The sequence below is a fragment of the Dreissena polymorpha genome, chromosome 6, assembly GCF_020536995.1.
Source record: "Dreissena polymorpha isolate Duluth1 chromosome 6, UMN_Dpol_1.0, whole genome shotgun sequence".
Lineage (NCBI taxonomy): Eukaryota > Metazoa > Mollusca > Bivalvia > Myida > Dreissenidae > Dreissena > Dreissena polymorpha.
In genome coordinates, this window is record NC_068360.1 from 83384866 (window position 1) to 83456954 (window position 72089).

At 34.2% G+C, this 72089-nt stretch overlaps 2 protein-coding genes across 2 annotated transcripts; both read left to right on the top strand.

The window, feature by feature from the left end:
* Positions 1-24505: 24505 nt before the first annotated feature.
* Positions 24506-36419, top strand: LOC127835860 (uncharacterized). The gene is made up of 4 exons (XM_052362286.1): positions 24506-24584; positions 32598-32634; positions 34075-34882; positions 34983-36419. Exons 1-4 carry the CDS (start codon positions 24506-24508, stop codon positions 36417-36419), a joined length of 2361 nt encoding a protein of 786 aa, XP_052218246.1.
* A 401-nt stretch (positions 36420-36820) lies between these two features.
* LOC127835862 (thyrotropin-releasing hormone receptor-like) lies at positions 36821-41291 on the top strand. The gene is made up of 2 exons (XM_052362287.1): positions 36821-36906; positions 40757-41291. Exons 1-2 carry the CDS (start codon positions 36821-36823, stop codon positions 41289-41291), a joined length of 621 nt encoding a protein of 206 aa, XP_052218247.1.
* The last annotated feature ends 30798 nt before the right edge of the window (positions 41292-72089 follow it).

Below are 72089 nucleotides of genomic sequence, written 5' to 3' on the forward strand. Positions count from 1 at the left end.
TACTGATGAATCCTTTTCTTGGGAAAATCACTTTGAAAACGGTTTTGTAAGAATTGATTTTAAGTGCTTTCAACTAATTTGTAGGCATGTGACTCGAATTATAGCTGTTGATTCAACACGCACAATTTAAAGTGCGAGTAAGACAACTCACAGTGCTTCTTTTAAATACATTAGGTCGAACTAAAAGCATTCAACTTAGAGGAGACCAAATGAAAGCGATAGCAAAACATAGAAAGACGATTAAAAAAAATACGATACTTTCCTTTTGGCAGCGATTTAAAAACTACCGCCAATTAGACATACACAAAAGGATTTTCAGTGTGCAAAACCATGTTTCCAGTGGGTAAATATATGTGTTTTTTATTATTTAGACGTAGCAAAATTAATGATCTGCATCACGTCCTGACATGCCACTCGCAATAAATAAAATGCAAGAAAAACAGTTTGAGGAATGTTTGAAATCATCACTAACAGTGAACCCATTTTTATGGCGGTTCCCGTGTTCAAGAAATAAGTGATAAATGGAGGATTACACTCTAAAATTCATGGAAGTTTGAATTGTAAGAATACTCGTTTCTCTACTAAGAAAATATTTATGGCGCAAGTACACGTTCTTGATAATGATAACGAGTAAATATCGTACATCAAATCCATAATGTAAAGCGTTTTCTCTTAGACCACTTCATTTACACTTTCAGTCCGATGTATATTCAAACTCTTTGTCTATGTTACCAGTATCGGATAATGGAAGTATCGATTTCGATGTTAAAATGTGTATCTTTGTTCTGTATAACAATGTATATCTGTATTTATATTACTACATGTTGCGCTTAAATCTGGATAAAACAGAGATCCAGCATACCTTTAAATCAATTTAAATTTTGTGATTCCAATTTGATTGTCTCTGATTTAATAAATGTTTCGGTAAATATTCCCTTGAGAAAAAAGGACAGTTATTCAGAAATACAATAAGACGGCGTTTTTTTAAGAACGCGGGTCGTTTCATGTGTCTTATAAACTTCTATGTTTTCTAAATTATCAACTGGTTGGCTTTTTCATTTTATTTAAATTAATTGTGAAACATCGTTGTTAGATTTTTCGCAATAAACCTTCATATTCACGACACGGTTTCATATTAGCTTCAAGACATGTGTTTACATGGTCATTCTACAGTATCACCATACTCATTAAGGATTTGATTTCTTAGTCCGCTAAGTGTAAAACATATCTCATTTAACTAATTGCAATATTATGTCGCTCAACATTGATTGAAGATGATTCCGTATTGGGCTTATTATAGTGGTTCAACATTCCATACACCCATTCGGATGATAAATATCTTATTGGATATAGTCAACACATTATAGCGGGATCATATGGTGCTTGAATTTACTGGAATTGTTCACTTTTTGATAAAAGCAACAAACTTGGCACATTTGAAGATAAAAGTATTTTATTTAATTTTAGCTATGGACCCATCTCCAATTTTCAAGATTGCCACCATTTTTAAGATGGCAACCAAGATGGCCGCCAAAATTTAGGAAATTACATGTTACCGCCATATTTGATTAAACTATTCTGTTTTTGGCATTGAAATTAGTTGTTTTATGTAATAAATTAATTAAAATATGTTTCTACATGAAATTTGTTTAAATATTGCATATAAGTCAAAATGGCTTCCACAATGGCCGCTTAAAGTACCAAAAATAGGATTTTCCTACTCCAATCAATAAGTTCAATATTCATTGAACGTATGTAATATAAGCAAGTGTTTTTTTGTGTTATCAGATACCTTCATTTGTTTAATATTCTCAACATATTGTTTCAGTCCTTAAATAAAGAAATAACTGCATTAAACGAGTTCACACTTCTAGACCTTAAAGCTGCCTTAAAATCTAACCGCGGTCACATCCTCCACCACATATGGTGCTTGTATTCAGTGGAATTGTTCACTTTTTGATAAAACCAACACTCTTTGATCATTGGTAGTTTAAAGTATTTAAGACAAAATAGGCTATGGACCCAATTCATATTTTTCAAAATAGCCGCCATTTTCAAAATGGCCGCCAACCTATCAAAAAAGGAGAAAATATCGAGGTGCTGATTTTTTGTTGCGATCTTTAAAAAATCAAATGAAATATTACAATACTTGATTTAAGAAATAGTAAACCCCACTGAGGTCCCTATGGCATTATAGTGACCAGCGAGGCAGCCACAAACCGTATATGGACCGAAGCCGTAGGCCCTGATTGCCCCTACCGGTGAAACTGAATGGGACTTATGGTTTGCGCTCTGTCTGTCAGTCAGTCTGTCAATTTTTAGTCTGTGGCCCTTTTTAATGTTGATCATTTTCAATGTTAGCAGATAGATATCGACATTTGCGATTGTTGTATGAAAACCGCACAAATAAATTAGGTCAAATGACTCAAAAATTCAGAAAATGTAAAAAAGTTAGTGGATTTAAACCTACAAGTACACTGTACTCATTGGAAGGTTTTGATTTGATCTATGTTATTTGCATATGTACTAAGACGAACAGTGTTTAATATTATCGTGATCACATGTGTTTTAAAGCTAACTATATCAAATTATTCCAGAAATCAGCAGTTTTGTGTTTGATTTCGCATATTGTTCCTGAAATCTCACTAAAAGTCGTCGTTCAAAAATGTTCATGTTTCAATTAAATCAGGAGACCATTTTGTGTGTTTTTAATACAATAATTAGACTACTATTTTGAAAATTATTTCAGTTGAGTAAAAATTCGAGGAACTAAAACCTGAAAAATGGACTAAAACAGCTTAAATAGTTAAAATTTAGTGGTTTTTTAATAAATAAACTGTAACAAATAGTGGTTTTGACCTTTAATAACACTGCGGTCATTTCATTGTTTGTTTAGAGTGATATTATTTGCATTGTTTGTTTAGTGTGATCTTATATGCAATTGTATATAAGCGAACAATATTTGATTATTATAATGATCACATGTCTTATAAATCTAATTAAATCAAATTATTCCAGAAATCAGCAGTTTTGTGTGTGATTTTATTCATTTCCACCCAAAATCACTAATAGATGTTGATAAAAAAGTCGTTGTTGGAATGAAACAAGGAGGCCATATGTGTGTTTTTAAAACACTGATAAGACAAATATGTTGGAAATTGTTAACTTGGTAAAAGAATTCGCAGAATTAAAATTTGAAAAATGGGCAAATTTGCAAAAATAAAATACGAAATTTTGTGTTTTTTTCCCTTAAAAAAATTACATGGAAAATTATTTTTTTACTGAATTATCAGAAAGGTTTCTGATACCTATTTAATACCCCAAAACTGAACCCCTGGGTAAATTCCAAATTTAATTATTCCAGAAAACAGAGGAAAAACTTTCGATTTTGAGTGATTTTACCCCCAAAAATCAAAGATATGCACGGATATGACACTTAAGAAATGGGTTATCTTGAAGGATATAAAATTCTCTTTTCAAATATACACAAAAATTCTTGGCCTCAAAACTTGCAATAAACTTCAGTGGGCTCTCGGACCATGATAATCAGCTTAATGGATTTTTTCATTATTAAAGCAAATGAATATTTGCCAAAAAAGCATAATTTCCCCCCCCCCAAAAAAATATGACCTTTTGACCTTACAAAAAGTACACAATTAACTAAATACTTATAATAAATGTATTTCTTGCAAGGATTTTTGATTATCAGCATAATTAGTAATAAAGTATTGTAATATATGTTATTAGATTTGTAAAAGATCGCAACACAAAATCAGCACCTCGATATTTTCTCCTTTTTTGATAGGTTGGCGGCCATTTTGAAAATGGCGGCCATTTTGAAAAATATGAATTGGGTTGATAGCCTATTTTGTCTTAAATACTTTAAACTACCAATGATCAAAGTGTGTTGCTTTTATCAAAAAGTGAACAATTCCACTGAATACAAGCACCATATGTTGTGGAGGATGTGACCGCGGTTAGATTTTAAGGCAGCTTTAAGGTCTGGAAGTGTGATCTCGTTGAATGCAGTTATTTCTTTATTTAAGGACTGACACAATATGTTGAGAATATTATACAAATGATGTTTTCTGTCAATACAAAAAAAGTAAAACACTTGCTTACATAACATACATTCAATGAGTAATGAAATTATAGATTTGAGGTGGAAAATCCTATTTTTTGTACTTTAGGCGGCCATTTCGGAAGCCATTTTGACTTATATGCAATATTTAATTCATGTTTTTCATGTACAAACATATTTTAATTATTTAATAACATAAAGCAGCTAATTTCAATGCCAAAGACAGAATATTATAATCAAATATGGCTGTAACATGTAATTTCCTAAATTTTGGCTGCCATCTTGGCGGCAATCTTGAAAATGGCGGCCATCTTGAAAATTGGAGATGGGTCCATAGCTAAAATTCAATCTACAAATGTGCCAAGTTTGTTGCTTTTATCAAAAAGTGAACAATCATTTCACCAAATGACCCCATTATTAGTAGGCGAATAATAAAAAGTTTTTACATGAAAATCGTTCTAAATACATGTAATCTTAAAACATGTTAAGCGTTTTGGAAAAGTAAAAAACGGTTTTAATATTTAATTTTTCAGGTTTCGGAGGACAAAAATGTGACAAATATAAAACGGTTTGGTAATACGAAGTACATTAATACAAATTTTATTATGTTTATGAAAGATTTGTATGGTTGGTGAATGCGTTAAAATTTCATTGAAATGACTCTATACATTAACAACTATATTCAACTGAAATCAAAGCTTATTGGTTCAGAAAAAACTAAAGTGTAAAAAACTGATACGGTTATTATATGATGAAACACAAATTTCACAGAAGAATAAGACATTGTAGGTTTTAATTAAGTTGTCAGAAATTTATGAGCACCAAACACAATACATGTTGCTACACTTAAAACCTTTCTGTGTACTGCAGTCTAAGTAGCATTGAAATGTTCTCCATAATATAAATCATAAGAAATGTATTAGAATTTTTGTACACGTGATCGATATAATAAACTGGCAAAATATCAACTCATTATAAGAACGCCGAAAATAGAAATACACTGAGACTCTTCAAGTACGTACTTTTTAAATATGGTAATTTTATTGTTGATGTCCCATTTAATTAATCTATGGTTGTTTAAGTAACACAACATAGCCTGATATGTACTAAAGTTTGTAAGAAAACGTTGATTCTTTGTTCTTAAACATCAATGACAGTCTTATGAAATCGCCATCTTCGTGTCATTTCGCTAATAACATATTAACTACGTAAGACGTTAACTGCACACAATGGTCACGTTTTGCCAATTATTTTGAAACGTAGTGTATATTGTGTGTGCTGTTATATCTTAACAATAGAGAGAAATCTAGAAAACGTGTACCTAATATAATTAAGTATTTGAATTTTCTCCTAAAGTTAAATACATAGATAAAGTCCGTGAATTGATAAAACAACGCATGTACGTACAGGCGGACGATTGTGTTGCAGAATGCCTACCACTTCATTGATGGAGACGCTCAATACACGCGATAAAATGTGTAGCAGTTTGTACAATTGTATGTGTTTCAGTAAGAGGGAATGTACCAATGAACAAATACGTTTTAATGTTTGGAGATTGTGTAAACCTAAGTAAGACGCGTTAACCAAAATGAATTTTCAGTATAAAATTGTATATAAACTGGTGATGTCCTATCGATATGTTTAAGAGTTTCTTTCTTTCCGGTTATTAAAATGTGATTGATTGTAAAATTATTCAGTTGAGGGGAAAACAATTGAAGTAACCATTATTTACAATTACAAACATTACTTAACAAATATCGAACAAAATCCCGGCTCATGTTAAAGATCAATCTATGTCAATAAATAACAAATACAAAACATGTAAATATGAACCTTAATATATCTAGCAAGGATTACTGTAGACATAAAAAACCAAAATGTATTTGCTTGTGTTCAGCTGTTTAATTTGACAGTAAGCGTGTTACATTCATAGATTCTGTATCACAGCGTACGATTTAAACGTTACCCTGATGTTGCCATTGCGATCCCAGTTATTATTCATTTACTGTTTGTAAACACATATTGACTTCAAGAAATCGTATGTGTTAAGAATATATGTTTACGATGATTCGTGTATTTAATTAATGTATATTGTTGAAGTCAGAATCTTTGTATCGATAGTTCATTTTAAACTAAACCATGGATATTTAAACAAACGAGTAAAGCAATCATCTGTCTTTATCTGAGAATCATTTATTGGAAGTACAAAACTGTTTAAATGACATATAGGCGTTTGCTTGCATCTGATGTAAATAAAAGAAAGTGACACCAGAGCAGAGCATTGTACAAATAAAATCCTTATAGGACTGAATGGAATTCGTTGAACTACTCATATTGATCGTGAATTTATTATGTGTACGACTGGTTGCAATTCATTTTAATTATTTTATACGAACTATTTCGATTTTTAACTAATATTTTCATAAAATTGCTGGGTGTTTTGTTTACAATAGATTTTTGTCATAATTACACACTTTCCAAGGGTGTAAACATACCTTTTTTCATAATTTCAGAATATTGTCCATTTTACCAATTTGATCATTTTAATATATTTTAAATATCGTTTGACATGCTAACAGAGAAATTAATTCCAAACAATTTAAAACCGTGTTGCATTTAGAATATTTGCTATTACGTATTTTACTGATATCATCTGAATTGGCTTATAGGTTTACCATCCGTTCGTTATTTATGTATGTCCGTCCTGCAGTCACTCCGCCCGTCCGTCCGAAAACAAAGCGATGCGATTTCTCAATAAGACACATGAACACTTTTGTGAGGGCAAAAAAATAGAATCTCTTGCGCAAATGGTCGTTAAGTCTATCATGCCGTGTCCACAGTCGCGGGCTAGACACTCTTCTGGTCTGGACATTTCATGGAAGCTATCTATGGCTGTTTAGTTCTAAATAGGCTCTTGATTATGTTGATCAATTATTCTAGACTAACTCGGTTCCTTGTTGGGTCCTCCCCCCTCTATGGTATTCTGTGCGCGGCATACATGTCGTGTATTCTGCAGTTTGAGGGAGTCTAATGGGATACATTTGGAAGCACTTGATGTTTTGTAGTTCTGCTGTAATGCGTTGCTGCTTCATGTGCTAACAACGTATTTGTTATGAAGGCTATCAAGGAGTATTGTTCCAATTTGCTGCTGATGTTTGCAGCATGGATCAAGTCTTCTATATCAGCTCAGTTGTTTGCGCAGTCACGGTCAATTGGTATTGCCTTGATGCAGATATGTTCCTGTATGTGTTTCCTATGAAAAAGACCGTCAATGCATCTGTGTGGCTTGTCTGATCCTGATGCATATTGCATATGCGTTAAATGTCGTCCCATATAAGCCTGTGTAGTCCGCACAGGCTTATCATGGACGCCACTTTCCGCTTTTATGAATCAGATATGTTTTCAAGAAAGTCACTTCTTAGCAAATATCTAGTCGGAAAGTGTTGTCCCTGATTAGTCTGTGCGGACTGCACCGGCTAATTTGATACGACAATTTAAGCACATGCATTAAACACCATTTTTGTCCGTGTTTTCGTCCGTAAAAAGATAGAAAGATACATTTTATATAACTGGATAACTGGAATCTGAACTTTCTCAGAAAGTACTGACAATTGCTGGACATCACATGGCATACTGTATAATGGTCATGTAGGAATTGTGAAAAACTTTTGGTTCTTATCCGACGTCATAGGTCAGGTCACTTTAAATAAACACAGAACATATAATTCATCTTGATATTATAATTACTCAATGGCTGCTTATGTATGATCCTTCAAACCCGTTCAACGAATTGTAAGTAAGGTGAAGGAAAAGGAGACAAACATTATGCCCACTGAGGTTGGAGAGCCGATTGGGCATCATATAGGGGACAAACCTCTTACAACGGACGTAGAAATAAACAACTTATTGAACTTTACAAAACAAAATATTTTTACAACGTTTTATAACTTCACACTGATGCTTGCCATCTTTGTTTTCTTGCTAAATGTCTTAACTTTCGCAAGATGTTCAGCACTTTTAAAGTTTCATTAAATGGACTTCAATTAACGACACTGATGAGGAAATCCGTATTTCACGTTTTAACAGGCCTTTCGATCTTCCCTTATTACGCGGAAACTAGAATTGCTTTCTGATATATATCTCCGGTTGTTTGAAGTAATTCCCTTGTAGGCTTTTTATCACTGCTTGGCATTTACTGACATTTGATAAAAGTAACTCTTTTTTATATTTATTTTTTAATTACGCAATTCATTCGAGAATCGGCAAACACATTATGCAAATATCTTCAAAGAATGGCTTTGATTGAATGGTGGGGAATCGACAGCAAATGAAATCGCGAATCTGTGGAAAAATCACAAGCCTGCACTAGCAAGTTTCACAGAGAGCTGTTTAATTGTGCAAATCGATTTTTTATTGAATGCATACCCCTCCCACGAGACCCTCGCCCCCATCCGACCCCACCCTATCACCATCAGGTATTTTGATGATTGGCTAAGGTTGGCACATATGTTTGAACACACGTTCTATATAATCTTAGCAAAAATAAAATTTAAAAACTAAATTCCATTCATAATAACTATATAAAATCTAAGTATAAAACGCACAAGAGTGCCTATTGCTTAGGCATTGTGGAATACCGAAATTACCCTCGTAAGGAGTATGAGGTATCGTTATCTAACACAAATTAAGAAATTAGTTTGAATTACAAAACATGTTGATAACCGTTTATCCCAGTCGAACTGTTTAGAATCATAACAGCTTTATTAAAATAAAAACAAAACGCAATCGCTTTCTAATTTGGTATAATTTTATTTGAAAGATGTTTATGTAAGGGTCGCATTTTTATATCCACTACATCACATAAGACACATTCAAAATAGTTTGCGAAAGAATAAGTTTAGGAGGAACAATATATGTGCATTGACTATTTATTGCAAAACAACGCTGATATTTCAATGGATCAATTCCAAAGTGATAATGTAAGACAATAAAAAAGCTGTAAACACGAGAGTGTCACGATGGCACATAGGGTCACCAACGTTTTATCAAGTCCAAATGATGCGACAATATGTCAACGCATATAAGAAAATGCCATGATAAGTATCACATATATTTTTAGCTTAATCACTGAATTTTTTTAGCTACTTGCGTTTTCCTTTCTTATTTAAAAAGTAAGGTTATCGTTTATTTAAGAATTATCACTTTAAATTCACGACCCGTCATTTTTCGAATTCTAGTTACACTATAACTGTGAATAACTTCACTCCTGATTGCTATCCTTTGTGCCGAGAGCTTCAAGTTTAGACAGTGAGGTACGTGACAACCCGTGTTTTACTTAACTAATTAAGAAAACATCTGATCAAGTAATTTAAGTGACTTTACAACTGAAATCCAAAATTATCCGCGCTGTCGGAAAACGCGCCTGAAGGCATGTACGTAAAGTGTTGTTCCAGATACGCATGTGAAGTCCCCATACGCTTACCAGGGACGACACTTTCCGCTTTTACGGTTTGTTTTAAGGACGTCTTTTTGCAGTGAAATTCAGTTATGGCGCAAAGTGTCGTTCATGAAAAGCTTGTGCAAACACTATTATAATTTAATCTTGTTCTATTATCAGTCGTTTTAATTTGAAGTCCAGAGCACTATCTTTATGGTATATTAAGATATATATGCCACCGATATTAGTTTGCAACGAAACTAAAATTATCCGTTATAAAGTATGTGCTTATATTGTATAATTAATGTTAAGGTACCATGACATTTCGGCTATTTTTACCAACATAGAGTGAGTGATAAATATTGAATGAAGCCTAAAATTGTTATTTGAGAACTGTTTAAAATACACTAGTTTTGCAAGCTATCGACCGAGGTTATAACAAATCAATCTGCATTGTATAGCGCTATAAATTACCACACTAATTATAGAACTATTGTATGTTACCTATGATTTGTTTCATTGTTAAAAAAAATATTGTATTAAAAGTATAACGCAAACTCGATTAGTTTAATGCGTTCAGTAATTATGCGAAAATCTCTTCCGCGCTGTTCATGAATCCACCCATTAGGTTTAATGAGTATTTGCTAAAATTTAAGTCTCAGTAATAATGAGTGTGTTGTAAAAATTGGCAGCTTAGTAAATGTGCCAATAAAGCCCTAGTCATTATCACGATATTCAGCATTAAACAATAAACTGAAAGGAAGTTCCTGACGTTTGTTTCACTGGGAAATATTCCTAACGTCAATAAATGTTAAATCATTTTGTGTTTGGCCATGTCATTTACAGCTCAAAAATTGGATGTTTATTATGTCATGATCTCTTTGAGAAGATGTATGTTTGTACGTGATAATCTTTAGATATAACTCATTTAATGTGTAAAATGATTCTAATTTCTAGTTTGAATATGATGATATGTCAATGTATCTGCGTTTGTGAATAGTGTGATACAATCGAGGCCATATACGCGGTTAAGAATGCCTTTAAATTAATTTTAAACGCGAACTTTTGTTTTAATGCGATGACCTCAGTTTTTATCAGTGTATTGGAAATTCGCTTTTGCTCCAACTAAACGACGTTATTTAAAACAAAATTGTCCACGAAGAACGTTTATTTTTAACCAAAGAAAACATTTACTTAAATTGTGACCGTCACATAACGTAAGTTCAGATACAAATATTTTGGTTTTTATTTTCTTTGTAGTTTACTTTCAAGACATAGATTTAAGTTTCGAGACGGATCATGGTAATCGTTTTTTAATTTATTTATTTGATAATTTATAACTGTTCGTTAACGTTCATAAAAATGTATTCCCATACGCTGGTCTAATTATGTTTTCTATCCTATTACAAGATGAAAATCAATAGTATAACACCAATCGTATAAATTTGAGCGTTATACTATAGCTAATTTAGATCAGATTTTTGTTTTCAACTTCGGAAAAACAAAATAGTCACAAAATGCGACATTTTATATTAATGAATAGTAAAAGGGAGAACAAAAATAGGATAAATATTATATGATATGAGTTTCGGATAACGATCGAGTTTATCATGCTCGGTTCGTACATAGTAGCACTCGGCAAGCCTCGCGATACCATGGTTCTCAGCCGCGCATAATAAACTTGATCTTTATCCCACAATTAGATACTATTCTCTATATATACATTTTGTTTCGCCACAATGGCTTTATTAAAACATGTTTTTGCGCAATTGTTTTCTTTATATGTATAGAAAACTTACCTGAAAACACACAATACTTTACATACCTACTCTTATCATGCGCAATTCCATCAGTTGTATTTATTGTTCATGGAACATATACTTTGAAAGCGTAATGAACAAAAAAAGCAAACATAAGAGATATAAAGCATGGTATCAATTTATTGCAAAACTCTGATGGTTTTACATGCTAAAAATGCATAGAAAAAAGGGCTTGGAATATCTTTCATTGGCATTTTAACCATGCGAGAGCACTATAATGTTGAAACAAATATTTATGCACTATGTTAGAAAAGCATTAGTTATGTAATTATTTTTGCGTTTTTATATTCCTGTTATTAAGTTCAACATAACCTCGGTTTTGGAATTTCATCAGGTTGTATGCAGAATTAAGAGAGTGCAGCTATTTATGACAAAAAGTTTACTGTAAAACTAGTCGATGTATTCAAAACACTATGTTATTGGAAGATCCATTTCAACATGTTAGTATTTCGATCTTATTAAAAAGCATTATAATAGAAGATGTCTGCATACGATACCATCTGTTGTGATGCGAAATACTTGAAGATGGTCACTATTTTTCAGTTTCTAGCCGTACATGGTAATGTCGGCGCTGGTGTTGTTTGTGCTATTAACAATGGTTATCGACTTTTAATGCTAACCTCCATCCCGTATGCTCCGATTTTTACTTAGAGCTTGTTGGTGAGGTCTTTGAGTTTACTGCTGGTACCACCCATGAGGTCAATGTCTTCGGCGAATCTCAAATTAGAGATAGGTCTGCAACCGATGTAGATGAAAATGTTGTTGTCTTGGAGATTCTCCTGTATTATCTTTTCAAGGAACATACTGGGAAGGGCAGATAACCTTGACGGACGCCCACTGATATCCTGAAAAGTTCAATCTGTCCTTTTAGAAGTACTACGCGTGTGTTTCCATAGAGTTATTGGATTACATACGCCAGAACTTTGTCAATGTTCAACCCTTTCAGAAACTGCTATAGGTCATCATGACGCAAAAAGTCGAAAGCTTTTTTTAAATCGAAGAAATTGCGGAAGAGCTCAAGTTAGTGTTGCATTAGTGTCTAAATGATGATTCTGCAAATAGTAACTTATTTCTTGTTATTATATAATCAAATCCAAGTGTCCAGTCCGAAGTGAGTGCTGGGTTACAAACGCGTATTTATAATCAAGTTAAATAATACAGTTTATAATAATGTTGGTATGGCGAAATGTGAATGGCTATTAAAACATGAATATTTCAACTAGTCGACTGGCCGAACGTGGTAATTGTAAAGGTTGCTGCAGTATTCTCTCAACCTTTTCTGGACACTGTGAAGAGATTCCCGTCAACGTCTGCTATAACCTTTTGTAGGGGTCTTGAGTGTGTTGTACGCCTTCTTATTGCTGCATGTTGTCATATCTGTGTCAATGTTGATACATGTCTCCTCAATCCGTTCCATCTTTTCCTCTTTCATCTCCTTCCTCGCCTCTCTGTTTGATTTCTGGTATTTAGTCCTAGAAACCTTGTTTAAGTGCTTCCCATGCATCAGCTCTCTTCTCTTGTTGCAGAGATCCATGATCGTAGCGATCACGCATGGCTTGTTCTTTCTTTTCTCTTTCCCAAGAACTTATACGGCCGATGGCAGCAGGACTTCCTGGATGTTGTTTGTAAAGTTACCGCCTATGTGTGCTTGAAACGCATCTGTTATCTCGGGAGTGTTCTTAAGTTCCATGTTCCTATGGCTGTTCCCGTTGTTGCCTGCTTAATGATGGATACACTCTAGTAGCTAACTTGTCGCATCAACTATGGAGACTGGCAGTGGAGCCCGACCGATCCGGCTTAAGTAACTCTTTGCGGCGCCTGTCTCCTCCCTAAGAACTTGACGCTGGTCGTACGAAACGTGCCTGCCCATTTACATCCTATTGCGCCAGTAGAATCGGTAACTAGGGTGTTTTGGGGAAGGATCCCGTAATGATCTCATTATACTCATGTCCAGATGCTATAACATACGTATGAGTATTTTATACTTAGTTGGTGAGAAGCTGACAAGAAGAAATAGTGGTGAATTTTTTACTTTTTATCATGAATTATACTCTTAGATTTTGCATTTTTGACATTGTTGTTAAAAATTCAAAATTTAGGAGATAACAATTACACATTTTAAGTTTGAATATGTTTTATCTATTGCTTACTTTTACACTTTCCAGTTACTTGTCTGACGGCTTTTTTTGTTTGAAAAATGGTGGTATAAAATGTTTTTATATAATAGGAAATACTAGTAAACATTTGACATATGTTTCATTCTGAGGGATGACCATTCATTACAAATATATTAACACTTATTTTTTTAATCAGTCCTTTAATTCTTCTTATTTTTTTGCAAATTGTGCCCCTTTTAAATTATTAATAGTTAATAATTACAATAATAACTGTAAGGTTTAAAAAATAAGAAACTTGGTTGTTTTCGTCTTTTTTTAAGGTTTCCTTTAACAAAACACAGAACACTAGTTTAATATTATTTGTCTATATCATCAATATGAATGAAGTTTCTCTGCTTGTTAAACTATGATAGAAATATATAGAAGTTTAGAATTTTCCAGTCAGAAAGTCCATAAAAATGAACATAAATATACCAATATTAACTTAATCTGATAAATACTGACAACCAGCTGACTTGATCTTGTGGTGTTTTGCTTCCCCAATACTCACTGAGCCCATTTACATGTACAGTCCAACCGGCCCGAGCGACCGCCTGTTAATAGCGACCATTAGTCAATAACGACCACACCGATTTCCTCCCGAACGATTTTGCTATATATTGAACCTGCGAATAAAGTCCACCTGCAAACAAAGACCAAAGACCGCCCTTTTACATTCCCGAAAGTCCATTTTGATAGCTTACAACGACCACTGAAATCATAAAAATCAACGATTTTGCAACATTCAAAACATACACATCGTATCAGTGGACTCGTCGGTCGCTATGGAAATATTGGCAAGTGACAGTTTATTGCACCCGATAGCAGTTGTTTGTTTATTTAACACGCATTGCTAATTGGTAGTCGCCTGCTTCTTAAAAGCATTTGACAGTTTGTCAAATGTGTAAAAATATTGCTTTTGTATTTAAGTGACTCGCGATTAATGTACTAATTGGTGAAAATATCAAAGACAAGTTTGGGGCTTTCATCAACTCAAGTAAATTACCGTTTTTATATCAATAACGATGCCTGAAATACAAATATGTGGATAGCCATTCACTTCCTACATTTCTCCTTGATAAGACGTGCACAGATTATAGACAAGTAATCAGTTCAATTTAACCATCATGGCTTCCAAGCGTAAGTTCTTGATGTTGGAAGAACGCGTTGTGGTCATTAGATTGTTAGTTAAAGGACACAGTTGTAGACGAGTGGCTAGTGATCTTGGTGTAGGCAAAACTCAAATCCAGAACAATTTGAATTACATGTACATATACATGTATGTCAATAATTATTTATAAATGTATATGATTAATGAAATAAATAATAAAAACATAAGGAAATGGAAATAATAAAAACAAAACTGTGTTTTCAATCCTTTATTTAGTATACATGCATAAGTATTTAAACATTTAAACAAAAGAGCACATACATAGATAAGGTACCTGTTAAAATACTACTAGCATATTTTGCAAAGTTTCAATCGACCCTGGGAATAAAGACCACTTGTGAACAAATACCACAACGACCAAATCCCTTGAGTGGCCTTTTATAGACAGGTTAGACTGTACATGATTATAAACCATCTGCTTATCAGGCTTCAATGGATTTGTTAATTCACAGAAAGTTGCTGTTTGAATCTAACAAAGAGCGGTTAACTGACTCTAAACTAAAGTGTAGGTATAATGCTTAAGCAACATGAGGACTGAAATGTAGTGAAAACAATTCTTACGATTCTGACATCCGGGGATAAATAAACAATTTGTATTTTATACAATTTAAAAATTAACAATAAGTTTGTTGCAGAAGAGGTTTAAAGAGGCTGCTTAAATATTGATTTTATCTCTGATAATACATGTACTTAACCAAATTCATGTGTTTTGGGAATGCTGCAAAACAGTATAAAAGGTTTGTAATTTTATTCCTGGATTCCTCTTTTATTTAAATTATTGAATTATATTATTGTGATTATATTTGTGTGCAGACTGTCCCAGTGGGAAATGAAAAGTAGATGTTGTATGGCATTTCAAGAAAAAAACACAATTCGAAACTTAATTTGAAAATGCACATTTATTTATTAAAAATATATAGTAAGTACTTAAATTAACAGTTCAGATTATGTCATAGGATTGGGTAGAAAGATTTCTGGTGGCATAACATTTCCAACCTCAAACCAAGAATGCTGTCGCAAATTGAGGAATTCGTTTTCAAGAGGGCGCTGTTGAAAAAAACATATCTTGTAAAAACATGAACTTGTTTATAAATTCCGTGTGTGCCGTAAACGGATCATGAGCACAAAGCGGTCTTAAACAAAGGAAAGCTGGATTTGTTGGATCTGGGTCGCAGTACCCTGCCGTTCCAAGATCAAAACCTGACCCCTTTGACCCTTAACATGCCCTTCATTGGATCTGACCACATTATTTTACTGGAAATTCAATGAAATTACAATAAACTTAATGTATTTTAACTGCAAAACTCGTTTTATCAATTAATGAAAAAAGAGAAAATGCATTTTATATTAAATATATGCATATATATATATAGGGACGAATCCCGGACCTGAACAATGTTGTTATAGAGTGGAGGTCCTACTCAAAATACGCCTTGTGTAAGAGCTTTTTTTATTTTGGCCGTTTATGAGGACAGTTTGTTATAATAAAGTGCATATGTATCAAATAATTGTTTTACTGTATTTGTTATGAATATTTTTGCTGTATGTCTTTAAAAGCTATCTTAAAAGTATCATCAAAATATGCGGAACGAAAATGCGTTCAATTTCAGCATAAGTTGCGCATTTTTTTGCGATTGCGGACAAAGATTTTCGGCAGAGGTTCCGCAATTGCAAAAGTATAAATTTCCGCATTTGAAGCCGAAGAAAAATGTTCCGCGTCCAATACTCCGCATTCCGCAGTTTTTTTCCGCAGTCTGGGATTTCTCCGCATTTCCGCATTTGGGGTTTTTGATGCGGACCTCCACGTCCAATACTCCGCATCTTTTCCGCGAAAATTGCGGGAAAAGTTCTGTGGAGAATTTGCGGAATTCCGCCTTTTTTGCGGAAATTTGAATTTTGGGTTATCCATCTTTTCTTAATTTGTCATTTTAAAATAAATATATAGACACTATGTTAAATATATATTGTCAAAAATGTTGATTAGTCTTTAGCTTACCTGAGATGAGCTTTTGCGATGGCCTTTTTTTAATGGCCTGTCCATATATGATTATATTACAATATACGTATAATCCGATTTATTGTATTCTATTTTAATATTGCCTGTAATCTAAGTAACGCCCTCCTTAATTTTAGAATTCCGCCTGTAATCCGAATTCCGCCCGTAAACTGCTTTCCGCCCGTAATTTAAAATTCCGTCCAACCTCATTACCACATTTCGCTAATGTTTTCTGCCCGGATTACGCCCGGAATCCGCCCCTCTTCTAAAATTCATATACAGAAAAATACGCCCGGAAATAGGTTTTACGCCCGGCATTTAGTTTGAGATTCCGTGCGTATTCCGGAACATTTTGTACAGGATGGTAAAAATGAACAACAAAGATTAAAGAATTAAATTGCTGGTATGTCAAAGCATAAGACACACAAAAATTAAAATAAACATGGAAGAAAATAAGCACAAATGTCCGTTATTGTCATGCCTGTAATGTATGTAAAATAATAATCTTCATGATTTTGTGAAATGTAATCAACTTATGTGGTTTAATACTTATATAGGTTTGTCAAATTCTTTATTGGATATGTAACGTTCCTTTACATCTTGAACAACAGCTCAGCAGGGCTTAACTTTGTTTTGTCAAAACATGTGAAAAATCACTCGGGAAAATGTTTAATCAAGGGACTCCGATGGAAAATTGCTGCATAAGTAGGATACCACCTGTGAAGAGTGCAGTGATTAGGTAAAATATACCCTACTTTATATTAAATCATGCACAATGTTACACAAACATGTGACGCGGCCATGCTTGCTGCATAAACGTGTAAAATGTATGCTGTATACATAGGCCAAAAACAAAGGCTTATTAAATACAGAAATTCTGATGTAAATCACATTGCCATAAGCAAAATAAAAACTGTCTTTTATGCACTAGTTGAAATTCTGCAGAATTTCTTTTTTTAAGTTATTGGGAAAAAACTCACCGTTGTGTTAACATCCATTAACGTTCATTTGTGAACACCACAAAGTTCAGTGATCACGCACCCTACTATATATTCAAGTAATTGAGCGGTCACAACTTGTCTATTTTTAGTATCACAAACATAGGCTTAGTTTCACAAATCTTTGCCTTTATTCTCATGTTTAAGATGTTTTTTATTCACTACTTAGTGTTGACAAATGTACTTTTAATTGACCCTTTTCTAATTATAAGGCACATACACATCGTGTTATTTAATTAACAACCAATTGTTGGACGAATACACGCCACTCCTTCCTGTTCTCAACGTTGTTTTTGCCAACCAATTACACATACGGAACCATATGATGTTTATTGCAAGATACTGTATATGTGCTACACAAAGATATTTAAGCACATATATTTGAAGTTGATATCTTTCTTAACTTACCGCCGGTATTGAAAGCGCTTGTTTAGCTCTTTGTATTTGAAGTCAGTGATCATTGATTGAAGTGAGGTCTCACGTATGTTTTAATCGGCGTTCAAACGTGAAAGCTGGAGAAACGTAGCTTTGTGAACAATTAGTATTTATATTTATGCAAATATTTATACGCATTTATAGTTCGTGATTGGTTATTACAATACAAAAATTTATGCATTGTTAAGTTTAAAACACGATTGATTTTTTGCATATGGCCCAATATTTTTGAAGGTTTAAACTAATATTTTTGAAAGTTGCTTTTATTTCAGCATTTAATTCACTTTATACCTAAACAAAGATTACAGAAGGCAGATCATCTGAACATTTTTGTCGGCTCTCTTGCATGGTTTTGAATATATTGAGATTATATAATTGCGTATTTTTTGTTTCAGGTAATGTAATCTACCGTCCTTTCAAGGTCTATGTACAACTTTGTCAATTAAAACGGATTTGAAAGGACTAAATAAACACGACACAATATGTGGTCACACAACGTTGTGTGTTATTTAGAATAATGCATTTACATCACTATTCTAAATATCAGTCCATTTTACTCATTATGATGTACACAAATGGTATCGATACATAAAAAGACACACAGAAGCAGATTGAAGATTTTACAATTTATATAATAAGCATTGCAAATTATAAAGTATGCATGGACAAATAAAAAACATCAATAACTTATATATTTGGCATCAATGTCTAGATAGTGTAGATCGCTTGTGTTATATATTCTTTATAATTAATGATTGTATGGTCACTTAATGTTTTGTCGTCTCATTAGTTGACAGGGAAGCTCCTGACCACACTAATACGATGCGGTTTGAACCCTTTCCCACTCGGAAGCAAAGTGAAAATGTCTTTGTGCAAACAGAATAAAACAATATCAACCGCCGAGTAACTCGCAGTCTGTTCAAGTTTTATGCTGTTTGGTGCTCGTCAGAATGTAAGGCTTGGACACGAAGCCGTTAAAACTTGATTCTTATAAGAAAGGTCTTTAATTACTAAGGGAGTACAAACACGTCGAAATGCGTATCTAACTGGTGAAGGTTTAGGTTATATTGGATTGTTCCAGATGAAGACCGGTATCGCAGCATGTGTTCCAATAGTGTTTTAGCGAAACCTAGAAAACAAGATTGGGTAGATGGTTTGTCTGGAATTAACAGTTAATTCTGTCGCTAGGCGCTCACATTCAACATGACTGTTATGTTGTATCAAGTACCTCATTACAGGTGATACCACCTGTACTTAAATGTAGGTTTTAATTAACCCATACAATAGATTAAACCACACAAAATGGTACACACAAGAGAACACAAAAAGTTGTGCAACCATTCGTAACAAGTCTACAACTTTGTGGACTTCTTACTCAATGTTCAGGACTTTCTTATTATTTGTTTTCAAGTATTTTTAAATAATGGAACACTTGTATTTAATAATAAATATAACAAATATGCTAAACATATATCATTTTTCAAGTTTTTTTATTCTTACATGCCCAACATTAACACAGCTACCAACACTTAAATATTCGCCAACACTCAATTAAATATATTAAGCAATATTATTAGAAGACTTAAAACGAAAACAATGTATGAGAAAAAAGTAGGAAGGTGGTTGCGAATGCTTTACTTTACTTATTATCATGGTCACCTAGGGTCTAGCGGCAAAACAATACATGAACCTCGCCAGAGACGTTCACATTCACTGTCGTCTATGAAATGCTTGTCGATCTGTTTTAATGCATATCCAAAATAGTTCTCAAATTATTGATTACATGGCTTTTGGAGTATATAGTCAACCTTTAGTTGTATCATTTAGATACGCACTTAACGATTTTCTCGCGCTTTATTGATTTTCAAAACATGCGTGTGTGTTGAAACATATATAAAAGCATTAAAGGATTTAAACATAACTTGATTGGAAAGAGTGACGCTATTTTAACTTTAACACATATTGAATAATTACACCATTTATGAGAAAAAGGCATTTGACACACATCTTGGAACACGTGTTATCCAATGCTCTATGGGTATGCACGAAAATCAAAATAACTATATGATTGACATGTAAACCATAATATCAGATTATGAAAGCAAACCTCAACATAATGCTGTATCCATTTTTCGAACTTTGATCATGAACATAGACTGAAAGCTTTTTAAACGATAATGAAAACAAATATTCAAAACTGTATGTAAGTACTTTCGTTTGGCAGCAATCTGTTCCCATATATCAATTTTATTATTCACCTACCAACTCACAAAAACAAACAAAACCGATGACCATTGTTTAGGTCATTCAATGAATCTCTTGCTGGTCGTCAAACCGATTTACAGTAGAAAACTGCGCTACCTCAGGAATGTCGCGTTTTCTGTTATATTTCGTTTATCATTGTTATCTAGATGTACCGCTAGTGTAAATACGTGGTTACGTGACCAACGGCATGTCATTGCAAGAATATATACATTTCGTAAATAAGTATAGCTATTGGTAAACGATCTTTATCTCTATTAACGAATCGAGAAAACTAAATTACTAACAACCTGTAAAAAGGATGAAAGCATTGATTGTAATGAACAGTGTCTGATTGCTGCGATGTTGTTGCGCTTACTTTACTTTTATTAGGGAAACTTAAAAAACATCCACTTACGATCGGAAATTATAATTGTACGAACCCACCCATTGACTAAGAAAAGAAAAAATAATCGCAGAATTGCATGTTAGGATAATGATGACGAGAATATACATGTATATAAATTAAAAATCTATGTATATAACATAAATTATAATGGGTATACATATGGTATATATATATATATATATATATATATATATATATATATATATATATGTAAATTAAATTTGATTTATGTTTGCATCCTCCTTACTGGTTGGTAGTAATTTAGATGTTAGTAAACAGTATACTACATCATTTATGCCTCGAACCGGATGTCCCTCTGTAAATACATTTTTGTTTGTATGTGATTAACAGTATCGTAAATGCCTTCAGTGTATAAAACAATCCGTACCTTGTGTATGATATGTTTAATTTTTTTCTACATTTTGGAATAGTGTGCATTAATTGAGGCCAACTATGCGTAACAAACTGCGATGATACTATTTTAAAACCCCGATTGCTGTTCAAATGCGGCAACGTCCGTTTTAATCAGTGAATTGGCTATTCGCACGTGTCACGAATAATGGACAGATTAAATGTCTCTACAAAGAATGTGTGAGACTTACTATCCTTATACAAATATACGTTCAATAAAATTGTTACTGATCCACAACATGCATTCTGATATAGTAAGGTTGCTGTTTATTTTGTTTTATTATTATATTTTTTACATATTTAAAGTATGTTTTGTGACGGAGCACGGTGATCATCATCATTACCTTAAATGTTCTTGCAGTTAGCGGGTAGGGGGGGGGATTAGCGACGATGGCATAGAGATCCCCCGCCAGTCAGGTAACGTGTGGGCTGCTTTGAGTATCTCATCCTTGGAAGGGACTTTAACTTTTTAACATTTTCCATTCAGAATTTTTCTGACGGCCTCGGCGGCGATCTCCCTTAACGATGATTGTTTAATGTGGATTGAATTAAAAGACCATGTGTTTAAATTAGCGATGGTTTCCTCTGTTCAGCATACAATGTGCAACAAAGAAGTAGTAGACAATTGTTTGTAAAAGAAGCATATTCAATATAATTTTGAACGATTTGATTCTATTTCAACGTAATATGAAAAACAAGTATGCGTGTTTGTGGTGACTTTATTTCAAAAATAGGTAGTAATCATGATTATGTCGAAAATGGTGATTTACAACGTTTCCATTAATTACCAAATGAATATGTGGCAAATATAGAAGATATTTGTTCATGTCAGTGTAAGATCGTTTGTAATTTCACGAGTGGTCATAGAAAATATTATTTTTATATGAACACGAGTGAAATAAAAAAAGATCTTACACTGACATGAACAAATTTTATGTTTCTTTTATGCCCCTTTTTCAAGAAAAAAATAACAGCTGTTTCCCTTTCGCTGAAAAATTACCCCTTCTCCCGTGGCGTGCCTCAATACAGTTCAAAACACAAAATGACGTCATTAGTGTGGCGAAATGACGTCATTATAAAATTCTTCAGTTCAGTTAAACTCGTTAAAAATATATATAAACGGTGCAAAAGCATACAATACAAAGAAAATGTGTTGGATTCGGTGGAATGTCAATTTTAATTACCTCGTGATCATAGACAAAATATAATATATTTTTATTTATTATAATATAACAATAGAAAATGGAGTTCCGAAAATGTGTTCTTTTCAACTGTGAAAAGAGCAATGTGTTTATTTTCACTGCTGTTATTTCAATGCAGAAAAGTCATATTTTATCATAAGGTATAAAAGAAATTAGTTTACCGATGATAGGTCAATAGAAATATGTTAACGAGAATGATAAATCTTTACTTGATTTTGTTAAATATCTGATTTAAAAGTGTTAAATGGTAGAATAGGCATATATATTCAAATAGGAAAGTTTACTTGTGTAACGAGTGGAGGAACGAGTGTTATTGGTCTGGCTATGTGTACGCCGTGGTTACTTTCGTGTATTTATAACTTGGAAGTTCTTCATCCGAATGTATTATCTGACCACAGTGTCGTACAATTACACATATTGAGTGTTAATTTAAAGGGAAGATTTGATTGTTATATTCATTGATACAAACATTTATGTGCATTAACCTAAATTTGAATAGTAACATCCATTTCATAAAGACTGCTATATATGAGAAAGATGTTCGCTCCTGCGTAAGTCTTTCGATTTCGTTTTACTAAACACATAATTATTCAATACATGCTTCGTCTCTTAACAAATGAGAGTATGTAAGTTTATACTCTCATGTATCGGAGCACTGTATCAAAACAAAATAATTATTATTTTACATAGTTTGTAAACCTACAAGCTGGTAATGCATGTGCTGTTTACATCGTACTTCGTAATAGTATACACTAATTAAAGATGTTTACCATTGAGCAAGTCATCAGTTATACTTTATTGCAAAAATAGCAGAGAGATATATTTTCATCATGACAAATAGCTTAGAACGTTTGAATCGTGTGAATATTAATTTGGTTACTGAATCTATTTATAAATAAACTGTATCTATATTTTGTTCTAGGATGTCCTTAAATCAGTGTTGAATGACAAACATAGTCAAATAATTGATTGTGTGATAAGAACATTTAAAGCAAAAACGCTTTGTTTGGTTTAATAGATAATGTTGCTTGTCCATTGATTAAATCTGTTCATCGCAATTGGTGCATTAATCGGCTTTTATTGCTTAAAGACAAGCTGAACCTTATAGTTAAGACATTTCACCCTGATTATAGTGTACATGCCGAATATGCATGCCTTGAAAGGACAAAACAGAATCCTTGTTCCATTCAATCAATAACCAGATAGAAACACATAGAATCCGCTTTCTATGCCGACTATGCATGCCTTGAAAGGACAAAACAGAATCCTTGTTCCATTCAATCAATAACCAGATAGAAACACATAGAATCCGCTTTCAAACCGCTTAATTCATAAGCGTTAATAACGAAATCACACATAATAATATCTGATAAAAATTCACTGTCACTACATATCCTCTACCATTAACATATTAATTATCAGTCAATGAGTTTCCATGACGTTTTGCAAATAGAGCGGATTTGTGTTGTTAATTTGTCGGTTTCAAACTATCTCTAATTATGGTAATATTAGTTCCTCATAATAACCATAATCGAACACTGTTCAAAACAGTTATGTTTTTCAGACTGTTTTGCATTAGAAACGACGATCCATATATTCTATTAGTCGCCAGCACTTTTTTTCAGAAAGAGTAACGAATTAGAAATATCTTAAATTACGCGATTTGTCGAATGCTGCTAGATTTGCCACAAAACTTATGTTAATACTAATGCTAATTGTTATATTAATATTAATAAATTATTCATAATTTGGCAAAAAGTGCGCCTTCTACAGAGTTCAAAATGTGTTGATATAGGCATACAAAGAAAACTGCCCCGTCCTCTGGCAACCGTGTTTTTCTTAACCATACCCAACTCGGCCCATATTTTGGTACAATACATGTTTTTGATTGTGCTCTTAGTGAGTTTCATGAAGAATGTGACACTTGTGACTTTTAGAGTGATCAAAAGTTGTCATAATAGCCATGCACAATTAATGCCCCGTGTTGATTTAACTTGGCCGAATTATACTTTCGACATGTCGAAACTATTTTCGTTTTTTTATTTGCAAGACATTGGGCGGCGGGCGGATGAATATGCAAATGAAAGTTCAAACTGCGTACCTTTCATATAATCTGTATGTGTGTAACTACATGACAATTGAACTAAAATGCCAAAAGCTGCCCTACAGGATGATGAGCGACCTACGGATATGCCATCATTAAAACAGAAATCGAGTTTGTGTCAAGGTTGGATTGTGTTTTCAAGTAGTATGTCTTCAATTATGTTTTATATGAATATACAATAATACTTTGTTGATAAATGCCTATGAGGAAATATTTTCATGGAGAAAAAAACACTAAATATCAACATGTTGTCGATTCATTGCAATTTTAAGATGCACAAATCCGCTCTGCCGATGAAACCATTATGAATGAAGATACTTGTTAATATACGATAATTTCCTGTCCTTGTAGCATTAGGAAATCTATGTCGTCCGCAGCTTGTTACTTTGGCTTGTATCTGTTTGTCACTAATTTTTCAAGTAGTAAAGCTGTTATTTGCAGGATTTGGCATGTTGGCAATAGTTTTTACAGTGAACACAATATGATAAAACACACACATACACACCACTATCAACAACACAAACATTTGGGTAACTAAAGTGAAGGACATGATGATATTGGAATGAGGTAAGCGAAACAAATAACTTTAAACTTACATGTTGTCATTATAATCGCCAAAAAAACAGCACATACTACGAGCAAATATAGGAAAGATGCTCAATCAATGAAATGTAAAACGCATGGTGATAAAAATGCAAGCGTGTTGACACCTGCGTTTACTTCAATCTAGTCCGTATTGTGTCAACAGTTTTCGCTTCCGAACTTACATTTCCAAATGTTTTCAGTGCATAGGCACTACTTTTGACATCATTATTTCGTAAATTTGTTTGACAAAAGCACATACTTGTTTATAATTAATATATGTATAAGATGAAAAACAACAACAACAAAATTGTTATTAAATTCTAAGAATATATCGACAGTTTAAAAGTAAGTATTTCGTGACAAATAATCATATGCAGCCTAAAGTGTCGTTTGGTTATCACACGTTGCAATATATGTCGACTGAAATGAAGTCAAACTGAATAGATATGTGATGTTGTCCTTGAGAACGTGAGTTTTCATTTCACCACGTATTGTGTCATGATAATGGTGCTAATTTGACTTCTTATACAACACATTAAGCTGCCTTTTGATAATTGCATGCGATCGTTTTAGCAATCGACATTATCAAATTCGAACTGGGAATGCTAATCGGTCCAATTTTACATATGCTAAACCAGCTAAAGTGCATATGCATTTCTTATGGCATGTTTATTGAGTCAACCCCGATTCTGGAAAGTATGAAAATTACGTCATATAAGACATGTTACTTTAGTTTTTTTTAATAATATAAAGCTAATAACCAAAATCATTTAAAGAAAAGTTAATGGAAAGTCTTGTTTTTATTTGTCAATACATTAAATACTTATACCTTATCGTATATCTTGTATTTATTTGTAAATACGTTGAATACTTATACCTTATCGTATATCGTTTATCGTTTAACATTATCAGCATTACGGAAACCAATATTTCTTATTATATTATTTAACTGCTAATGAAACAACAAACAACAATAACAATTGATTAATGCGATTGTGTGTGCTGACTTCACACTTAGGTCTTCTATTAAAAAACAAACTTAAATGTTTTGTGGTATACAAATAAATTATCATTTATATAATGATTTAACTACGCAGGGCAGTATGTGGTCATCACTATGTATTAACATCGTCGCGAACACAAGAAAAACTTCTTTAGTTCTTTTTCGTGTAAGTAAACCTTTCTTCGAAACGATGTGTTTTTTTGTGTGTTGTGTATCTACTTGAAACGCATGCTGGTTATGTATAATATATCACAAATGACGATGAGCAGTACGTACTTAAGTCCGAATTAACTATTTTGGTAAGTTATGTCGTAAAATCAATTTGTACTTGTAAGGGCACTTACAAAAAATTAAGCTTTACTCCTGTTGGATTACATCCTCCGCATAGTAGAAAGCTATTGCGTCAGTATGTCCATCTCTAGACTGGTCGATCATTGTTCAAGCTCCATTGTGCCATTTATGTTGTCATTAAACTGGCATATTTCAACTATATTGTGTCGAACATGCGCATCTAATCTTAAGAATCAATGTTTTATTCATAGACAAAATGAAAATCCAGGCAAACAGTATGAAGTATATTATTGATATATTCCACTTACACACATAATTATGTGAAATATTATTTAATTAATCATTACATCAGTCTTCAGTTAACATGACCAACTTTCCAGTGTAAACCAGAAAGCATGAGATCGATCGATCGCTAAGTATCATTAAATCATGAAATAAATTTTAAAAAGTTCAAATAATTGAAACAACTAAATGAACAATGAAGGGGGAGGGCATACCGATACAATGAAGGATATGACAGATTACAATAACAACTCATCTTATTGTATATCTGATACTTTTGTGAGTTGTGTGCATACAATGGATTATCGTCGTAGCAATTTCACAAGGATTTTATAACCATCAAACAATGTTTGATTTATAATTGCTTACTGACAAATCATTGCTATTTGATGATAAAATTAAATTAAACCAAACATATTATTGGTAGCAGATGTTGAATAGATATGCTTCAGATCGACAATGGTTGTTTATATCTAAGTTTAATATCAAATCGCTGTTTAACATCAACTACATACCCTTTAGTATGTTTGACACTATCGGTTATTGATTCGTATTCGTTAAATAATAATTTGATTCTTAATTACCAATGGAGATGTGTGCGTTGCTAATCCCAAACAATAACAAACTTTCCTAATTCACACATACTTCATAATTTCTATTTAAAGAATGGACTGTCAACAATTCTAGAAAGGTGTTATTATATCCCTAGGAATAATATTTCTGTGTGACAGTGGTTTACAGCAAAATCGTATATAGACTTACGTAAGACGTCATGGCTTTTACGCGTTTGAGGAACAAAACAACGCATTTTTTTATTTTGTAAAAGATCTTTCGAACAAATATTAAAATCAATGTTTTTTTAAAACCTATTTATTTGTGCTCGACTGCATAACAAGCCTAAGGCTTATATGAAACGCTCTCGAGTCCATTTCTTTGGTGTCTATGTGGGAGATCTAAAGACACTCCCGCAGTGGGGATCGAACTCGTGACCTCCCGATCGCTAGGCGGACACCATATCCACTACGCTACGGCGACCTCAATCAATGCTTCACCAGATGAACTCGATTTTGTGCATATGCATGCATATACCAGTGATATTGCCATCGCTTGGCAACGAAAATAGGTAGATATTCCATAAACTTTATATACAAATTATTATCAATCATTTTAATAATAGTTCTGTTCATATAATCAAAAAGCTAAAATATGTCCCTGTCAACATATAATGGTCGGTTACAACTATTAATAACATTGAATACAATATTTTTTTAATTTTATATCTAACTGACATTTGCCGAAAGAGAACCACTAACTTAAAAAAAAGATACCTTTTCATTAAAAAGTTCAATACTATTTGCTGCTGACATCCGCGTCGAATATTTTCCCAAGTATACCTTTCTCCTTAATATCAGGACAATACATGGCATAGAGCTTCTGTTTGAGAACTCATATTTTGTCTAAGAACAAAATCCATTTTAGATTTGTCTTAATTACAGCGGTAATGCTTGTGTTAATCTATCTTACGTACAAATTGTATTGTGTTTTGTTTTGTATTAATGACGTTTGTGACTACCGACAAAAAAGTTTAATCGTTGTGTTGGGAAGAGTTATATATATATAGGATCTTGCATGAGTGGTCGTTTTGTATTGAATTTATTAAACGAGTAATCTTAATAAAGATTAAAACGAGACTTAAATAAATGCAATAGATGACGAGTTTAATACATGCAATACACAATGACCACGAATCTAAGAATCTATTTATAACATGACCAACATTTTTTTTATTTTATGCTCTTTTCACCGTTTATTCACATTTTAAAGAGATTAACTGAAGAAATTCGCTGGAATAATAACGTCATTTCGTCAAAAAGATGACGTCATTTCACAGTTATATAACTAGTGAAATAACACACGTGTAATAAACAAAATTGAGCATAACGTTATTTCACTCCTGGAGCGTAGGTCATGTTATAAGAGTGATTTACTTCAGTCGTCACAATCTGAAGGTTATATGTAATAGTATATTAATTTTCTTAACCATTAAGCTATTAAATAAAAGTTGCAAAATTTCAGCTTGTCAAAAATAAACAAAGTATACTTCACTACTACTTTATTATTTTATAATAAAAAATGATCACAATGTACTTGTTAGTTATTATACGTTGGGTGATTTATTATCTTTAACGTATGTTTATTGTTGTTTTGCCTGTCTAATTTTCTCAAGCGGAATAACAAAAACTTATTCTACATTATACAAATTAAGACGCTGAAAAATAGTTCAATTCTAACTTAATTGAACTAGGCAACGGTGATAAAACAATAGACGCATACAATGTGTGTATCAACATGAATATAATCACTGGGAATTCCAGGAATTCCTCGTAAGTACGACGGACTGGTTCATTTTGTTCATTACGTTATGTTGCCAGGTGTAATCATTGTTTAACGTTCACTTCTACGTTTACGAACACCATGTAGATCAAGTACATAACGATCGTAATTTTCAAACTACATATGTTATTAAGTCACTCAATAGTAGAATCCTCATCATTTGAATGTGGGGTCTTGCGACGTATCACTATAGTATTATGTATTTTGTTTACGTATACATGTTACTTCAATGCAATGCATTTCTCACTTTCAAAAACATTGTCACAAAAATTTAAACTATTTATGTTCAAAATATATTAAAGAGAACAATAAGAATGGTATTGCATTAACAGATCAACTAAGGTTAGACTTCCATTTTATAGTGATTATTACGGCAAAAACAGATAATCCATAAATAGCGAAACGTTGATAAGAGTCTTTCGCGTATTACGTGCTAAGTATTATGTTAATTCATTTCCTTGAAATTGTAAGTTAAAAGCTACCGTAACCAATCACTTACACAACTGTGTCTTGTTAATGGATCATTGATTGATGTTTCTTGATACTTATCTAAAACATAATGTCTTGACTTTTCCAGTAAAACAAATTAAAATGATTACGTTACTCTTTTGATGTCTTATTATCTTTACTACATTAATGTTTATAAGGTTGCCATTTTTGTCATTGAATAAGACGCCATTCTTATCAAAAAGATGTTTATGCTTTGGTAAGAAACCAATAACCCAATTTATAGAACATCGCGTTTTTGCACGACAGTGACGTCAATCTGACTTCAGAAAGAAAGTTACCAGTAGGTAGAGAATCGTACGTCCACATACATAAAATGAACATTGTGTTCATGTATGTGTGTGTGTTTCAATGATATTGTAAAATAAATTAAATAAATTATATCACTTACATTTAAGAAGTATCAGTACTTTTGTTTATAACATTTGTAGCTATATAAACTTGTTACAAAATTGTAGAAAATAGCAATCTAATGAATATCAAGGACATATATATTTATTAACACATTCTACTTTCGTGATTAATATTTCTACGCTTTCTTTAAAATTATACCATTTGATTAGCATCTTAATTGTTAATGAATACTCTTGATTATGTTTATTCGTCATATGTATCACGTATCATTCACTTTCGAATTCAATTTTGTGTTGCGTTTAATCCGATTAATATTGGGTAAAAGCAAGCCAAAACTTTTTACTTATTAGGCCTCTTAAAACTTAAGCTGCACTTGAATATATATAACGTATTTTATAAATTTAGTCTCGAACTATGTATCGTGTTTTCCTTCAATCAAGATATTTTATCTTTCATAAAAATAAAAAATGTGTTCAATTGTAATGTTAACTTTTCTGTGTGATTGGTTATCTTTGTATTTCATTTATGGGTTTGCTACGTTGATTGTGTTTAATAATGCGAATACAGCAGTTTGCCTGGGCGAAATTATGCTGATATTAAATTAATGATGTTTGAGATGCACAAATAAAGACGTATCTAGAATTGTAATTGTTCGGAAACTAAATTTACATTTCTGCTTTTTGAATGGATTGTTTGTATTTCATATTTTACCATTGAAGAATGCATAATATGGTTTATGTTAATGTTTAGAAATTTCATCATTTAATAACGCTATCACAAATGCAGACAAAACATAATGAATACAAACAACATGATGATTTATATGGAGATCAAATAAAACAAATAAGCATATTATTTGTTATGCACTCAGATAGTTTAATTGGGCGTTTGTTTTTTTCAATATGTCAGAAATATTTGTGTAGAACACGCTATTAGTTTTAGGATATTGTTTGCAGGCAAAGTTGTCAAAGAGGTTGTTTAAAAATACGTGTTTATTACTGACGGTTTCTACCTGAATACCATGACGACGACTTAGATGTTTAACTTTGAGATATTTGTCTGTTAATCGTGTTATCAAATACGAAATAAAGTTATTTATGTGTTTCCATAATATTGTGATTTTAAAGACTAAAACATGTTATAAAACGTTAAATCAAGATACTAATGAATGTGTCATAACAGCTCACACAAAATGTATGCAAGTATCTTAAACATTAAGTAACTATAAACGAATGTTGTTGTTTTTGCAGAAACATTTATAGGACTGCAGTGTGCTCATAATATTGGCGAGTAACTAGACGTTCCATTTCTGCTTCAATAGCTTTTATCCAACGTGTATACCATTGCTCGCATGATTATTATTTAAAAGCCGATGTCATGCTAATTCTCTGCCTTGTTTAAATACCAAGTGTAAGTCAATCACTGTTTCTTTGTTGTGTGTGTGCTCTGTCGAGCGCTTTTTTAAACATTACACATTTCATGATAAGTATTTAATACCGTAAATACAAGACTCATCCGCATCAAAAAGCGGGTTATGCTGAATAAGCAGGCTCAATGTGATTATTATTGAGTATTAACAAAGATAAATCCTACCTTCCCTCATTATTTGGCCACGTTAACCTCCACGATTCACATTGCAAACCTAGGCGTAGATCTCATATGCCTTATTAACAAAGCAGATGTCAGCATGCGATACCACCTGTGAAAAAGTGAACTATTAAATTAACGACAACATACAGCTAATCAAGTAAGGTGTATGTTGTCTGTTCTGTTAAAAATTAGAATAGCCGGGAATTAAGATCAACCTATCCTCGATGTTTGATTTGATAATGTTCCAGGTAAATGCTCGACATGAGTTAACATGAGAACCGTAAAATACGCTGATGTATTAAATATAATATGTCATTGACCGCTATTACATTTTGTAGACGTTTCTTCTTTTGTATTAGATTATTTAGATTACAGATGTCCGTTTATGACACCTTTATGATGAGGTACATCTTTAAATTGACCACACCATGGTATAGACAATCCCAGAAATCGATAACTCCCGGACTGCCGCCCCTGAATACTCGCATGAGTCGCCATGACGGTACTAAAGAACAATGCAGGGAATTATATGTTTGTATAGGTCCATGGACAATAAAACGATTTGACGCGACTTTATAAAATATATATGAAGAAAAAGATGGTTTCTGTTATCGATACGATTATCATATAACAGTTCGTATTATTTAAATACATATTTTATCAGGTTCATTTGCATTGTTTGAGAGTCATGACACCAGATCTACGTCTCTGATAAAACGCAGCATGAAATAGGCCTTGATTGTCATTTTACATTATTATAAGGTGACGCATGGTATTTTATCTAAATAACGACATCTACACGTAAGGAGACATATGGTGTCACAGACATACCAATTTACACTTTTTATCCACCATCGGTACATCGTCTCCAACTAAAGGAATGATTTCGTTCCTCGATCACAGATGTGTTTTTTACCATTATCTTGCTTAACTTGGCAATCCGTATTTAACGAAAAAAAACATCACTTATTGCGTTCGTGTTTTAATAGTTGATTTTAAATCTTAAATTTATAGTGAACATTTTAGAAAGAAATTAATTCGTTTACGGAATGTACCGAATATAATTGGGACTATTTAAGTTTATTCATGGCTACATATGAGTCATTTTGAGCAGTTTTTCACAATTTTAGATTTTTATTTAGAAAATAAAGACAAACAAGCAATCAGGTAAGTAACTATTGAGAACAAGACAAACGCAGTATGTTAAGGCTACAGACTTTGATTATAACATTAAAATGGTATGAAATAAAAAATAAAGATTAAAGCAAAAGCAGATGTTCACTCTTCAATTAAAAAATCTGCCATGAATATCCCCTGAACTAGTTCATTAAAAATCAAAAAAAATATTTCCGGCTGGAGAATTTTGTTTTAGCTTGAAAGCGACTTTTAAATAAAAGATATTTATATAAAAACACTAAAAGTTTAGACTTAACCATATACCTTTTAATAAAAAATATCCCTCTACATGAAATCTTACAGAGTTTTGCTTATAAATATTTCCGGACCAATTTTAGTAAAGATCACAAACTTTTTTTAGGCTATAGATATTACATTACATTTAAATGACACTTGAATAAGAAATATTAATAACGAAATAATAAATCTTCAGAAAAACAAAGATATCTACTATTCAATAAAATAATCTGTCTCGGTTTTGAATCTGATAAAGTTTCTTAATGAGTATATCTGGAATTATATAATTTTTATAAAGAAATAATAATGTTTAAACATAGGCAGATATCTGGTTTTCAAGGAAATGGTATATCTCGGCCATAAATCTTTAAATAACGCTAATTAATATCTCCGGAATTATTAACGCTAAAATCACATAATTTATTTCAGACTTTATATGCGGATATAACCTTTATAATTATTTTGAATAATACAATTCAATAAAGATACACTTTTGTTTTAAGTTAAGGCATAACTGAAAGGAGTATTTAAACAATACAGCAATTTCGGCCTAAAACATTACGTGTTGTCACTGATAATTGTGCAGAGACACATATGTTAGAAATCTGTCGAGTATCATTTTAAGTTAATTTTTATTCGTGTTTCCAATCTGTGTTTATTGATAGATCTTTGAACGCTGTAGTCTGCCAGATTCTTAAGTACCGTCATGGCAGTAGTTCACATGATAGCCCATACGGCGGCGGTCAATTTATCGATTCTGGTGTTGTCTATTATTAAAGCAAATTGCTAAAACATAAAGGTGACAAAGATCATCAGTAAAGTAATCATTCTTTAAATATACTAGTACCTAGAGTATACCAAAACTCGTGTTAAATTGACTGTACTTATTTCGATTAACTTTAAATTAATGTAAAACTTTTATAAAATGATACATATTATTTATTCATATTAAGCAATCTCAAATGTTATTTATATATTAATACCTACTTAACTTAACATCAGTAAACAAACCATTAAGTTTTCCTATTCCTAAAGGCGTACAGAAATGCCGCCGGAACACGATAAATGATTACAAAATATGACAACATTAAAACGCAAACAGAAAATGTAATGAGAACACCAAGCGTATGGTCTTATATATGCATGAATTTCTTTGGATAACTTGTTTCCCGATTTTTTCGTTGGCGGGAATAGAAGACTGCAGAAGATTTCCAACCTAAGGGGAGAACTCAGACGCTTGAAAAGTAGATACAGACAAGCAGAGAAACAAGGTCTGGCAGAACTGAGAGATGATGTACGGAAGGAGATCCAGTGTTTACGGAGAGCAGAGAATCTGAGCCGGAAGAGACACGAGAGAAGGCGAAAGAGAGCTCAGTTTACTAGCAATCCATTTCAGTTTGTGAAGCGTTTGCTCGGAGAAAAGAAAACAGGCGAACTTCAATGCACAAAAGAGGAGGCAAACAAGTACATCAAAGATATGTACAGTGACAGCGACCGTCACAAGGCACTGGGCGAGTGCGACAAGTTGCTCACACCAGATGATCCTGAACATGACTTTGATTGCGCAGAACCTAGGTTGCAAGAAGTCAAGGACATTGTAAGGAAGGCCAGAGCGTCTTCAGCACCAGGACCCAATGGAGTACCGTACAGAGTATACAAGAACTGCCCCAAGATCTTGCTACGGTTGTGGAAGCTTATAAAGGTTGTTTGGAGGAAAGGAGAGCTTTGCAGAGAATGGCTGAAGGCAGAGGGATGTTTTATTCCTAAAGAAGAGGATTCGTCAACCCTTGGTCAATTCAGGACTATCTCTTTGCTGAACGTGGAAGGGAAGATAATCTTCGCTGTCCTTTCAATAAGAATGACCTCTTATTTGCTTCTGAACAAGTACATAGATACAGCTGTGCAGAAAGGAGGAGTACCCGGTGTATCTGGGTGCATCGAGCATACCAGTGTCATCACCCAAATCATCAAGGAAGCACGCGAGAACAAAGGAGACATCGCAGTGATCTGGCTTGACCCTAGCAAATGCATATGGTTCTGTTCCGCATCAGATGATACAAAAGACTCTACAATTGAATCATGTACCCGTTCGATTTCGGCAGATGTTGCGGCACTATTTCGACGGCTTCATCATGAGATTTTCAACAAGGGCAATAACCACTGACTGGCAGAGGCTGGAAGTAGGCATCGTTACCGGGTGCACAATTTCAGTGGTGCTGTTCGCAGCAGCCATGAATCTGATAGTGAAGTCAGCGGAGAAGCCATCCAGAGGACCCAAAATGACTTCGGGGTGTATCCAACCACCAACGAGGGCATTTATGGACGATATGACTATTACAGCAAAGTCGTACGTCGAGGAAAGGTGGATGCTGCAAGACATTGGCGAACTTATCGAGTGGGCCAGAATGAAGTTCAAACCCCAGAAATCAAGGAGCATGGTTTTGAGGAAAGGAAAGATTCAAGAGAGTGCAATATATAGAATCAAAGATCAGCTCATCCCTACTGTTAAGGAGCAACCAGTGAAGTGCCTCGGGAAGTGGTTTCGAGACTCACTCAATGATCAACAGAGTATCAAAGACAAGGTAGTGCAAATGGAGAACTGGTTGAAAGATGTGGACAAGTGTGGTCTGCCAGGAAAATTCAAGGCCTGGATTTACCAACATGGCATCCTACCACGCCTATTGTGGCCGCTGCTGGTGTACAGTGTACCGTCATCAACAGTGGAAGCAATGGAGAGGACAATAAATTCATTCCTCAGACGGTGGATGGGGGTGCCAAAGAGTTTCACCAGCCTCGGTTTGTACTGCACAGGCAGCAAGCTGCAGATACCTCTCAGATCACTGACGGAGGAATACAAGGTCACAAAGGCTCGGAAAGTCATTATGCTACGAGACAGTAGAGATGAGAAGGTTAGAGAAGCAGGAGTGCAGGTCAACACCGGGAGAAAGTGGAGGGCTGACAAGGCAGTTGAAGAGGCTGAGGCTCGTCTTCGGCACAGCGACATTGTCGGTAATGTCGCACATGGGCGACTAGGCTTCGGATGCGTCACCCGTTCGCAGTGGAGCAAAGCCAGTGCAAAAGACCGACGCACCCAAGTGCAGGAAGAAATTCGCCGAATGGAGGAAGAATCCAGGCTCACCAGAGCTGTTACCCTACGGAAACAGGGAAAATGGCTGAACTGGGAGGGAGTACCCCAGAGAAAGCTTACATGGAATGCGATCTGGACCATGGAAAGCGACAGACTTAGTTTCTTGTTCAAGTCTGTCTACGACGTGCTGCCAAGTCCAACAAACCTAGTGACTTGGGGTCTTGCCGAAAAGCCAGATTGCAAGCTCTGTGGAAGACCAGCGAATCTGGAGCATGTCCTGAGCTCATGCAGGACAGCCCTGTCTGATGGTCGATACAGATGGCGTCACGACAGGGTTCTTGCTTCAATCGCCGATCATCTAGATCAAGCACGAAAAGCGCAGAAGACGACCAACAAAGGCCCCTCATTCATTTTCTTTGTCAGAGCCGGAGAAGAAGGGGCAAAGGCCTAACGCGCATGTGGGATTCTTGGAACAGCAACAGATTGGAGAATGGAAGCAGACTTGAAGAAACAGCTCAAGTTTCCACAGGAAATCACCGTGACAAACCAGAGACCCGACATAGTACTGTGGTCAGCTGCATCAAAACAGGTTGTGATGGTGGAGCTCACAGTACCATGGGAGGAGCGGATTGAAGAGAGCTTCAAACGGAAGCGCGAAAAGTACCAGGCCCTCACAGATACCTGCACAGAGAAAGGCTGGACGGCATGGTGTTTTCCAGTGGAGGTGGGCTGCAGAGGTTTCCCAGCGCAATCACTGTGGCGCACTTTCAGCAGACTAGGGGTTACAGGACAAGTCCGGAAACGGGCCATATCGGTTGTTGCACGTGAAACGGAGTAAGCTTCCTTGTGGCTATGGCGGAAAAGAGAGGAGAAGTGGATAGGGGGACACTGGGCTGTCGACTAGAGACTGGTCACCGAGACCTGGCAGATGAGGAAGTGTAGCGGAGGCTTACTATCTCCTGGCCGGAAATTGATCACTTCCGGTCGGCACACCATAGGAGGACGTATTGGGACAATGCCGAAACGTCCGCTGAATATGGACCCACCTGATGAAGGAGATAGTAGCAGCATCACGGCTGTATCTGACAACTAGTGTTGTAAATTATTTATTTTATGTTGGAATTTAAGGTAAATATTACCCTTTATGAACAATTTGGCTTGATTTGTATCTTTAAGTTGTTCTTTTACCTATTGTTTAGATGAGTTTTAATATCATGCCAGCTTCGTGTTGAAACATGCATGTTTATTCGAACCCTTGCTCATCAAACTTCGTTATACTATATTGTCAATTAATGAATAAACGTTCACTCATATTGGAAAAACATCACCCGTTTTTATCCGCAACGTTGATTTAGCCAACCAGTTACAATTACGGAATCAGATTATGTTAATTGCAATACTTGTTAAACAAGCTTGTCCCATTAGAGGTATTGGAAGTTGATTGCTTTATTCCCCAGCCACCGCCTATAAAAGCGCTTGTCGTTAATGTTGCGCTCTTGTTAAGTCACACATGTCAGCTATCATTGATTGACCTGAAGTCTCGAAAACTGAACAGATTTGTTTAACGGCATATAAACGTGAAAGCTGGAACACAGAAGAATTGTAAGTAGTTAGTATTTATATTTATATTAATGTTTATAATTATCGCACGCCGTCATTATATGTGAAAGTAGGCTGTAAGTTATATTACTATTAAAATATATTAATTTGTAAATGGAAAAACATTTTTATTTTTTGCATATTTACAAATCTTTGTGAAAGTGATTTTAAATAAGCAAACACACGGCCATTTAATTCAACTTATATCTACACGAAATATGTCAGCTTAACTTCATTTGTTTTTTGTAAGATTCGTTTTGATTTTATCCGATAATTATATGAAGCGGAGACATTGACTGAAAATATAATTGTGTACATTCAAATGTTTTAAGTAACCTTATAACAACGGTTTACTGTATAGCGCCCAATACCTGTTGGACATTAACGTGCACATAATTATTTAGATAAGCATTTTAGTTTATAATGAAGAGCTTTTTATTAATTCACAAAAAAGATTACAAACAACGTTGTTGTTCGTTTGTCTTACCAACTAAACGGTCAACTAATTCTCTTTGATGCAATCGTTACGAAAAAGGTCACTATGCAAGATTTTGCATGCGAGAAACGTCTAGTACGATCTAGTACTAAATTTGTTATGGTTTATTTAAAATTCAGAAATAATAAATGGTAGATGTGTTGTTATTTTTATGTTTAAATTAATATCAAAAAACAAAAGAGCAAATTTCAAAGAGCTTATATTGCCTTTCATGATTATTTATAAATGATTTCCCTTCGTAACTTCTTCCCGACCTGTCAATGATTTCAAGCTTACGGATAAATACCTACTAAGATCGATGTTGTTTTCTATTATTAGTACGCGGGTGTGATTATATAAAAGCATATAGTCAGTGTATGTATTATTTTAGTAACTTTTTATTTGTTTGTGCGTGTGTGTGCGCGCGTGTGTGAGTGTGTGTTTGTTGTGTATATATTTTTGTTGAAAATCGTAATGTTGTGTCATTTCTTACTATTTGTCGATTGTATCTTGCCTTTAATAATGCATTACGTGGAACACGATGGTACAGTTCGTTTAATGTTTTAATGTGTTTAAAGCAACAAGCATCTATTGTTTAAGATACATAGTTCTGAATATATTTTGCTGGTATAAACTAAAAGATCTGAACAGTTTCTACTTCTTTCTGGCAATAGATTTTTGTGTTAGATTTGCAATAGTACTCATAAGGCAATATACCGAACGGTAGTACTATGGCTTTTTTTTCCCCCACGAAAACAAATATAATTGTTAAGTATTTTTTTTAAGTGGGTCACGTTGAAACATACATAATGGGTACGAGAATTCGTGAAAAGAAAGCTAGAGAGCTAAAGTTGGTCATCCTAGAACACGCCTTAACAATCATAATCGTAAGGTAGCAGTATGCTCAGAACAATAAAACCATCAGTATAAATGTCAACACCGAGTGTTAGTTTAAAGACATTATGTGTTAAATATGCACTAGTTTTTTTACTACAACACATTTCATAACAATACTGCAAACAAAAAACGTATAAAAATACATTTGCAACGCATATAATGTATTGCGTTATCTGTATAATTATAGACTTTCATAAACGAAGGGCGTAGTTAAGTGGAAAAATGCCCACATAACCTTACAATAAAGACGGATTTAAACATAATACTCACAATTCAAATCTAACGCAAAATGCGTTGGTACATGTTTTTGTTTGTTTTATTTTTTTCGAACTTATCTACAAAAACATATGCATCTTTGAACGGTGGAAATATTACTTTTGTTGAAAAACAAGAGTTATAGTCATTGTTATGTATTTGTAAGAGATTTCATTACAAATCATAACAAGGAAAAAAATCTTTCCATCATAAGATATTTAAAGTGTACAAACTTAGTGCAAACTGAAAAGAACGCTTTTTCTTATATGAGGATCTCATTTACATCATAAAATCAGGGTGACGCTGTAAATATAAGACAGCAGAATGACATTTAGTGTTTGCTAAAAAGAATAAAGAAGTATTTATTAAGAAAAAAATTAAAACAGACATTTTCAGTATGAAAACGTAATTATTTAAAGTATGTATAGATTATAATAAGCAAAGAGTATATGCATATTTAGGAGAAAAAACACGCTACACTTGTTGTTTTTCTCTTTAAATAAATTTACTTTAGATATGTTAGGGATGTATTACAAATAAATTTGATTTTACATTAAATACATTAAAACATTAAAAATCAAGCCAACACATGTACACTCGTGACGGTGCACCCATTTAGTATTTTATATGACATATAATCATATTATGTACACAAGTTATTTTCATATTTATGGCCTGCGTTCGCATTTCACATTTTATACAAGCTACAAACAAATATTTCTTTTAACAAAATAAACCTTTGAAAATCGCTCAGGTTTCATCTTCTTTTCAGATATGCAGACGATTCGCCAAGACATGGAAGCAACAAATCTAACCGTCTCAGAAATAGCAAACGTTTCTAATAAAACGATGACAAGCTTTTCTCCAATAATATCAAAAGAAATATTCAACGCCTACAATATTTTCCTCTACACCATAATCGCACTCGGCGTTCCTGGCAATCTCCTTGTCCTGATTGTATTCATGAAACATCGCCCTTCAAACACAACGGACTGGTTCATTGTGTTTATAACGACATTTGATTTCTTATCATCGCTCTTTAACGTACCCGTCTACGTTACATTAACCAACACAATGTGGCAGCGTTACGGAACAGACGTCATTTGCAAACTGCACATGTATTTGAGCCAGTCGATTGTACTTTCTTCGTCGTTTCTAATTTGTGGGCTTGCACTTGACAGATACATAAAGGTGTGTCGACCAAACTCAACCATTTTAACAAAAGCACGTGCTCGTAATGGATGCATTGCGATTACAGTCGCCACAAGTTTACTTTCTATTCCGTGCTTATTCATATACGCGAATATAAAGGGGCGATGTGCTAATGTCGCTATGAACTCATACCTGTTTACTATCTTATGGTGCTTCTAGTATTTTGCACGGCGACGTTAACCGTAGTTGTAGCGTATATTGTAAGTCTCAAAAGCCATTAGAAATAGCGAGTTAAATATGAGAAGACATCAATCTGAACACGTCAATGGGATACATGACGGCACTGAACGACAAAGCTGGTATCGTGAGTTTTGTCATGGGCTATGCCTGAGCATTCCACGTGGTCACAGAGTTGCTCCTTCGGTGACCGATTTCAGCGAATCGAACTACATAAATCCAAGCAGACTTGCAAATGAGAACATGAAAAATAGCGAAACACCACACACGCTTACAATAAAAGTACGGTCAGAGAGTGCCACAGGGACCTCAGTCGGAAATCATGGAGGCTCAGGGCCGATTTTGACGTCTAGAGCCACCATCTCGACGGTTTCCTTTGCACCGATCACCCATTCAGGAGAAGCGACGAACTCGTCAACAAAGAGGAGTCATTCTAGACCGCAGGGTATAAAGAATGCCAGCATTCAGACTACGCGAATCGCGTTTCTGGTGTGCGCCGTGTTCGTCATATCTTGGCTGCCGCCATGGATATGCTTCTTCTTGGCAACAAAGCCATCATTTCTGGCGAATCCAACGGTCGTGCGATTTATGCTTTTCGGAAAAATGACTTATCTACTCAACACAGTGGTCAATCCTTTCGTCTACCCCTGGTTTAACAGAAAGTTTAGACAGCAACTCAATGAACTGTTCCGGTGTAATAAAAAATGAACGCGTATGTACCAAAATGAACTGTTGATCTGTAAATTGAACATTAAAGCTGATACATCATACACGTCCATTCGACTGTATAATTTATTAGACGTATTCATATTCTGACGATGTGAAAAGTTATGTTTGTATGTAAATATTGATCATCTGAATTAAGTTATGTGTTTATCCGTACGCCTTAATCAAGGTTTTATATATAAATAAAAAATAAACGTCCTTACAACTAAAACTGTTTTAGTATGATTGTGCAAGTTAAATGTTTTCAATATTATCGAATATAAACTATATTTATTGTGTTTTAATGTAGGATCACAATTATATGTTTGTACCCACATAATATATGTACATTTAATACTCAGTATGGTGAAAATGAGCATTAACCTTCGGGATACTGTTTAATCCGATTCAATCTCTAAGCACCAAGCAATAACTTTCGTATGAAATATATAAGTAACAACCATCAACCATCAAATATGTGTATAATTAATTGTAAAAATCATACATGAAACATCAAACGAAAACTTAATACTCTGAACGTATCATTGAAAATTGGAAATCTATTTCCAGGCATAAACATGTGAACTATTATAATACAATCGCTTTAAATTAAATGTGCAGTTCAGAACAATAATTGTATGGTATGTTGATCTTTATATGCCAAGAGTATGTGTTTGCATCGCAGAGTAGTAGTGATATATTGTTCGCTGTAATAATATACTATAATCAAAGCTGTCAAGACGCCCTGCTTTTTGTATTAAAACAAAGGAGTGAGCGACAAACAAATTGGCGAACTCTCAAACAAGTTTCTTAGAAAGTGTTCCATATAACATGGTGCTATCACACGCAATTGACCAAAATAATAAGAAAACAATCTGAAGTGTTGTGCAATGCATTACCACACTAAATGTAGTAAAGCAAATGGTATTAACATAAGCATTTTTAAATAACTTATTTTATTTCACCAATAATGTGTATTGCATTAAACAACTTGTTTTACGCAAACTCGATCAGCACATTTGTTCGGTGATGATGTTAACATTTCATATGTAGCGTTCATAAATGGGGGCATCATGTTTTTAAGTATATGTTTTTAAGTATACGGACTTAATTCATTCAGTCGAAACGAGTTTACTGTTGTGCATACGTCGATAGCTTAATACGTATGCTATTAAGGCCCTGGTCATTATATGGGTTTTCAGTATTAATAATATCGCATCAGTTCAAAGTATTTTCCTTTACGTGTGCTGCACATATAGGATCTTGCATGAGTGGTCGTTTTGTATTGAATTTATTTAACAAGTCATCTAAATAAAAATAAAACGAGGCTTGCTGAGTTTTTATTTTTATTTAGATGAGTTCAATAAATTCAATACATAATGACCACGATTCTAAGATTCTATTTATAACATGACATACACATTTTCTTTTTATTGTATGCTCTTTTCACCGTTAAATCACATTTTAAAAGAGTGTAACTGAAAAAATTTGCTGGAATTATGACGTAATGTTGTCAAAAATTACGTAATTTCAAAGTTATATAACTAGTGTTATAAAACCTGTGTAATAAACAAAATTGAGCATTACGTTATTTCACTCCTAAAGCGGAGGTCATGTTATAATGGAAAATATATCGTTTACAAAATGTAATTAATAATGTTGACTTTGGGAAACACTTTGCAAACGGTTATATCAAATATTTCCCGTACTTTAAAATGAATCCTATCAATATAATGCTTCTAGAAATTAAAAAGTATGTATTTATGTGTAAACCAACAAACACAATCCCAAATGTTCTAGGACTTAAGAGAAGTCTACTTTCATCATGGGAAATCCAAAAGCAGACAACTCATCAAAATAATGAATTCCTTAATAGGTCAGTTGTAAGAATACTCATAGAATGAACCCAAGCCAATATAATTAATTGTTACAAAAAATGTACAACTAAACATAATTTTAGTACACTGGTGACATGCCTTTTTTTCTTCACCCTTTTTGAAATGTGTGTGTTACATATATATTAATCTGTATTAACCTTCTAAATCGATAAATACTATTTGTGTTATTTGTGCATGTACTTTTATTATAATACATGTATTAAAATACAATGAATTGTTGTTGCAAGATTTTTACAATGTTCATATATACATATAAATAAATATATATATATATATATATATATATATATATATATATATATATATATATATATATATATATATATATATATATATATATATACGAGGTTAATATAGACTATATTTAAAAAAGAATCCGTCCTTTAAAGGTCACTATAAAACATTTCAAGCAATTTTAAGAGAATCCTTATCACAATGAGCGCTTATTTGTTCCAAAGATGTCATGACATAAAAACACCCAATTTTCGAGCTGTCAATGACATTGCCGAACACAAAACGCTTTAACATTTATTATCGTTAGGAATTACATGGTTATATATCGACTCGTCAAAATTAGCTATTTCGTGAACTCTCGCCATTATTATTTTCTTGTTTTAGTCAATGATAGTGTTAGTGCCATTAGAGTTTCCAAATATAAATGTGTCTTCGTTGTGTACTTTAAAGCAGGAAACAAAAACACCACGAAACAGTGTTGTCAGAAACAGGTTACTTTAGTCAAAATTTCCAGTCTGAGTACTGTTTTTCTTGGTACTAATAGGACCCACAGACGTTATTATGATGATACAGATTTTTTGTCACGTTAGTCTACATTTACACTCATATGACCACTGAATCAAAACATGCGGTCAATCTATATTAAATAGATAGTTTAATAAAAGGAAGACGTCGTATTCTTGAGGTGGCTTCGTTTAAACTTTATGCACTGCACATCGATTTGAGGTATATATATCAAATGGCTTAAACACTGATAATGATGTAGTTTATTTGGGAAGTGGTTGTATGAATAGCCAACATCGCTTCCAAATAACATGAAAAGTTCTTTACTATAGTTTTTGAACAACATAGTTAAATTGTATTTTTGTTATTTTGTTATGCTAAATTCAATAAGTTGTTAATTTCTGCCATTGCGGATTTGCAGGAAAATCACAACCCTTCATCAGTCATTCTCACAGAGAGCGGTATATTTTACATAATTTTGTTGTGCATGCATTACCCTCCCCCCCCCCAAAACGGGACCTTCGCCCCCCTCCGACCACAAGTTTCTTGATGATTGGCTAAGGTTGGTACATATGCTTGAACAAACGTTCTATATGATCTTAGCAAAAATACAATTTGAAAAATATCATCATTCATGATATTTATATAACAACTATTGCCGATACATTGTGGAATACCGAAATCATCAAGGGGGTTCGATTTTAAGCACAAACTCGTAAGGAGTATAAGATATCTTTATCGAACACAAATTAAACAGTTGTTTGACAGATAAAAAATTGAAAGGCTACTTACCAACAAACATTTTGATAACTGTCATTTAAATGTACAAAAATATCGTATGGTTATTAAGTATACAGCGGTTTTTTTTTTATTTTAAAGATGTTTATGTAAGGGTTACATTTTAATTTCAATTAATCACTTGCTATCCAAACAATATTTTGTATACCTATAATATCAAACATGTATTATTTCGGCAATAAAAGAACATACTTTGTTTATAACTTGACGTTACAAAATGAAGTTTTGCGAATGAGTATCACTCCACGTGTTGAGTGCCAATACGACGTCCAATTTACCACATAAGACATATTCAAAATAGTTTGCGAAAGAATAAGCTTAGAAAAACAATATATATGATTTAAATATGTATTTCAAAACAACGCTGATATTTAAATGGAGCAAAACAAATGTCATATACTAAAACAATACAATAGCTTTCAAGACAAGCATGTCTTGATGGTAAATAGGGTCACAAAAGTATTGTCACAGCCAACGGATGCGACGATATCGGAAAACGGGCCATAATGCATGTGCGTAAAGTGTTGCTTCAGATTAGCCTGTGAAGTCCGCATACGCTTACCAGGTAAGACACTTTCCGCTTTAACAGTTTGTTTTACGGAAGTTTCTTTGTAGTGAAATTCGGTTATGGCGAAAAGTGTCGTTCCTGATAAACTTGTGCAAACACTAGGACTATCTTTTTGGTATATTAAGGTATATATGCAAGCAGTATTAATTTGCAAAGAGACTAAAATTATCCGTTATAAAGTATGTGCTTATAATGTATCATTTATGTAAAGGTACCACGGCATTTCGGCTTTGTTTACCAACATAGAGTGAGCGGTAAATATTGAATGAAGGCTACACTTTTTATTTGAGTAAACAGTTATGTTTAAAACTGTTTTTTTGTGTGTGTGCAAGCGATCGCACAAAGTCATAAAAAATCAATCTGCATTGTAAAGCGCTATTAAATACCACACTAATGATAGAAAACATTTTGACCATTTAAGGGTATTTTACACATGAATTATTTTATGTAACCTATGATTTGTTTAATTGTTTAAAACATTCAGTATTAAACGTGTTATGCAAACTCGATTAGTTTAATGCTTTGAGACTTGATGCGAAAATCTCTTCCGCGCTGTTCATTATACATCGCATTACGTTTAATTAGTATTTGCTAAACTTTTAGGCAATTAAAATGAGGGTGTTGTCAAAATTAGTAGCTTAGTAAATTTTCCGATAAAAAGTTATAATGAGTGTTTTGTAAAAATTGGCAGCTTAGTAAATGTGCCATTAAGGCCCTAGTAGGTATCACGATATTCAGCATTAACACATAAATTCAAAGGTAGTTCGTGACGTTTGTTGCACTGAGAAATGAAACGATTTCAATTTGCATTTAAATATGTGTATGCTCGACAACACTTTTGAAGGATTGCGCAAATGGTTGTTTTAAATATTGTCACATTCGCACAGTCTGGCCAGGAGCCACACTGTCCGCCTTTATGTCACTCAAGGTTTCGCGGTGATCTAAGCGGACACTTAGAAGAAAGAAATATGTGTACAATAAATCATTTATTTGTATTGGATGGTTTGTCATGTGTGTCTTTTCACATGTTTTCACCTATTGCATCAGTATAACGTTTCTGAGAATAAATGCATTTGACGAGGGGAGAGTGCTATATAAGCCCCGATGCGTATGAAACACAAAATGATTGCTATTGATTCGACATGTAACGTGAATATTAGCACATGAAAGCAAACATGACCATGATGCTTTACCAATTCGTCGGACTAACAAAGTTAAACTATGAAGAAAGCAATTAACACGATGAATTAACTATGTTGTTCAAAAACTATAGTAAAGAAATTTTCATGTTATTTGGCAGCGATGTTGGCTATTCATACAACCATTCACCAAATAAACTACATCATTATCAGTGTTTAAGCCAGTATAAATATTTATACCCCAAATTGATGTGCAGTGCATCAAGTTTAATCGAAGCCACCGCAAGAATATAACGTCTTCCGTTTATTTAACTATCTATTTGATATAGATTGACCGCATGTTTTGATCAGTGGTCATATGAGTGTAAATATCTAGACTTACGTGACAATAAATCTGTATCATCATAATAACGTCTGTGGGTCCTATTAGTACCAAGCAAAACAGTACTCAGACTGGTTATTTTGATTAAAGTAACCAGTTTCAGACAACACTGTTTCGTTGTGTTTTTGTTTCCTGCATTAAAGTACATAAAGAAGACACATTTATATTTGGAAACTCTAATGGCACCAACACTATCATTGACTAAAACAAGAAAATAGTAATGGCAAGAATACACGAAATAGCTAATTTTGACGAGTCGATAAATAACAAAGTAATTCCTAACAATAATCAATGTTAAAGCGTTTTGTGTTTGGCAATGTCATGGACAGCTTGAAAATTGGGTGTTTTTATGTCATGACCTCTTTGAGTAGATGTATGTTTGCATATACTATTCTTTAGATAAAACTTATTTAATGTGTAAAATGATCTAATGTACATATTTGTATATGATGATAGTTCATGGTTTCTACGTTTATGAATAGTGTGATACAATCGAGGCCAAATACGCGATTAAGAATGCCTTTAAATTGTTTTTAAACGCGAACTATTGTTAAAATGCGATTGCCTCATTTTTTATCAGTGTATTGGACATTGACTCTTACTCCAAATTAACGACATTATTAAAACGAAAATCATGCAACAACAAAAATACAATATTTACTAAAATTGTGACTGTCACAGAAGCTTGAGTTCAGATACATTTATGTTGGTTTTTATTTTCTGTGTAGTTTACTTTCAAGGCATAGAGATTTAAGTTTCGAGACGGATCATGAAAATCGTTTTTAAATGTATTTATTTGATGATTTAGAACGGTTCGTTTACGTTCATAAAAATGTGTTCCCATAACGCTAGTCCAATTATATTTGTATCCTTTTGCCAGATGAAAATCGACAGTATAACACTGATCTGTACTTGAGCGTTATACTATAGCTTTTTAAGCTCAGATTTGGGTTTTTCTCAAAATTGGCGAATCTGTTTTCGGCAAGCCTCGCGGTACCATGGTTCTAAGCCTCGCATGATATACTTGATCTTAATCCCAGACAAAGATAATATTCTCTTTTTATACATTTTGTACCGCCACAATGGCTTTATTAATACATGGTTTTACGTGATTGTTTTCTTAAAGTGCATAGAAAACTTCCCTGAAAACTCAAAATAATTCACATACCTACTCTTATCATGTGCAATTCCATCAATGAGATATATGTTTGGAAAGCATTATTTACAGAAAAGAAAAAATAACGGATATAAAACATGGTATCAATTTATTGCAAAAATCCGATGGCTTTACTTGGAAAAAAAATGAATTGAAAAAAGGGCTAGGAATGTCTTTCATTGGCATTTAGACCATGCGAGGGCACTATAATGATGACACGAATATTTATGCACTTTGTTGTAATAGCATTAGTCATATGATTAGTTTTGCGTTTTTTGTTTCTGTTATTAAGTTCAACATAACCTCGATGTGGAATTTGAACAGGTTGTATGCAGACTTAAGAGAGTGCAGATATTTATTACCAAAACTCTTACCGTGAAACGAGTCGATTTTTCAATACATAATGTTATTGGAAGATCTATTTCAACGTTTTAGGATTTCGATTTTATAAAAAAAGCATTATGACAGAAGATGTCTGCATACGATACCATCTGTAGTGATAAGAAGCTTTCATTTATCAAAACAGTGCTTCAATAAAGCATTATAAAAAATACAGGGGACAATAACATACCTCCATGGCACACTTTGCTAGAGCCATAACAGCATTTCGGAAAAGTAACTGTATTTCGTTTAATTTATTGTCGACTGTCGAAGTATATATGTTATTCATCATTTTACACATTAACATCAAATGATCTTTATTCATACGCCCAACTATAAATCAGGAAAACAACTCTATAAAAAATTCCAATTATATACATAAATACAAATTTAAGTTTCAATGAATATTAACAATTCTATTAATTTGCTACACATACACTCCCTCATACAGCACGATCAAGAGTATGAGAAAATCAATTGTGGAAACGGTTTCGGTACAAATGAATCAAAGCGCCTTTCCAATCATTTGAAGTCATGCAACACGAATTAAAGATGTTCAATTAAAATGCAATCTTCAGAATATAAAAAAGTGCGACGTTAAAAATCATTTTGTTAAATTTTGATAACAACAATGACAATATAGCAACTAAAAGCGATATAAATATATGGGAATGTAACCAATCAAACTGAAGAAGAAATCTTAAATAACACTGCACTGTGTCTGGTGACGGCAATACAGTGATGCTTGCGGTACCAATATTAAAGTAATAAGTGATAAATGGATAAACGGAATCTTTAATTGCGCGAAGTCATACACATAATCTAATGACGAAAATATTTATTTTGGAATTAATGTCATATATAATGGTGCGGTGAAAATATCTTACATTGCATGTATATAATTCTGTCCTTGATTACTTCATTAACGATTTCAATCCGATATTCCAACTCGTTAACTCGATTGTTTTTTATGTTTCTTTGAAAACTTTTCGACATATACGGTTCCGTTGTTATAAATATTTTCTATTTAGCTCATCTATTTTGTGAAGAAAAAATAAATATTGTCATCACCAGTACGTTGTCGTCGGCGTACTCGTCTGCGTCGGCGTCCAGTTAAGTTTGGTGTTTATGTTCACTTTTCTCATAAAGTATCAAAGCTAGTGCATTGCATTTCAATTGTGTACATTACTTAACTTTCATGAGGGGAATAAGCAGGCAAACTTAAATAACTCGGGCTGGCATTTTGACATAATTATTTGACCTCTTGATACTAGTTAACCACCTAAAAATCTGAGAAATATGCCCGGAAAAAAAGTTGGTTGGCATTTTTTAGGCATGGCTTCTTTTTATGTTTTTTGGTATCTACATACCCTCTGCTGAAAATTTAAAGGGGATGTCACCTTTTCAGGTGCTTGTCATCATTTGTATTAGGTCAACGGTCAATAAGTACAGTTTTCAGTTGTTTTGGTGATGAAATACATCTCATTGCGATTTGTAAACAAAATTGAAAAGTTTAAGGCAGTAATATCGTCTGTAAATGAACCTGATTTGATCTAATTATTTCTTTTATCTATTAAAGTGTTCACTTGTATAAGTCAAAAGGTTATTTAGCGCACTTGTATGCCAAAATAAACATGACAACTGGCATTGAAAATCAACAGAATGCAATATTATGTTCAAAAAGTATTTTTTTAATGGAATAGGTTTTGCTTATGTGTGTTAACTCTATAAATATATTTGTGAAGTAAAAAAAAAATTAAAATGATCCGATATATATATATATTAAAACGATATTATTAATACTTTATTAGAACGGGATACACATCTGCTTGAATTATTGAGTATTTTCTGACACTTGAGGACAATACCGTCGATGTGCCCGTTAAAGCTGGTATGGTGAAGATAAACAACACACATGTGCTGATATTTGTTTCAATATTCTCCTTTAGCTGTTTTTGACAAAGGCATAATTTATGTACTGTAAGATTCATGGAAACGTTTCGATATAATATGGTTTGTATTACTACATGAGGAAGACTTCCTTCTCATTAAATGTCAATATAAACATATTACACTAGTATTAAAGGATGTACATATTCACATTTGTCTGCGCATGTTTATATAAAAGTAGGTCAAGCGTTTTATTGCAACTTCACATACAGTATGAAGTATTATTTTTCATTTTCAACACATCTTAACGTAAGGAGACACCCCATAAAGTTAATGGTTTGTATTTTTTTAAAGAATGTTAACATTCACACGTGCATAATTTCAAATACCTTTGTTTGCATGCAATAAACATATAGCCAACTCATTATTATTTAGTAAATACTTATATTACATCTTAAAACAAATCTCGAATTAAACAAAACGTCTGACAGAGTATTCTATATATATGTCAATAAATAGTTATATGGTGTAAACTATTTCATTCATAATCAAATTAGGCAAGCAATAATAACATACTATATGTATATAATCTAACTTGACAACACTTAAATATTTCATGCGCTATTTTATGTTAAGTATTGTACTTATATTTGAATTAACTGATTAAATATCAGACCACCGCGCACATCATACGTTCGAGCCTTACCACTCACACATCCTGCGTTTGAGCCTTAGCCCGCACACATCCTGCATTTGAGCCTTACCCCGCACACATCCTGCGCTTGAGCCTTACCCCGCACACATCCTGCATTTGAGCCTTACCCCGCACACATCCTGCGTTTGAGCCTTACCCTGCACACATCCTGCGTTTAAGCTTTAACCCGCACATATCCTGCGTTTGAGCCTTACCCCGCACACATCCTGCGTTTGAGCCTTACCCCGCACACATCCTTCGTTTGAGCTTTACCCCGCACATATCCTGCGTTTAAGCCTTACCCCGCACAAACCCTGCGTTTGAGCCTTACCACGCACTCATCCTGCGTTCGAGCCTTAGCCCGCACACATCCTGCGTTTGAGCCTTACCCCGCACTCATCCTGCGTTCGAGTCTTACCCCGCACACATCCTTCGTTTGAGCCTTTTCCCGCACTCATCCTGCGTTTGAGGCTTACCCCGCACTCATCCTGCGTTCGAGCCTTAGCCCGCACACATCCTGCGTTTGAGCCTTACCCCGCACTCATCCTGCGTTTGAGCCTTACCCCGCACACATCCTGTTTCTGAGCCTTACCTTGCACACATCATGCGTTCCTTGTGATTTCGGATGCACGCAGATACTACCAAAATGGGTTGCATTACACGTAATTCGTAATTCCAAATAAGTCCTCCCATTATTGGGTCTCGTAAGTTTATCAGGGTGCATTGCGGGTGCACACTTGGGGTCCTTTATATTGCAACCTTTGGCGCGGAACGAACACATAAACTTTAAAATACACGAACGGAAAGACCTGATAAACGTAAAAGTATATAACCGGTCCATTCAGTAGCACACAAATTTACTTTCAAATGTATGATTGATCGCTGTTTAATCTTACTGCTTTCAAACAAACCTATTATTCCAAAGTCTGTTTATGCTTTGCATTTACCTTTCAATTGACCGTTCAAAAGCGCTGACAAATTTGTATTCATCGATTCGTGTTGTTGCGTGCTTGGTACTGCATCAAGTGGTTTGGCGCTTTGACATCATTAGATTTACCCCTCACTTAATCGGCTGCTGTTTCATTATACAGTAAAGTACACTCCGAATATGTACTCAACTGAGTAGATTTGTTCCCAAGATATTTGCATATACATAGTGTAAGTATTCTTCCCAGAATACGGAATTGAGCGCAGTTTCGATATAGCACAAGTAAATGGTTGAACACATATATCGCAACGTCAACTTCATCTTCGTTTTTTTATCAGGGGCAACACTAAATTTATGGAACAGTTACATATCCAGTGAAGAAAAAGCGTATACCACTACTTTTAATTATTCATATACCGTAAGTATTACAATTCATAAAATAATATTCTGCAAAGCATCTTTGATTTGCACCTGATTCCGCTAATTGTATGTTGGAAAATCTTGGTTATTGACCCCCAGGTGTATTTACATCAGCTGCTCAATAGTACACTACGCTATTTATAGCAATCGATGAGGCAACAGCGCAAATTGATTTTATGAAAAACTTGTTTGGTCAGTGTTCTCGTTTTACTGGCACTGCCTAGTCGACTACACATAACAACTGTATGGTCCGTTTAATAGCATGATTTAGTGGAAGAGCTGAAAAGTGGACATACACAGTTGTAGTATTGTAAATTTGAAGCGGATGACATCATGTTAAAACAGAGTGTTTCAATTTATTAACGTATACTTCATTCATAATAGGAATACTCAACGTTTTTAGTTTTTTTTGTTGTCGTACATTCGGTTTCAATTCGTGTTTTTGTTTTGGTGTGTGACTAAGAGTACCCGCAATTTTAAATATGCTATTGGTAATGTTAAAGCAGAGCTGTCAGAATGCTATCGATCGACTTATCTACCTTTCATTATCGAGTAACAAACCTTTGTCGAGTAACAAACCATTGTTACAGCAGCCGCACAAACAGCTTGTTTGAGAGTACGAGCGGGGTCGTTGTAAGGAATATAAAATGGTATGTTAGTTGTTTTTCCTTGTTTCATGGTTAAACGCTAAATTCCGAAAAAAAAAATTTATACATATTATTTCATGATCATGCTGACTAACTATTATGTTCATGTGTAATAATTGGTTTTGCACACACGTCAATACGAAGGTAAATTATTTAAAACTATGTCGTTGTTATCACACATATTGTATGTACGTTTTTCATCCAATAGTTATTGACTTCGGTTTTGAGTTAGACTTAATACTATTTATTTATTTGTTATTTTAGGACGAAAACCGAATCTTTGACAGCCTTCGTCTGTTTACATGCAAATTTATTTGGAATGTCTTATTTTATGAATGAGAAAGTGAATGGCACACATTTATTAATCATCCCAGTTGTTACGCAAATAAGAGTGCATGAAAACGCTTTTTTCTTTAAAAATGACTCGAAACAGGCGAATCAAGCAGATTCAAGCAGAAACATTCAACACGGAAAGAGAGGAATGCAGTCCAAGATGTGGCAAGCAATTCGACAGATAATACAGAATTTTCAGTGATACTTACCTGTGTTATTAATTACTTTGGGTCAATGACCATTTATAACAGCTTAGAAGGAAAATATGTTTATCGTTCGAACGTGCACATACTCTTGTTTACAAAGCTTTTCGGTTCAACAGAAGAATTCATACATTTAGAAGTCAAATAGAGGACACTACCACGATTGGTATGATGTCTGACCAAGACTGCTTACACCGTTATGATACGTTTCGCTTTTTTCTTGATTCCAAAAATCCACATCTTAAGCCGCCTGATCACCAAGTGGCCATTAAGGTAACAACAAAAGGCTGTGCTTTGCAGTACTGTGATTAAACAATTATTGAACCATCAACACAAGCACGGCATTTTAAACACTTAGATCCTATTCGGGATCCTGTTGATAACAGGATTTTTTCAAACGGATTGGACAACAACTGACGAAATGATTTCACATACAATTATGTTTAATACGCTTAAACAGCATCCAGTAATATTTAAGGGAGCAACAAGACACGGGTCAGCAGAAAGTTTATATAATACAGACAGTGTTCACGCGTGTTAGTGAAAAAACTTCTTAAGCAATGCACGTTCCTTTTTAGAAGGCCTCGCCCCGGCCAATGGCCTTCGGAGAGGATGTTAAACAAAGCTAAGAAATATGGTCTTTTATAGTTCAACAGGATCCCCCCAAACGTACACACATTTGTATGTACGATTATTGTGATTATCAATGGCGAATTTCCACAAATCTTACGGAACAGCTATTAATGTTCAGTTTAGTTACAGTACATCTGAAAACATGTTTTCTGACAAAGATGATAAGAAAGGAGTTGTTTGTGCCTGAATATCGAGACAGACTGAGCGAATTTCATTTCAAAACATCCTTCTTATATGCGGTCGAGAACACCAGGCCTGGTGTGTGGAGGGAAGACAATCTGATCACTTGTGTCAAGTACATTCTTGTAACTTTGAGGCGTTTCTTTACACGCAGCATTTGTCTTCACTTTATTTTTGAGAATCTTAACTTGTTTGATGAGAAATTTGAAAGGTACGAGTATCTGAGATTGGTAGATACATTAACATATGTTAATAATTCACTGAGAACAACGATCGAAAATATACAAATGGACAAAATCGGAAGGCGCTTAATTAGCACTGTAAGGTACAAAATGAACGCTGCATGTATGTTACAAATGATTCATCACTATTTAAATATGTATTATTTTTGTCAGGTTTTTGACGATTTGTTCCCATTAAAGACAGAAAAGCTTGCGTTATAAATTAGAATTTACAATCTTAGAAAGGTATCATTGCTACCCGTTGGGCAATAACAGAAAAAGACCACTTATTTCATAGCGTCATGACAAATCTGGCTAGTTGTTTTTGGTATTTAGAACAGAAGGCTGACGGACATAAATATAATCACGATTGCATCAATACCGTTACACTACTATTTCCGCAATCGTTGGAGTCTGATATCATTGGAAACTACATGCAATACGCTCCCCTCCTTTTTCTGCATTGGATAATTTGATGAAGCATGCACATATTTTGATCTGATAGAAAAGAAGATCAAAGAAGACGAAAAGACCAATCTTATTTACAAGTTATTCGTTTCCCAATTGGAGTCAATAGCATTGCAGATAGCATACCAGTCATATGAACAGACTTTAAAACAAATATGGTCTGTCTGTTTGATATTTAGACGGGAAGAGGCGATGAGTGTTCCTGAATGCTTGCGATGCGAAATGTACCGACGGCGTTAAGGTACAGACAGTTCATCCGAACGTCTTTGTCCATGGTATAAAAACGAAGACAGCATGTGTGTGCAAATGAACCGTTTCTCTACTATATACAGAATCTTATATACAGACTAATCAACCAACAACATAAACAGTCGGAAAATTCATTGAATTATTCATATTCACTAACATAAAAAAAAAACACAAGATATATCTCATGAAATGGCGATATTTCCCTATCAATCGTTCATTTTGATAGCTCTTGCAAAATTTTCGGACAATCCTTAAAACTGGGGTATACATTGGAATTGACGTTGGAGATTTATAAATGTTCTTTACAAACGCTACCGAAAAGAAATGCGGACTTCCTGCATATAATTCGACTTCTTTGGCAATTTTTTCAAAGTTTGCGAACCTAGTGATATTTTAATTACAATCTTGATAAAGCGACAACGTTATATATGTTGAGTCTTATTCGAACCAAACACGAGTAAACATAGTGATAAACACCTTTAATACAAAACTTTTGAGCTATGTTGTTGTTCTTCAGCCTTTGGACAGCTTCTTACAAATTATTTTTAGTATTATAACTATTATCTTTCAAGGTTATTTACTGCGTGCAATGTTATTTTTAAATATTTGTCTGAATGATTTGAATAAACTACCGATTTCATTGTGGCTTATGCTTTCAACGTTTAACATATCCAATAACTTTTTTAATGAACGCAATAAAATGTACGAACTCTAGTTTGATACGATATATATGTAAATACAAGTCTATCAACATAAAATATGCAGTGAATGCATTTCCAATTTTTTGTTTCATTTGCATATTTAATAAGAAATCCATCATGCAAATATATTAATGCCAATGACTGAATACAGTTTACCTTCATGTTGACTGCTACAACGGTTAATTACTGACCCAAACACAAGCAATTTCTTGCCAAAGTCAACATTGCTTTACTTTCAAACATCAATACATTGTGTATGTTACTTGAGAATTTAAAGTTTCACACAACGTTAAATGTATGACCACACATTTCAATAAACTAATCAAATAATTATGCGATAGTAAACATACACAAACCAGCAGGAAGTTGATTTGTGTATACGGCGATTTCAATAAATGTTAATTAATTTATTAATAATACGCGTGACTGTCTTTTCTCGAACCAAACACACCGTTTGAATTGTAAAACATAACAATAAAGAGAGGTAATTAAAAATCACTTTAAAAAGTCACGATTTACACTGATAACTGATAGTATACCTTCAGTCAATAATAATGGCATGCTTATGTAACCTACACTATTTAAGATGTGTTGTTGTGTATGTTTAAAAAACTGAATTTTAAAGAGCACGGCTCGTTTCAAAAGGATAAAGAGCTATTTTTAAGTTTACATGTACATAGCACGCAATAAAGAGATATTTGAATATAAGTAGAAATGATAACTACGATAATTATTACTGTTACTGTTGTATTCAAAGAAGTGTGGTTTCTTCTTCCGAGGTTTATTGTCAAATAATATGTCTTAGTTTTAGACTTTGTGGGATACGTTTTATGTTCAGCTGTTTATCAGTTTATCAACAACGAAATCAAGTTGTTATGACATTACCCCTTGGTGTTTGGTATGCACGAATAAGCAAAAACAATCGTTGTTAATTTATCAATAAATACTGATAGAGTCAACGCTATTACTTATCGAATTATCATGACCTTTTTCCAATTTAATAGCGTTTTGTAGGTACTCGATTTTCTTTTAAACTGGAAAGCTACTTTATTCAAATCTATAGATATTTAACACGTTTGTATTTTATGCGGAACGCTATCATCAAACAATTATTTCGTTCGATGGTGTCGTCATGTTTGTGAATTTAGGCTTGAGGTTATATTTAAAACGTGCGGCATAATATTACAAGAAACATTTGTGTAGATTAATGTTTAACAATATACAAACACACCATTCTCATTTAAATAAAAACAAAAAGACATGCCTTTTACGATTAATAAATACCAAGTTTTACACAAAATAAATAAACAAAAATATCAAACATGCTATGAATTTCAGTAATGTATCGTTCGCCAGAATAAAGCAGTTTATCAGCGATTGTTTTGGTAAAAATAAATAGCATCGTCATAGTGTTAACATATTGGATTACTTACAAATAGTAACAGTAACAATACTACTGCCACATCATGATTGAGTAATGCCGGTCCGTCTGGTGGCCGTCAGACGGGGTCAACACCACACAAACTTAAACGTAAACCAAGAAAATCCATATAACATTTAACACCTTTTATTTACGCAAATATCTACTACGTGGTCGTTTTATTGACTTATCTCCGTTCCCACGCCCATGCCCATGCAACATTGTAACCTTTTCTATACCCATCCTTGTCCATTGAGTGTCAGAAGTAAACTGAGGTCCAAACTAAAGTTCTGTATAATGTATACTAGCTATATGTTGACGACATTTGTCAATCTTAATAACTCTCAATTGGTCGTTATCTTCTTGGGTACTACTGAAAATTACCCTTGATACTGTTCAGTGTGCTAAAATTTACCCCGGGTAGGGAGGCATCCGACCAAACTCCGGTGCACTTTTAAGTAAATTTGGTTATGTTTTCTGTTCCCCAAGTAATTTGTAGTTTTCTAAATAGAATCCGGGGTACTTTTAAGAAATACTTAAGCCGACAATGACCAACCGTTGTTGTCCTAATTGGTCGTTGTCGGCTCCCGTACTACTTAAAAGCTCTCAGGTTACTCTTACGTATACTTCAATACATCCTTGCTACAAAAATGCGCATTAAAGCATAAGGTCATATTCCGGGATATTTTTAATATTTGTTCCGTACTCCGGGTACTTTGGAGTATATTAAACTGTGCACCGGGTAATTCTAAATAGTATCTATGCCGGTAATGACAAAATGAGCCTAAATGAATAACGTTATAAATTATAAAAATATCAAAACTAGCGGACACAGTCATATACTGCAAAATGTGAGAGGGGTTAATTACATTTATTTTTAAGTTTATCGTTATAATACGTTGGATGATTTAAAACTTAGCTGCAAGCATACCATTACATTTACATATTTATTATACTTAAATGGCATTTAATAACAAAATAATGAAAACCGATTTAAATTGCAAGAATTTATATGCAAACTCGATACACAATACAACACAATAATCAAAGTTATAAATAGCAAGTTCGAACGTTACTTTTTTGGTGATGTGTTACGGAAACTTTTCTTATTGCCGCTCATTTAAGATTCATTTGAATGTTTGAACTTTCGTTTCCAAATTAAATTTAATGGCGACAGCATTTTGAGTTGTCAACCAATCCATCGGCATGTGATCGTTTGAAAAGTAAAATTTTATAAATCCTCTCCGAATTTAAAAGGTAATTGTCTATTGTCTTTAGCATATATATTTCTTGACAAGAAATTATATGATGCTTCTCATCGGTATTGACCAAAAGGTCCATGGGTTGATGAGACTATCTTAAATCACCATCGAGAAGTTCTGGAATGTAATGTTGTTTATTTGTTAAGTTGTGCAACTTTTACTTTATTTGCTTTAAATTACCAACTTGTATTAACTACTAGTTAACTATAAATAACGCAAGTAGAATGATCATTATCGTCACGTGGTAAACCCAGGAATGCAAATTGTGCATGAGTAGTGAATTGTGTATATTTAATATATAAAATAATCAATCTACTTGCGTTATTCATAGTGTGTATATCGTTATGTCACCTATATTCGCGATGTACTTTTGATTTCACATCGCGAAATTTTATTACCGAATATACTGAATATATAAAAAATTTCAAGTAAGGTAATATACCAGTCGTGATATTTTAATCAATAATAATAACTAATAATTGTAAAAAATACATAAAATATAATAACAAAAAATATATATTAGAAATTTAATTTCTTTCGTAAGTCTGGTTGACAGTCCATTTAATATATGTATTGTGTATGCATCCATTGTCCATTCTGCGATAATTTAGTCTTCTTTACAAGTATACAATCGAATCTAGTCAATGAACAAATATATCTACATTAATATGAGGACAAACAATACATTTATATATGTTGGTATAAATGCATTATCTGTCTATCGCAATGTAGTGTATTCTTAGTGTGAGATTTTACTTGACTGTAAACTTCCTTACCGATAGTAGTATTAACTATGACCGTGTTAAAGTTAGTGTGAACCTGTTGCCCCAGTATATGTTTTCTTGCTATTTAAAAAAATCCACTACACGTAGTCGATACATCTGACTTAATACTATATGGTGCTCTACCATAATTTTTGTTGTTATATTTTCTCTATTAAATATTAATATATCGCATTATATGATGTCGAAATTTGACATTCATATCGCGAGGCTCGTCATATTGTAAATAACAAAACTTGCAAAGCGTCGCGTTTGATAGCAACATAATGCAATTGATAAAACGTCTACGAGTTTGTTTGGTCATGATTCAATCGAATTACGCTACACCTACGCTACACACATGTTAGTAAAATTACAACAAACTTGCTTCTGAGAAAAACAAACAAATCTCAGAAGTTTGTCCGTGACTTATGCAAAGGAACTTACAATGTATTTCGCTCAAACGTACCTATCAATATGACTTATAATACAATGCGTGCCTTAATTTAATTGATTATGCAGTATAAATTGTTTTAGAACTGTTTGTAATTGTTTGTAGTCCACCCGCTACTGTGATCCATTCTTCGTCCGCGCCAGTAAATAACTTCATGCATCGCTATCAGATTTATTTGTTGTAACACTTTATATGTAAACATATCGCGATTTACGGGTACACGTTAAACGTGAAGCGAACAGAGCGTTCAGCGACATTTACTATGCAAACTAGATTGGTGATACACGTGAAAAGGCTAATTTATAAAATTATATACAAGACGACAAAACGTCCTTCGTCGCTCACCTGCAACGTGAAGGAATTCAACTGTTTGGATCAGCTTTTGATTTTTAATGCGGCAAAAATATTATTAAAAACTAAATATTCTAAGCAAGTTTCATGGTGATTGGATGAACAATGTGGCTTCAAGAGTGTTCGTATTTACCCAGTGACCATTGTTAGTACCAAGTGCTGACCTTAACCAAGTTCATCGAGCAAGTTTTTTAAAGATTGAGCCAAAAATGAATACATAGTGTTCACACGATTTTTTATTAATGTATATACCTCCTGACTCAGCTTAAACATCGGCGGAGATATCATTAGGACGAATATTCATACAAATTTTCATAAAGTTGCTACGATGAATAAGGCATTTAAAAATCACATGCTTTTTTGTTAAGTTTACCTCGTAACCAAACATTTTACCCCAATTGATTGGAACTCGGCTAAGGTATCCTTTCTAAAAAGGCTTTTAAAAAGTTAACGAAGACTGGTCAATTAAAGGGAATCTGGACAGTTTACAAGCTTATTCTTTGATTTGGATTAGTGACGTAGATTTTGATCCCCGTGACCGAGTTTCGAACTCGCTCGAAACATAATTAATACAAACGTTTATGTTCCGACGAAGTTTCTTAAAGATTGGGCAATACATGTGGCATGTAGAGTGCTCTCAAGCTTTTTTATATTTTGGCCTATTGACCTAGTGTTTTACTCCATAAAACCCAGTTTCAAATATATAATTGGAGTATATGTTCTGACTAAGATTTATTTACATTGGGCAAAACATTTGACCCCTAAAGTGTTCACAAGGTTTCACTATAGCCATTTGAGGATAACTGCCCCACCTCCTGACAATCAACTGTTTCAACTGACCGGAAAAAAGAAAGCGGTCGAGATATCATGGTTGAAAATGTTCTGAGCGAATGTCATGCAGATTGATCTATAAATGTGACATCTAGAGAGTTCAGTTGGTTTCACTTAAGCACTATAATACATTCGCCCCGCGCCCTGGCGGCGATGCAGTTCAACGCACCAGAACCATTTTCGAACTCGGTGATATACACTTGGGCAAAATGTTCTGAGCAAGTTTCATGGATGATTGTGCAAAAAAAGTAAGTTTTCACAAGGTTTTTTGCCTTTCAATTGATCAAATGACCGGCTGCATTTTGATCCAAGGTAGCCCATTTATGAACTTGTTCGAGTTACAATTGGATCCAATGTTCTTATCAACTTTTGAAATGATTGGGAAATACATGTTACCTCTAGAACGTCTTAAAATAAAATGATGGCTACGGATAAAAGATGATCACGAAAAGTTACAATGAGAACGTTGTGCTCAGGTAAGCTGCGAAACAAGAAACCTATACACCAGTTGATTAGTATAGTAAGCGATCTTTTGTGGTCACTGGTAGCAGTAACGTAAACATATTCATTCAGGCCGGTGTTATATCAATAAATCGAATTTAAGAAATGAACATTGAAATACCTTAAACAATATGATAGATCTATAAAAAAGGCAACAATGGGTGAACACTTATTCAGGACACACTATTTCAGATTTAAAGTAATTTCGGTAATTGTAGTTGTAGATCGAGTTTGCATTTAATGTTGATGGTTACCTTTGGTTTCGTTTTTGTAAGATTTATAATTCCATACAAAAACATAGTATGCATTCAAACTGTGTGAACCTATTAGACCTCAAGTCTGCTGAAATGTTTTTTGTGTGTAAAATTTGATTTATGGGGAGTTGTACGATTTTTTGATGTTTTTATTTCATATTTCGCATAGTATTTATATGTAGGAATTGTAAGCTTGTTCGCTCAAATTTATGTACTGTGAATGTTTGATTGAAATCGAAAGTAAGTTGATACGATGTTTAGGTGATTTCCAATAACGCATAATTATTTGTTCCGACGAAGTTATAATTGTTTTGCTGGTTACAACATCCGTTTATTAATCTTCGTTTACATTGAAATGAGGATTAGTTTCGTTTTCTGTGCAGCTAACTCCTGTTTGTTTATTAACACTAATCATGACAATCCGTGCAAGTATCGAGCGAAATCGAAAGTAGGTTGACATTGATTTTACGGGGATTTCCACTTGTTAGGGAAATGCGTTCACACTTGCCCATACTGACATAATGACGTCACGGTATTTCTACAAAAGTTGTATGGGGTGTTACGGGAGGCTGACGTTAACGCAAGTGCGAATCGCGTACGACATAAATAAACTACGAAAGCGAATACAATATGAAAAAAGAAGACAATCGCAGGCGGCATACGGGTTCAATAAAATTGACTTAAATTGTTGCTAACATTAAAGAGTTGTCAAACACCTGTCAATCATATTACGTATTGAACAAAAAATAATATATTATCGATCTTAGCTTTAGATATATATTTTTATGCTGAATTTTAAACGGATGAAACTGACACAAGTAATTAAGCTCGTCACACAGGATTGAAATTGAAAATTAAGAACAAAGATTGCTCTACTTTGATTTGTTTTCATCACACATTAGTTTACGGTGTTGAACCATGTGGCAATGTTTAGCACGCATATTAGTTTATATGAGAATGCTGTTTAAAGTTATATGATATATAATATAAAACCGTTTAATATAAGGGATTATAGAAAACGTTCATGATATCAAATATTGATTTATAACAAACGTAACAACGAAGGCAACCGTTAAATTCATCGGAAGCAAGAGCAAAGTGCAATTGAAAAATACATGTATGCTAATCAATCTTATTGTATTGAGCGGACAAAAGCTCACCCCAAATGTTAATTCCCTTATCAAATCGCACACAGCTATCACTTGTGAGCCAGTTTACAAGCGCGTCCAACTGTATTGAACACAGCAAACAACAAAACAACGTATATGAGATCAATGATTTAGGCTGTTTGCGGGAGTTTACGGCCTACTTAGAGTGGAAAATCAAAGAATATCTTTGGGAAATCTTCTTTTCCTTGCAGGCTGGCAATAATATAAGCATTATTCCGGGAAAACTGGACAAAATGCATGTGCATTTAGTGTCATGCGTTCTACAGAGGCTAATCTGGGACAACACTTAACACAAAGGCTTTAAGGTCCAGTTTTCCATGAACGAGGTTCATATTATAATGTCCATCCATGGCAAATTTAGTTATAATCATACAATTCTGTATCATGTTAAGTTTAAATATTTCAGTTTAATCATAACAATGTCAAGTAAATAAAGTTAATTATCTAAGTCTCAAAGCAATTTATTTAGGGACAAACAGCATTTATGTAGTTAGTTGGATTAAATAAAAAATACACAATCATAAAAAACACTTACAAGTAAAATGGAATTAACTATTATGTTATGTACAGAAATTGACGTACCAAATTCGTTCAAAAATAACTTATTGTTAGTAATACATTTATTATTCAACCATTCAGATGTTTCCTTCACACTGAAACATAATACATATTGTTATTGATTTATTATGATAGTAGTTGTTCGCGAATATAATGTCTTGCATACCCCTTCCCGTTGCCCTAAATGTGTTGTCCAGCGCTATATGTTCTCCAGATGGAAGAAGTGACCACTGATATTGTTGCTCACTTGTGGTATGCGGTATGTAATGGTTAGCGCACGAGTTCTCGAAGTCGCACGAGCGCTGCACTGGACGAGACAAATTTACGAATTTCTAATAATTTTACTTAATTATGAGCCGTGCTCTGGGAAAACAAGGCATAATGCATTTGCGTTAAATCTTCTTATAGATTAGCCATTGTAGTCCGCACGTTCTTATCTGGGTGATACTTTCTGGATTCAGACTGGATGTCCGGTTAGATGAGACTTCATTTAAACGAAGAATTACATATAAGCGGAAAGTCTCGTCCCCGATTTCGGACTGCACAGCCTAATCTGAGACGACACTTCACCCACATTCATTAAGTCCAGTTTTCACAGAACAAGGGTAAACATATCAAATTATACATAAATGTGATGACTACACAAACTTCTACAAAACACTCAAACATATGGAACTAGAGTTTGGCAAAGCAGTGATGAATATCCCCCGAGACCTCATATTTGACATCGTAACAAGCTGTTACAATCATTATGTAGAAATTCTAAGTACAAAAGGAGCATAACTTAGCAACATGAAAGTCAGGATGTCGCACGTTAAAAATTATTGGCCTGGCTCTGAAACATAAATGGGTTTAATGCATGTTTGTAAAATGTCGTCCCTGATAAGCATGTGCTGTCCGCCTAATGGCTAATAAAGGACGACGCCTTCCGCTTTTGTGGAATTTTGTGTTTGAAGGTTTCTTTTTCTACAGGAAAATTCAAAATAGGCAAAAAGTATCGTCTTTCATTAACCTGTGCTTATCATGGACGACTCTCTACTCACATGTATAATGCCAAGTTTTCTCAGAGCGAGCCGTGGACAGACGTCAATGGTGAATCTGGTATAGTCTCGTTAACTTATTGGTTGGGGGAGGTATAATCTGGTATAGTCCCGTTAACTTATTGATGGGGAGGGGTAAAATCTGGTATAGTCCCGTTAACTTATTGGTGGGGAGGGGTATAATCTGGTATAGTCCCGTTACTTATTGGTGGGGAGGGGTGTACAACTAACGCTAATAGAATTACATATTTAGCATTTAAAAAGAAAAAGACAACATAAGACTGACATTTCGGTGGAATATTAATTGAGAAACCTCTTACGAATGCAGGTGACGTTAAGTTAAGTCATTGAGAATATCAATTAAAGTTCTAGCGGTCGCGATTTCCAATACAACATCAGCTGGCTCGGGTATGTATGCGATTATTATAAATATTAAGAACCTCGTCCTGGTAAAACGGGGCTAATGCATGTGCTTTAAGTATCGTCACAAAGTATTATGTGCAATCCGCACAGGCAAATCAAGGACGAAACTGTCCGCTTTTATGAAGGTTTTCGTTAAAAGAAGTATTTTCTAAACTAGAATCAAGTCTCACTTAACGCACATGCATTAAGCTCGGATTTCACAGAGCGTAGCTCATATTGTATTGAACACTCAAATCCGGACTACATATATATATATATATATATATATATATATATATATATATATATATAGAGAGAGAGAGAGAGAGAGAGAGAGAGAGAGAGAGGAGAGAGAGAGAGAGAGAGAGAGAGAGAGAGAGAGAGAGAGAGAGAGAGAGAGAGAGAGAGAGAGAGAGAGAGAGAGAGAGAGAGAGAGAGAGAGAGAGAGAGAGAGAGAGAAAATTGCGCCAGGTTCGATTCATAATGCCGCACTTGTCAGAAACCAAGAGTGAAGTCGATCGAGAAGTAAACTGGTGCACGCTTTTAGTTATTTATTAAAAAATGGTCCTATGTTATTTGTCATATTATTTACACCCATTGCACACGAAGTTATAGGCAGGGTAAACTGGAGTCACTATGTCCATCGGTGTTACGGTCAGTCAGCCAGCAGCAAATGTGGAACTTGTTGAGATAACTATTTCCACACTTTTCACGCGATTGAAAGCAATTTCTAATATGTCATCACCGTTATGAATAAACTTTTGAACCGCTGGACACAACCAATATGTATTTGGCTATGTTCTTCTGATTGTAATCGCCAACACAAATGTCTGTATGTCCGTCCATCGGCGCATCCACACGCACGTCAGCTTGCCCGCCCGTCATAACGTATGTGTACACATGTTGTAAGATTTTGATGTGCAAATGCTACATGATGAAGTGGAGGTGTTGGTTGTAACACTCGCTTTCCAAGCAGCGGGTCGAATGAGGCAAACATCGCCTTCCCAACAACTCATTCCATGTATCATGCACAGTCAAGGCTAGTCTCAAAGACACATTGTCGACCGGCGTTATCTGTAAAGCAAGCAAATCATACACTCATTGCACTTATAGGAAATAAAACACACACAAAACACCCATTAATTATTGCCGTTCTATGTATTCCAATACATCTGAGCCTCGCTCTTGGAAAACGGGGTTTAATGCCTGTGCGTAAATTATCCTACCAAATTAACCTGTTCAGACCGCACGAGAAAATCAGGGACGACTATACTTTACGTTAAAACTGCATTTTCGCCAAGAAAACGCTTTAACGGAAAATAACTTTAAAGCGGAAATTGTCATCCATAATTGGCCTGTGAGGACTGCAAATGCTAATCTGGGACGACACTACGCAAGTGCATTTAACGCCGTTTTCATAAAACGAGATTCATCTTAATTATTTCAATGCCAAAGTAAGTCATGCGTATTTTCTGTGCACGAGTTTAAGCGATTGTGCTTTACAAAACGATAAGTTTCTTCTCAACCCGTCACGCACCAAAGAACGGACATACTTTTATGCAGTATATAGTTACAAAACGAAAGTTAAACTACTGGAAAGTTAACTGCGCTATTTATAGCGCTGGATAAACCTACAGTTTTTTTATTGTTGGGAAACCCGTTTTTGTTCTGGTTTTACCTGCACCGCATACATTCGTTTTGAAGATAAATTGGAGTTGTGACAACATAATGCAAGCGGTTGACATCTTGTCAATGCTGAATCTCTTAAGTTAGGAAAAAGAAAGAAAAGGAAAAGTTCTGGTATGCGGTTGACATCTTGTCAATGCTGAATCTCTTAAGTTAGGAAAAAGAAAAGAAAAGGAAATGTTCTGGTATGCGGTTGACATCATTTCAATGCTGAATCTCTTAAGTTAGGAAAAATAAAAAAAGGAAAAGTTCTGGTACTTACACATGTAGTTAGATTATTAGGTTTGTGTCTATGGTTGTAAATTCGGGTTTAGTTCGTGTGTGTTTCGTTTGCTATTTGATTTAGAATAAGCAATAATTAAATCATCTATGTTAAGGCTTACGATTACAAGCGGTGTTACGTATTAAATAAAGACATGTTGAGCTAATAATACCTTTATTTAGAAGAGTCTCCAAGGTACATAAATCGTGTACAACAATACAGACTGGTCATCAGTCACATTTCGATATAACATATGCACCAAACGTGACCCTTAACAATATTACCAAACACGCTGTAAGTTGTTTTTCCCTTGGTTATTTAAAAAAAAAGAAATTCCAAACTATGTTGATAATACTGGATTTTTTTATACATGAGTCCACGATCATGTTGAGAATCTAGTACATGTATTGTCATGTTTAAATAATTGCTGTGGCATAACAGACCAAGGATGATCACGTATGACTATTTACATATTATAGCCAGTGATTGTTCTTCCTTTTATATTCTACAGCCTGTGCCATTTTGCTTGGGAAAAAAACGCGATAGACCATGTTATTGGGAAAAAAACATTTAAATATGATTATTAATAACATTATTCCAATTGTTCATAAGTGCATGCTTTACTGTTTTCTAAATTTCATATTAATACTTTCTATGGAATTACTTTGCTGTATAATAAACTCAATAAACCAACAATTGAGTTTATTGACAAAGTTGTGCATATTTTTGGGGAAAATTTTTGGAAAAAAACTGTTACTTTTTGCAATTGGGAAACAGCCGTTTTTACTTTTTGAAATTTGGAATCGGCCTGTAAGAGGCTGTAAATTTGGGCCAAACAAATCGCGGATAGCATATATTGTATGTGTATTATTTTCTTTCAAATTGTAATGGATTTTAGAATGGAAAGTTATACTCTTTTAACATGTTTCGTTATTTACTGATAGTCTCTACTGGTTACATTTACATGAATAATGCACACTATAATAATGTGAAGGCCTTATCAAATGTTAAAAAGCTCACCCATGTGTTCCAGGAATGTAAAGTTCAACACCATCCGTTTATATGAGAGAGTGGAATACGTTTTTTTTTCATTACAGATGGCCCAAAACAGGCGAGGCAAACATAAACATATAACAAGAAAAGAGAGGATTGTGCGGGAAAACAGCCCGAGATGTTGTTGGTAATCCGACAGAGGATGGAGAATTCTCAGAGACACTTTCACGTGTTCTTAACCATGTTGCCGTCAATGAACACTTACTGCAATTTTGACGCAAAATAATGTTCTATAAGAACATAAAATGACAATAACACAAAAAACATTAGGGAGTAATAGACGAATTTATATATTTGGAAGTCAAATCGAGGGCACTACAACAATCGGAATGATGTCTGACAAAGACTACTTGCATCGTTTTGATACGTTTCGTTTGTTTTTTTTTTATTCAGATAATTCACCTCTTCAGCCCAGTAATCACCAAGTCGTTCTTAAGGTGAGCACAAACGGTTGCAACACACACCAGACGTTTTCAAAAACTGGATCCTTCTCGGGATCCTAGTGATATCGTTTATTTGTTTAGAAGGGATTGGATGACAACTTACGGCATGATCCCACATACAGTCATGTTCGATACTCTAACCACTCTTCCGACAATACAAAAACAAGCTAAAAGACACGGGCCTGCAGAAAGTATAGGGAATAAGGACACTGTTTACGCTTGTTACTGTAAAAGTCTTCCTAAGCAATGCAAGTTTGTTTTCAAACGGCCTCGCCCTGGCCACTGGCCTTCGGAGAAGACGTTGCAAACCGCAAAGAAATATGGCGTCTTTATAATACCGCAGGGACCCCCAAACAATACGAACATATGTACGTACGATTATTTTGATTACCAATGCCGAATTTCCACAAATCTAACAGAGCGGCTATTTATGTTCAGTTTAGACAAAGTACATATGAAAGCATATGTTTTTACAAAGATGATAAGAAAGGAATTGTTTGTGCCAGAATATCAAGACAGACTGAGCACATTTCATTTCAAAACAGCATTATTTTTTTCGGTCGAAAACACCCGACCTGATGTGTGGAGGTAGGACAATGCCATCAATTGTGTCAAGTACATTCTTACAATTTTGAGGCGCTTCTGAACACGCCGCAGTTGTCCACACTTTACCATTGAGAATGTTAACCAGTTTTATGGAAAAAAATGGAAAGACACGAGTTTCCGAAATTGGTAGATAAACTTACATATGTTATTAATTCACTGCGGACAACGATCAAACATATGCAAATGGACTCCATTGGAAAAAGGGTTTATATGATCAGTGCGAGAAAAAATGATCGCAGCAGACATAATTATAATAATTTAGCGCTATTAAGTTATGCACCATGAGTTAGCCATGGTTCGCCGCTTTACTTTTCAAAAACACCCGTCAATTACAGGAAAGCTTTGTTTGAAAAGGAATATACACGCTTACATATGTATTATCGCACCCTGTTAGGAAAATACCCAAATCATGCATATGCATTGCATCGTCATGCCAGTAATTGCAAGTTTGTTAGCTTCTGTGTACCTAGAACAGAAGTTAGAGGGGCGTGAATATAATCACGATGACATCAATACAGTTAGACAAATGTATACACAATCTCTTGAGTCTGATATCATTTGCAACCACATTAGATACGCCTCCTTCCTTTTCTGCAATAGGGAATATTACGAAGCATGTACATATTTTGACTTTATAGAAGATCTGATACAAGACAAAAAAAAATCTAATCTCGTTTACCAGTTATTTGTTTCGCCATAGGAGGCATTAGCATTGCAGATAGCAGAGCAGTCATATGAACAGACTTCCAAACAAAGGGCGTCAGTGTTTTTGATCTTTAATCAAGAAGAGGCCATGTGTGCTTCTGAATTCTTAAGGTGCGAATTGTACCGAGACTGGTTCGGCACCAACACATCACCTGGTGTTGGGTTATATGACAATTATGATATAAGTGTGCAAATCGATTCAATTCTTTTCTATCTACAGTACCTTACCTACAGAGAACTTCACCAAGAACCTAAACAGACCGAAGCTTTGATGAAGTTAATGAAATTAATTTTCACTGAAATCTATAAATCCACAAGATTTCATATTCCATGTGTAGCACACGGCTTCTTTAATACCTCTTTAAACATGCTAGGACACTGTTACGAGCTGGAGAACATGTTGGAATTGGGGTGGAATACTTACAAAACTTCCGTACAACTGTTAATTGAAGGAAATGCGGCCGCCCTGCATATAGCTCGACTTCTGTGGAGAGTTGATCAACGTCTGCAGAGTTAGGGACATTTGAAGTGCAATCTCGAAGTGACAACGTAAAAATGTTCTCTAATGTTATTGTTATGTGACTGAAACAAGAGTTAACACTGACGTTGGTGAATACCCTTAAATACCGCTTTTCGCATAGATACTGATGTTTGACATTTAGTTCTGTTATTATTTATACTTTCGATGTCAACGAATGATTCAACATGGTTACAGTAGTATTTTTCTCGTTAAACTTCATCTAACGTTTTGCAATAAATATTCGCAATTGCATATACATATGCACATTAATTGTATCTACTTTCAGACTTATATCAGCTCCGACAAAGATATTGGAGGGTGATTTGCGAAGGGGGGGAGTGTTATTAAAATCATTATTTCTATTATTATTTTACAAATCATTTGACTGTCTTAAATGTTTTTCATTGCTAATGCTAAGCTGTTTAATATACTAGGTTATTAATTGATTTCAAAAAGGTGACAAACATGTTTTTCTCCAAATAAAATACATCTGTATAAAATTTGCGTACTGATATTTACTCATTGGTTTTGATCTGTATGTCGCACGTGACATTTTGTTTAATTAACTTGTGCGTCCACTGTTTTTTTTCACATTTATTTAGTTTGCCTTGATACAATTACCGCGCCTCAATCCTCGATGGAATCGTTTTATAACATATATTTATGGTGTAATTATTATTCAATATAATATTTCGTGAGAGAAGCATTACTACTCACGAAATAGTTATTAATCGACAAGCTGAAATAAAATGGAATTACTATTACGATTAGAACATAATTGTTATTATCATTATTACAATATACTAATGTACTACTAAAAACTATTATTATCATAACCAAATCGTTGAATCCGCCTTTAATTGTCTACTCAGTTCGGATGTGAGTGCGCTGGAAGTTGGACCGGTTGCGCACATTTGTTGGTCCAACCGATATATACCGTTGGCTGTATACACAGACACGTTAAGGCAACTCTCCGCTAGGTAGAGCACTGTTATCTTTAACGCATCTGCAATTTAAAAGGCGTAACTTATGAGAGCGCTAGAAGGTAATATGTTATGGGTCGCGATCGTAGAATAATATTGAAGCAACTTACTTCGAAACATGTTTAAACTTCATGGGATCTTATGGTGTAAAATGCCATTTATTTCAGCGACAACTTGTTCGTTTGTACAAAATAGATTTTAGCATCGCTATGGAAAAACGGGGCTTAATTAATGCGCTTAAAGTGTCGTACAGATTAGCTTGTGCATTCCGCGTGTGTGTGTATTGTTCAGAGTTTATTGACAGGTCCATTCGAGCCCCTTCACGGAGTCATTTAGGATGGACCTGCCCATGTAACCTTTCATGGGAAAAATATTAATTTTATGTCAAAGTAGGTAAAATTTACCCCGGCTACTCGGGTTATCGCCAAATGATTTTTTTTAAAGAAAGTTCAGTGAACGCTGGCCAATGAGACCTAAATGTGCTCTATACCGTGTGGTGATGATGTGGTGCGGATCCCGCGGAGCGCTCCGTACACTACTCATATACAAGACACTCCACACGACCCACACCCCATCATCGCCAGGAAAGTAAGACCCAGAACACACAAATACAACAATCCCACTCACACCACTCATAACGATTGATGTGTATGCGAGTGCCCCACATGTGTGTTCCGGGTCCCGTGGAGGTGATCTGTAGATGGTTATGCATAGTCTGTGGTATGTGATTGTTGTGCATTTGCCTGGAGTGGAAGAGGAGGAGTTTGTCGGTTGATTGCGTCCGTCGGTCAGTCGAAGAAGGCTGTATCTCGTTTCAGTTCTCAGAGAATAGAGCACGCCGCCCACGCACAAGCGCAACCACGCCCAGCGAGCCCGAGCCCTCTCCCCCCCCCCCCCGCGCCCGCATACGGCC

Excerpts from the sequence above, each read along its gene's own strand:
- LOC127835860 (XM_052362286.1), top strand. The coding sequence starts at position 24,506 with ATGCCAAAAGCTGCCCTACAGGATGATGAGCGACCTACGGATATGCCA. Across the intron at positions 32,635-34,074 it reads AAAGACAAACAAGCAATCAG|AAGACTGCAGAAGATTTCCA; the intron begins GTAAGTAACTAT and ends TGGCGGGAATAG. Across the intron at positions 34,883-34,982 it reads AGAACAAAGGAGACATCGCA|ATGTTGCGGCACTATTTCGA; the intron begins GTGATCTGGCTT and ends CGATTTCGGCAG.
- LOC127835862 (XM_052362287.1), top strand. The coding sequence starts at position 36,821 with ATGGCGGAAAAGAGAGGAGAAGTGGATAGGGGGACACTGGGCTGTCGA. Across the intron at positions 36,907-40,756 it reads GACCTGGCAGATGAGGAAGT|AGTTGCTCCTTCGGTGACCG; the intron begins GTAGCGGAGGCT and ends ACGTGGTCACAG.